The sequence below is a fragment of the Crocuta crocuta genome, unplaced genomic scaffold (genome assembly GCF_008692635.1).
Source record: "Crocuta crocuta isolate KB4526 unplaced genomic scaffold, BGI_CrCroc_1.0 scaffold56, whole genome shotgun sequence".
Classification (NCBI taxonomy): domain Eukaryota; kingdom Metazoa; phylum Chordata; class Mammalia; order Carnivora; family Hyaenidae; genus Crocuta; species Crocuta crocuta.
In genome coordinates, this window is record NW_027531334.1 from 6,468,724 (window position 1) to 6,540,812 (window position 72,089).

Genomic DNA, 72,089 nt, shown 5'->3' on the forward strand with positions numbered 1-72,089 from the left:
AATTTTTGTATCCTTATCTTTTAGATAACGTTTGTGAAACATTATCACATTTTCACGTTTGTGAAATGTTCCTGATGAGTAGGCTCAATATCTTGTTAAAACAAGAAAAATTGCAGTCATATGCTTTAACTTCTTCCATCATGCCAGTGATTCTTTTCTGAAATGACCTGATCATCTTCCAAGTATTTATGTTGTTTAAAAACACCAAGCTATCAGGTATAATAATATTACCAGGTCAAGCAAGATAATCAATCAGAATTGCAAGTTTCTTTTGGTATTATTACAGGGTCTGGCAACAATCTCTGGAGTCTTCAGAGTGTTACAAGAACCTTTTCTGAAACTTCCAAGGACAAATTCATATTAATAGAAAGAACAGTACAAGTTGGTAACAGTTATGAATATTCACACAAGTCTTCTTATTACAGAGGAAACAAGATTGATATTCTCATGAATGTTCTCAATTTAATACCTTATCAAATCAGACTATTTGAACGTGTTTTATGATGCAGAAAGCGCTCTCTCTCTCTCTCTGTTAACTTCAGGAGAGGGGATATCTCTTTATCTCTTTTAGACTTTTTTTGCTAATTGTGAAGACTTCTCTTTTAAAGGTGAGGCTCTGTTAACTTCATTACTTACTTAGCATAAAAAAGTAAAAACCAGGCCCAAGATCTCATTTTTATTGTCGAAGTGGAATAAAGGATGAATACGATTGTATTTATTAACAGTGAAAGAAGGTGCGTATAGCATTATTCTTCCACATTCTGATTTTGGAAATGAGGAATGAGCTATTCATCACTAAACACAGTGAATGGAAGAATGACAAAGTGGACAGACAAAGGTATTTTCTTCTTAAGGTAATCAAAGGTTTAAAACGTAGAGAGCAGGGGCCACTGCGGCACTTTTGGTGAGAGAAGCAAGGTTCCTTGCTTGCCCAAGTCCCCTGTAACAAGAGGCTGCAGACCTGCCTTCTGGTTAGGATCTGACCCACTTCTCCATTCCTTTCCTCCAACCTGTAACAGAGTTGAACTCGGCGGGCCACTTGATTTATATCTTTGCTGGTACCTTATTTTCTAGGGCCTGCTAGGTTGAATGAATTAGGCCACACTAAAATCAACTGCCTAATTGAAAATATGGTAAGAGCTAGTGTCCTTAACAATTTGATAGTGAGATAGAGAGTGAATGAAGTATAAATAACCAAGGGATTAATTGTTGGTCTCTTAAAAACAGGTTGTTTAATATTTACTTAAGGTATCTCTAAGTCTTGCTGAATATTTTCTTTTAAGTGATTTCCTAAAGGCACAATTTTATTCTTTTGATTGTATTTCCTCTGAATTTGTGAATATAATAATTATAACCATGCAAATTTAGTTTCCAAAGTCATATATAACGTATTCTAAATTTTAATGGAGAGGAATAAGTTTATGCATTCATGAGGAGTTCATTATTCACCTTCCTGAAAACTAGCTTTTACAAAATCTCTAAGAATATTCTGAGTGGTGTGCAGTAGATTCAGTCTGTGAGAAAACACTGCAGATCTCATTCTGTCAACCCCACCTCACCCCAAATGGCACCATTTTGGCATTCCTTATTACCACTTGGAAAAAAGTTAGCTGGAAAAATGAAACCGAGATATTTGTAGGTATATTAGTTAGATTCGGTCCATGTACAAGTAACAGAAAACACACATCACAATGGCTTAAGTCAAACAGAAACTTCTCTCTCACATTGTAGAAGCAGGAGATCCTTGGTCTAAGGTTGGAGTGTTTTTCACATGTGAGGGAGTTAGGTTCTTCTTATCTTGTTTCTCTGTTATCCTTAGCTTATGCCTTTCTTCCTATGATCTAATATGGCTGCCTAAATTCAGCCACCATAGCTTTCTTCCAGCTAGAGGAAATGAGGGCCAAAGAAGTCCACACAGAGCTACATGGGGAACATTGTTCCTTCAGCTATATATTCAGTGTCAATTGCACTGGTCAAAGTTAAACAGGCAAGGAAGCCTTCATTTGAGACTACTACAGTAGAAAAGGGGAACTGAACTCCTTTCCACTGAACTGAAAAGTCAGAGAGATTTTAAAAGCTGAGTGGAGGTAGTCTTCGGCCACCATTGTTTACTAATTGGCTTTATCCAAAGGTAAAAGTAGACCTCCTGTCTTTGTGATAGGAGGCAGTTTTATAAATTGGAGCAAGGTACCCACTGAAATTAGGCTTCTCCCATGGACACTGGGAAATTGTGGCCCTATCTTCCTTTGATGTCCACATTGCAAAGAGATGGTTCCCAGGTCCTCGAGAAAGACATTCTCTGGGTCATCAAGTCCCAAAGAAGCTTTTAAAGAACTTGTACACATTTCAAAGGATGCAGAGGAATAATTTGCAATTCCGAGTGTCTTAAAGGAAATACTCTTGGAAAATGGGGATGAGGGGCTTATAGTCAGGAAGAAATCTGTCTAAAGTTTGTCAGGCCAAGCAGAATGTGGAGGCCCCCTGGTGACCAAGTAAACCCAGGATTCCGTACTAAGGATGAATGGGAGAATGGACATTGAAGGACGACTGGCAATTTGCTCCAGTTTTTTTTCTCTTTCAGTTATTTGGAGAAAGACTACAAAAGCACAATCATGTTTAGTTCAATAATTAATCTTACTGCTAGAATTTCAAGTGCTACTATGACTTACACGGTAAAGATTTTGTGGGTGTGGGCAACACTTCCAGTGTTCTAAAAATTCTTTCTGTAAAGTTGACTTGGATTTGTAGTAGAATGGTTGTTAAGTGACCTCCTCTTACATGAGCCACTCTCTCTTCCTTCTCTCAACAGACCGACTTTTGACCAGAGCATGAAAAACAATCAGACCAGTAGATACTGTCTTATAACCTGCTGAATTTCTTCTAGCCTCAGCATGGTATGCTTTCAAGGAGTCAGTGTTGTCCCTCTCTAAAGTTGATTGTCCTAGCTATGCTTGTTATAATTATGTAAGATCAGTAGTTGTTATATGTCTTAATGAAATATGGGTATGGATAGAGCATTTTCTATAATCAGTTCAGGCTTTGTAAAGAATCAATAAATATGGTTGCTTAAAAATCACAGCCAATTTAGGTGGTAGCAATAGTTGTGAAAGTTTTGGAAGAAAGACAAAAAATCTGGAGAGATTCTGCACTTAGATTTCATCACAAATATTTTAAAGTTTTACTCTGCTTTACAGAAACTAAAACTGGGGCTATAGAGAGTGTTTTACAGTCAGTGAGATTTATACAAAAAAGTCGGTGTGAAACTCCCATCATAGACACACTCAAGCAAAATCTTTGGCCCTATGTCAAAAGGTTAATCAAGAAAAGCGTATTATATTTGAAGTTAAAATGTTTATGGTACATTTCCATTATTCAGTACTTGGATCAGTTTTAAAAATTTACTAATTACTGTTTCAATCAATTGGGATGAAAACAGAACAAAACAAAAGCTCTACTAACTGTCATGATTTATGATGGATACTGACATGTTAAGAGAAGTTGTCCATTGCATCAGAGATGGCCAAAGGACACTACTGATTGAAACACTTCCTCCCACTGAGTGTTATATGTAAGTGATGAATCACTAAATTTTACTCTTGAAATCATTATTATACTATATGTTAACTAACTTGGATTTAAATAAAAATTTAAAAATATATAAAAAATAATAGATTAAATAAATAAATAAGAAACACTCCGTTTGCTTTTCATTCTGGTTTCAACAACAAAGAATTCTCTAATTTTAAATGAGATAACTTTAACCCCCCCACAGATAAAATTAGAAAATTGAGCACAAAGTTAGATTTTAGCCTGAGCACTGATATTTTTTGTAGGTTCTAAGCTTAGTTTTTTATGGGGTATGAGCATCACTTTTGTATCTAGTATCATCAAAGCAATGCTATCTATCTTTAAGGCATTTAAAAGCAAGTGACAGTAATAAAAATACTTGCCTAGTATAGAAACTAGGCAATAGAAACACTTTAATATGAACATTTTGTGGTAGATGACTTAGTGTTTATTTAGAGCAATAGACTGTCATTTAATTTGACTAATATTTGGATTCATCCTGAACTAGGGAGACTCTTTGTGTGTAAAAGCGACCACAAATTGTCATTATTTTTCAACATTTTAAATAAATATATTTTTTAATTTGTCTTAGTAATGGTTTTGATTTTAAGTTATAGAAACCCCATCACAGTGTTTTTATTTTAAATAATAGAAGCCTAGTCTATTTGAAGCAGAGATTATGATGACCAAATAGGTAGGGCATAAGGCCAACCCAAAAATAGGGTTCAAAGTACTTAGAACCAACTGAAGAGATCGCTTTTCTACAGAGCCAGCTCTGGATTTAGACTGTCTGTTCAAATCTTGAACCTACAGTTTATTTGTGTAACACTAGGCAAGTTAATCTTCATCAGTCTTGGTTTTCTCATCTGTAACATTAAGATTTTAATAGCATCAATCTTTTAGGGTTGCATGTGATTGAATTAAGTATGCTTATAAGCAGTTAGCCCAGTATCTTTCACTTAGCAAATTTTAAATAAATATCAGTTGTTGTTATGATGGTTATCTGCTTAGTCTGGTTAGTTATGAAGTTTTGAACTCTACTCTTTGGCAACTATCATCGTGTGCTTACTCTTGGTTTCTGTCCTTTGTAATTATGCCCCGTTTCTACTTTATGGCATCCTTATGGCTCTGCCTTCTGTGATCTCTGTTCAATCTCCTGCCTACAGATTGTTTTAGAAGATGTGTTAGCTGTCTTAATCCAGGTATCTGCCTCTGACCCAGGCAACCATGATTTTGTAGGTAGATCAAAGGTAGAAGGTGTTTTAGAGTGTTTTCCCACAGAACAGGTTAAAGGAATGACAAGCGGCATGAAGAGAATACCTCTTTTAGCTTTATATTCTTTCTTGTTCCCTTCTCTAAATTTTGATTTTTCTTGGTTTTAGTGTCTTAATATAAATTGTTCTGTTAATCAAGTGAAGACAAAACCTCAGAGGAGATTTAGACCATATTTTAAAGCTAATCACCCTACCTTTACTTTGTAAGAAATAAGCCCTTTAATACCAAAGGGAAATGAATCTCTTATTCTTGAGATTTGAATTAAAATTTTTTGAGCTTTAACATTCTTAGTGAAAATCTCAAGAGTTTGGAATTCATCTGTTTTCTAGTCACAAATCTTTTCTTTATTTCTATCTGTACATTTTGTTTTTAGTTGAAATGTGAAAGCTTATAATGAGACTCCTCTGGGACATAAGCCCTGAGAACTGCCACAGGTAAAATATATATATATTCCCTTAATAATTGCATAATGATTGGTAATTCATAACTTACTAATTAACATTTAAAAGACTATAGGTTAGGTTACAGAATACACTAAATTACACTAAAAATACATTGTAGAATTACACTAAAGTGGTATGAGGTACTTGGAGTTTTACTTCTGGTCAAGTTGAAATTACATCTTGGATTTATCCTCTCTCTTGGATATATGTACCCTCACACCTTAAACAACTACAGTCCAGACAAAGTATATAAGATAGTGGCTCTCAAGACATTGGACATCAGGCTATGAAGGACAAAAATCTCTGAAAGATGGGAGATAAGTGAGGTGAGCTCTAATGTTGCCATATCTTATTGTCTAGAGAATGCTTTCAGGCCCCAGAGCAGGTACAGGGGGTGTAGATATCGCCTACACAGATCGCCAGAACTTAGAAGATTAAGCTTCATGTCAAGAGAAGACAAGAAGGGGGAATACTGGAGGTGAGAGAACTGTACATAGGACTCTGAAAATATGCAGAGTCCCCTTTGAGTATTCAGCTGAATACAGATTAGTGCATGCAAGTAAGGAAGCTACCAAAAGACTGGGGAAAAGACCCACCTAAAAAAGATTAGAAAAACCAGTGGCCATGGCTCACACAATACTGGGCAGAGTGCCTGTTTTCAATAGCCAGAGGGGAACACCACATAATTTCTGAGGGCCAGAGCAACTTTTAATCTAATTTAAAGTTAGCTTACCACTGAGGCAAGACCCTCTGGTCCTATCTAACAAAGTTAGTTAGTTAGTTAGTTAGTTAGTTAGTTAGTTAGTTAGTTAGTTAGTTAATTTATTTAAAGTTTGTTTCTTTATTTTGAGAGACAGAGAAAGCAGGGGAAAGGTAGAGAGAGAAGGAGAGAGAATCTCCAGCAGGCTTTCCGCTGTCCACATGGAGCTCAACATGGAACTCTGTCTCATGAACTGTGAGATCATGACCTGAGCTGAAATCAATAGTCAGATGCTTAACCACTGAGCCACCCAGGTGCCCCCTGTCTAACAAAGTTTAAAAGCCAGACTCTAAAGGATCAGATTGTATCCAAGTAACCTGACCACTTTCCAGAACAAAGCTCAAGAGTATTTATAGGATTATAAAATATCCATCTCCACATAGAATAAAATTCACAATATCTTCTGCCCAATAAAAAATTACCAGGAATCTTGAAAAGTAGGAAAATGCAATCCATAATGAGGAAAATCAGTTGAAACTCAAAATGACAGAGATGATAGAATTAGTAGATAAAAACATTAAAACAGTTGTTATAGCTACACATTCAGTACATCCAAGAAGTGAGAAGAAAGGTTAATCGTGTTTGACAGAGATGTGAAAAAGGAGAAAAAACTCAAACTGAATTTACAGAGATAAAAACTAAACTGTCTGAAGTTAAAAAATATCTTAGATTACTGGTAGATACACATGTTAGAAGCAAAGATTAGTGACCTTGAAGACACAGCAAATGAAACTATCCAAAATGAAACGTAGAGAAAAGACTGAAGTAAACATGTCAACGAAATGTGGTGTAATTTGCAAGTGATTGAAGAACTTGAAAATTGGTGGGTGGGGAGACACAGAAAACATATTTTAAAAAATATTAGTCATTTTTGTCCACATTTAATAAAACTATAAATACATAGATTCAAGATGCTCAGCAGTCTCCTGATACAAGACACATAAAAACAAATAACAACTACTCAAAGGCATATTGTTTAAAAGCAGTGATAATGAAAATCTTAAAACAATCAGAGAAAATTAAGAAATAACAGATCAAAGACCAATACGACACTAGATTTTTTTCTTTGGAAACAATGTAACTGAGAAAACAGTAAAGCAGTATCTTTAAATTATTGAGAAAATATATAGTCAACTCAACCTTAAAATTTTTTACCCAGAGAAAATAGCTCTCAAAAATGAAGGCAAGTAGAAACTTTTTCTAATACATACAAACTGGAGGAATTATCACCAGCAGACCTGTTCTAAAAAACAAATGTTTAAGAAAGTCCTTTTAGCTCAAGAATGATGATTTTAGATGGAAGCCTGGATCTACAAAAGGATTGAACTGTTCTGGAAATATGAATTATAGGGATAAACATGAAGACAGTTATCATTACTACTTTGAAATCTCTGAAAATGAGAATTAGCCTTATTAAAGGACATAGCAAGGAGAATTCCTTATTAAAGGAAAAATGAAAACACAATATATCAAATTTATGGAAAATTTATGAAACTAAATACCTATTTTAGACAAGAGAGTCTCATTACTCATTACCTCAGCTTCCACCTTCAGAAGCTAAAAAAGAACAAATGAAACCCAATAAACAGAAGAAATAATATAATACAGATCGGAGGGCAAATCAATGAAACAGAAAATATAAAAACAATGGAAAAATTATGTAAACAGTACTGGTTCTTTGAGGAAATCAATAAAATTGATAAATCTCTAACTGGAGAGATAAAGGGGAAAAAGAAGCAAATTCCTAGTATCAAAGAGAGATTAAATCCCCAGATTCTACAGATATGAAAAGGACAATATGGGAATATTTTGATCAACTTTATGCCTATAAATTTAACAACCTAGATGAGAGGGACACATTCCTCAAAAGACACACATTACCACATTCACTCAACAGGAAATAGATAAACTTGAATACTCTTTTAACTATTAAGGAATTTGAATGTGTAGCTAAAAACCTTCCAGATTATCAGTCATGAAGTATATTTCATGCATAAAACTCAAAATATTTGAGTGGAATTCAAATGATACAAGCCAGAGGCAAAAAATTCAAGTACCGTTAGGAGATGTGGGAAAAACTAACTGCCAAAGTACAATCAAACTTTGTTTTTACTGAACCATGATATGTACAGAAATGTAGCATAAACATATACAAAAGCAAAGACTTTATTTTAATTGAAAATAAATTTAAAGTTAATGTATAATTGGTAATTATTATTTCCTATGTGTTTATGATTCTCTAAAGTCAGAAACATGATTCTTTTTCTTCTATCCTTAGACATTAATATTTTTTGGATTTTTAACGGCATTATGGACAACTTCAAATATTTTATTTTGGCACTGGCATTTAATTTTTTACCAGTTCATAATAGAAAATAGTTATTGACAGAAGCTGGTACTTCCAAATATGGATAGAATTCTTATACAACATGTTCTTCCTTCCTGTCTTTTTACGTGGGTGGCTCCTCATTGTTCAGTTCTCAGAATTAAAATATTCTCTTCAGAGATGCCCTCTCTCTATTATTATTTCTCATTCTTCTATTTTCTTTATAATATTTATTTGTTTTTTACTAGTAGCTATACTTTGTTAAACTGATGCTCATATTTAAGTCCTGTGGAGCAGGGTCTCTCTGTTTCTCTCATTGTACACCAGTGTCTAACTTAGTATCTATGCAATAGTAGGAGCTCGACAGAATTGAAGAAAGAATGAATAAAATCCACGAAGCTCTGGTCAGAAGGCAGGACTGACAGCTCACATGTACACTTTTCTTAGTCAGTGATGGTTTGAAACCCAATTATTAACTCCTATTACAAATGGCAAAAGACAACAAAGTTTTTTTAAAACAACTTTGGCGGGGTGGGGGGGGGTGCTGTACAGGAATTTAACTTGGACACACATTTTGACCAAACTCTTGCCCTTTTAGAAATATGTTCTATGGAGACTCACTATGCACTCGTTTTAGAGCAGCAATTCCTTTCCTAGGCATTTAGCCTTAAGAAGAAGTCAGGTAAGTTCTTAAACACGCGTGGAGATGCATTCTCATTGCAATAATTATATGTAAAAGTGGAAAGCAGAACTTGGACATGAGCTGAAAGTACTTTCAAATTATTTAAATAAATTCTAATGTCATCAATTAGATGCTATGCTGGCATTAAAATTATAATATGTAACTGTATTTAGTCATAGTTAAAAAAAACCAAGAAAAATAAATCCCCAATATATTAAGTGAAAAATGTTTAAATAATATGTATAAAATAGCCACTCCCCTTTTTTGGTATAAAAGAAAGAGCAAACAACAGATATATGTACATGAGCATGCCCCAAAAAATTTCTCGAAGGGGATATAGAAAGTTGCTCACAGTGATTATCTCTGGCTAGTGAAATATCTAAATTCTTTTTTAGATTTGTTTATTATTATAAGAGATATGCATTAACTTTATAATAATTTTTTAAAGTAGTAAAGGTAGTTCCATTGGGGAAAAATACTTCTTAAGAAGATTCTTCTACTTCTGTTAGGAATATATTCAATGTCCCGTGGCTTTCAATCAGAAATTTCTTTCAATTAAGGGGTGTTCCATATTGATGAGGAAGTAAAAATGTTTTTTAAAAAGCGACTTTTGCTTTTCTTTCAACATGTTCTAGAATATATTTATGCTTAAAACATTTTTAAAAATTTTATTTCACTGATAATGAAGTATTGTTGGTGAAATTGTAACTTTGTTATTAGGTGCAGTTGACAAACTTGATTTTATTTTAGGTTTTACTACTTAGGCATTTACTAATTTTCATGGCACTACATTTGGTGTGCATGAACATAAGATGTGGAGAAGAAGTAAGCCACCATCCCACTAGCAAATGATTTAGACTGTCACCCTCCCAAATTATGTTTTTTTTCTTTAACGTTTCGAGTAAGAGCCAGATTATTGAGCTAGATCATAGTTGAGCGAGTTTATAGGTTCTCTCTTTGCACGAATCAATCCAAACAGTCTGATGGGATCATCATGAACATTTTCCTCTACTTCCTGGCTCTCAAGTGGGAAGCTGTCTACTGGAGTGGTCTTAGGAAAAATGGCATCCGCTGCACATAATGGCTTTTCTTCATCCTTGTCTGACAGATCAGTATTCTGTTTCCTGGGCTTTCTGCGCTTCCCCTCACAGCTGTGATCCACGAGAGCATAGAACATCTGTGCTTCCTCGGTCACCTAAAAAACAGGCATGTTAATTTTTCATTGTTAGCTTATTCTTTACCTTTGGTGACTTTGGGGGATTTCTAAGGTCTATGAAAAACAAGCAGCGTGTATTCTGGGCTCTGGCTACCTTGTTTTGCCGAATTTGGCAGATAGGATGCAAACAAAAAGCAATAGTCAACTCAAGACTTCTGAGTAGAAAAAATGCTGAGATGTGAGTTTTGCATATATTTTTTAAATTTCTTTCTTATACACAAAATAGACATGAACATTTTAGATGGGCTCTATGTGCATCTACCCCTGCCTTTACCATACATAGCTCTTGCCCTGTGTTGCTTTTACCAATACTCTAATTTGTTAAAATGGGAACAAGCATGATAGGAAGGAATTTAATGAATCTTAAAATGTACTGGTCATTTGGTGGTACCCACAAAAATCCCTGATTTTTCTACATCTATGAGATTCAGGAGTATAAAGTTTCAGAAGTATAAAGATAAGAGTATCCAGGGGCGCCTGGGTGGCTTAGTCGGTTAAGCGTCCGACTTTCACTTAGGTCACGATCTCGCGGTTCGTGGGTTCGAGCCCCGCGTCGGGCTCTGTGCTGACTGCCAGCTCAGAGCCTGGAGCCTGCTTCAGATTCTGCGTCTCCCTCTCTCTCTGACCCTCCCCTGCTCACGCTGTCTCTCTCTCTCTCTCTCCTAGAAATAAATAAAACATTAAAAAATTTAAAAAAAAAAAAGATAAGAGTATCCATTTATGTGACTGGCATCTGGTAGGAATTACATTTTCCATCTTTCCCCTTTGTTTCCTCCTTGCCTGCCTGTCCCAGGTTCCCTTTGAGCTCATTTTAAGTTGTCCTTGAGGTTGTTCATTTGCATCCAAGAGGGTCTGGTGATCCTCTCTGGCCTCAACTTGGGTCAATACTAGAATAAGAAGGACAGAAGACTATGGAACGTTGGGGAACCAACAGGTTGAAGGCAAAACCTTGAATTTGGTGTTGGAAAGCTTAGGCTTGAAGCCCTGCTCTATAACATACTGATCATGAGACTTTGGGCAGTTTTTAAAAACCATTTGGGCCTCAATTTTCTTGCTTATAAATTGAGAGTACCTATCTCAGAGTGTTAGGAATAAGTAGAGATAACATATATGGAAGCTATAATCACTGTCCAAAGATAAGTTGGGGGATTATAGCTCTTAGAAGTTGTAGGCGTAAACTTTAGGACATCCATCGAACAAGCCACAAGTTTCCGTACTAAGGATTCACCTTTAAGAGGAGGCCAAAATTATATCAATCCGTGGGGCATGCAGTAAGGAAGTGACACTCAGAGTAACAGAACTTCAAATGCATTGGTAAGCACGTCCCTGTTGCACCCATTTTCATGCTAAGAGTTAAATGTTTTATATTTGCTACCAGGCAAAAGAAATGGTTCTGTTCACAACCTCTCTGGTATCTTTGACTTTTTGTTCCTAAAACAATCATTCCCAGGAAACTGCAACAGCTGCCTCACTGGCATCCTTGTTCTAGTCTCTCCCCTTTGCCAGTTAGCCTGTGTGCGCTCTTCAGATTGTCTTCTCCAGGTGCAACTTTCATATTTTTACCATTAGGTCTCCAGAATTTTAGTCTATAAAAATATGAATTTCATATTCTAACATTCAAGGTCTTCCATGCATGTACTTTACCTTTTCATTTTGATTCCCACTACCTGCCCCCCCCTCCCCCCAACTCCCATCCCCAAAGTGTATTCCGGGGAAACATGACAATTCACTGCTTTCTGCACACACCTTGCACTTCTACTTCCTTTGCCTTTGCCCGGACAGAAGAGGAGCTGTCAGTGATGTTCAAAAATAACTAGAAGGCACTCAGTGCTACAAAGGGATGAATTTCTTTTTTGTCTGTCCAGCACTTTGTTCTATGGTTTCTCTTTGATAAATTCCCCCATTTTCCTTTGGGAAACTCTTCTCCTCTGTCTGGCCTTGGAGAGGCTGTCAATTACATTGCTGTACCCCGCGCCTAGTGCAAGGCTAAGCATGTGACCCAGGCTGGAGCCAGTCGGACCGCAGAATAAAAATTGGCAACAGAAGTTGGTCCAAGAATAGACATGTGATTTAAGCAGAGCCAATTATATGGCATCTTTGGGATTGATGTACAGATGTCAGAACAGAAAATGTGTTTTTTTTCCTTGGGACTGGGAGGAAGAAAATCTGGATCTCCCCATGGCTTGCCCAGTCTCCATGGAAGAGTCTGTTGGTAATAGAAGACAAGGAAGTCATTAACTGAGAGAAGCAGGGAAGAGAAATGGAGAGATCCCTCATATTCAGTCATCTCAAAAACAAAATATACCCTTACATCTCCCAGTTATATGAGGCAGTAATTTCCTTTTTATGCTAAAGTCATTTGAATTTGGTTTCTGTACTTATAACTGAAAGCATTCCAAATAATGTATTTCTGGTCAACAGTTGGTTAACTTTATCAAGTGCTGCAGAATTCAGAGAATGTGAGTCCCAAGAAAAGATCTCAGATTGTACACGAAGAGTCACTTCTGGGAGTTCCTGGGTGGCTCAGTCGGTTAAGTATCTGACTCTTGATTTCGGTTCGGGTCATGATCTCATGGTTTGTGAGTTTGAGCTGGCGGTGTGAAACCTACTTGTGATTTTCTCTCTCAACTTCTCTCCTCCACTTGTGCGCGCACGCTCTCTCTCTAAGTAAGTAAATAAACTTTAAAAATTTTTAAAAATGAGTCAACTGTGACTTCCAATGTGTGGTTTCAGGTGAGTGGATGGGTGGGAATAATTTAGTCAGGAGTAAAAGAATGTGTATCTATGGACACAATAAAGGAAAGCAAGAATCAGTGTAGGGATTAGAGAGAAACACAGGTTGAAGGCAAATTTTATTGTTTTGTTTGTTTATTTTTCTAAATATTGGGGTGATTTATGCATATTGGTAGGCAAATAGTAATGATTCTTTAAAGAAAAAATGGAAAATGGAGACGAATTAAATAATTGAAGGTGCAAGATCTTGAAAGGAGAAATGTTCATGAGCATAAATAGGGTATTAGCTTTGGAAATGAAAGTGGATACTTCAGATGTAGGAGGGAAAGGCAACATTGGTTGGAAACTGACATGAAGAGAAGAGGAGGAAGCTCACACTGTGGTCCTCAGTGTGTTTTATGACATGAGAACTCTGTGGACTCCTTTTTATTATTAGGTTTCCTGATGAACTCTTCCTAGTTAATGGTAGACTTGGATATTGAAGTTACAACTTCTGAACTGTATACATCATTTTAAAGGGCAAGGACCTTCTTTAGACAATAGACACTTTATCCACAAAGCTTTCTGCATAACACTGTAGACTCCTTATGCTTTTGTAATTGACCAAAGTAACTAAGTATTATAGTAGCAAACTGGGTAATGGTTCGGATGATAATGATCATTCTAATAAAACAGAATTGAGCAAATATAAAGGAATTACATTTAATTTGTGAAACCAAATTTGTAAGAAGGGCATAATGGAATAAAGGTTAATCTCTTTGGAATTGTCCTTAAATATATAATTTATAAAATAGCAGACTTGTAAAGACATTTTAAACTTTGCACAATTTCCACTTGAGCAGAAACAAGAAGTGGCACAATTCATATGTACTAAATAGCAACTTCTGTTAAGAATTTTCAGTTCTTTGGGCACCTGGATGGCTCTGTCAGTTGACTCTCAATTTCAGCTCAGGTCATGATCTCCTGGTTTGTGGGATCAGGCTGCGTCAAGCTCTGCACTGACAGTGCGTAGCCTGTTTGGGATTCTCTCTCTCCCTCTCTCTGCCTCTCCCCTGCTCATGTGCACACACACACTCTCTCTCTCTCCCAAAATAAAAAAAAGAACTTTCAGTTCTTTTATAGTTAAGGCGCTGTGTATCTCTACATTTCAGATGGTGTGGTTATATTTTAACCTTCTTTGAGAGATTTTCTTTTTATTATCATGGATTTAGCAGATCATATTATAACATGCAGTTTTTCTTTTTTTTAAGTTTATTTATTTTGAGAGAGACAAAGCACGAGTGGGGGAGGGGCAGAGAGAAGGAGAGAGTGAGAATGTCAAGCAGGCTCCATACGATCAGCATAGAGCCTGACTCATGACTCAAACTCACAAAGAGATCATGATCTGAGCCAAAATCAGGAGTCAGGGTCTTAACCAACTGAGCCACCCCCCAGGTGGGCCAACATGCAGTTTTTCATACCTTTTATCTAAAAACAATTTTACCATTAATTAGACATCAGATGACACATTTTGCATCAGGAGGTGTCTTCACTTGTGCCTAAACCTTACCACATCTTGGTTTCTTAAAAATTCCAAAAATTCTGATTTCCTAACTGATTTATAAAATGAAAAAGAGACGAGGTCTATCTTAATGGGAAGTTTACAGGATACGACCCATCTTAGGGAGGAGAATATGTGCTTTCAGACAGGACTAAATTTAGATCCTCTTTGTACGTAGTGCCTGAGTGCTTTAGAACATGTTTTTTTTTTATCCTTCTCAAGCCCCTGTCAATGGGAGAAATAATGCCACCTCCCTCATAAGACTCCAAGAAGATAATGCATGTAAAGAATATATGACAAAGTCTGACACATAACAACTGCATAGGAAATACTGGGCCCATGACTATTTCTAGGGAGTAGCAAGAGAGCACATAATTGAAGGGCAAGATCTTGGAGGAAAAAGAAGAACTTCTTAACTGAAATTTATAACACATCAACAGCATTAGACTAAGAATTTGTGATGCCTGAGGAGGTTGAATTGATCGTGGTACAAAAAAGAAAACTATCCATTTCTTCTTGGGTTTTCATATGTTTCTGCTTACACTTATGTCCTGCCTAACCCTACACAAGCTGTGTGAAAATCTCTTGCCATTAGCCCATGGCCATAGGACTTGTATTATAGGACTCATTTGCCTTATAAAATAGAAGTATGATCTTTTATATCCAGCTAATTTATCTTTTAACTAAAGTGCGTGTGCTCTCTCCCTCCTCTTACCTCTCTTTCTCCCTACCCTCCTCTTCTCCTCCCACATCCCCATAAATTCCTGACATCCAGGTCTTGTGAGAATTAGATATACGCCAACTTTTATATTTATCTTTGTGATGCACATAAGCTTCTCAATCTGAAAGAAAAGCTTGATTGATTAAGAAGACTCACTTTTCCTTCAATCTGTTGCCTTTGTAATGGTACACAATTCTGACTTTTTGGGTATGGTTCTGAGTACCACTTGCTTGCCTTTGAGGTTCCCTTTAGAGCTCAGGTCCCAGAACTTAACACGGATTTAGCCTTTAAAATCTCAGTCTACTTCAGGTGTGAATCAGAATGCACTGCTTTTATGTTCTTGAAACATGCAGCCGTGCTATGATCTAGGCTGAGCCTGACCCATAATCCAGAAAACAAAGCTCACCTGTGTAGGTGGGGTAGCTTCTTGCAGTTCATTTGCAGATCTCTCTGGTCGGGCTTTCATTTGTTCATAACAGTTTTCATCCACTGGTTCTGATGAGTTAGAAAGATCATGATTTACAATGGAAAAGTGAAAAATGCTGGCACCAATAAAAATGCATGACCCAAACAACACAGAGCTGTAATGTGAAACCCCCAAGAGTCATTTGGTTTGTCGTTTTTGTGAAGATGCAAAAAAGTAAGGAAGCACAAGCCATTTTATGCTTCAGAATGTGGAGAAGTCTTTTGCCCCATAGCATCAACAAGAAGACAAAAGAAGGTCACTTGGGATAAAGACCAGATCATATTAATTTATGCCATTGCAGGATGTGACAGGCTTGACTTAAACTACCATTTAGATGTTAGAGAGATCCCATGTATTCCATTTAGGCATGATTCCAAATGGCACATGGCAGTGGCATGGCATAGTGCACATGCACTGATGATTCAAATTTGGCAATTCTCTCCATAAGTGAGGGAACTTTTACTTAAAGCCATTTTATTAAGTTTATTTTGATGGGGGGGGGGAGGGACCATGAGGGAGGGAGAGAGAGAATCCCAAGCAGGCACTGCACTGTCAATGCAGAGCATGATGTGAGGCTCAAACTCAGGAGCTGTGAAATCATGACCTGAGCCAAAGTTGGATGCTTAATAGACTGAGCCACCTAGATACCCCATACCTAAAATCGTTTCCTGTTTTTGAGAAAGAATGTTTAGTTTATGGCTTTTGTCTCATAAGTCAGTGACAGTTCAGCCAGGCTGTTTTGAGGGTATGGAGCTGTGAAACGCTGGTCCTAAGTACTTAGAGTTCTTGTGCAGTGGCCAACAGCCAGCAGAGCTGTGCTCATTTCATCCTATAAGGACATGCATAAGAAATTACCCATCCCTTACTTGCCCCCCAGATATGCCTGTTTCAAGGGGAAAAGAGAGAGAGAGTGTGTGTGTGACTTGTAGGATGGCCTGTCACCTGGCAGAAATGTGGATTGCACCAATTTGATCCCATAGAAAGAAAGATATATTTACTAATGTAATGCAACTTAAAACCAATCATTCACACATTTCTGAAAAGCAACACGGAGAAGGGATATTTCTCAACGAATGGTCCATGGAAAACATGCATTAGAATCACCTGGAGATTTGTCAGTTAGCAAATTACTAAACCATACTCTGGACCTAATAAATCAGAACCTGTGGGGTGGCACCTGTGCTCCCATAGATATAGAAATTGCAGCTATGGTGGGCTTTGCACCACCAGAGTACGTAAGAATTGAAACCTCAGATATTACAGATGGGCACCACGATTCTGCAAGGTGAAATAGGAGGGCAAATTATTTTTAATAGGATAGTCCTAAAAAAGAGTTTTGATTTCTCAGAGTATAGGGATTAGAAGACACTACAAAGAAGGGAAAGACAAAGATTAAATAGTATTTTGAATCCTTTAATATTCTCACATTCCTAACTTTAGGAGAATTGCATGGTGTTTTGATATACAGAGATTCAGATAGTTTAGTCCATTCCTGGAAATCTCCGTTAACCCCCAACTTTCCTATCGTGAATTAAGTGAAGGACTTGCAGGGCCAGGATGGCATTAAATACTAGCATTTGCCCTTAAGCCTTCTCTAATTGGAGCTCTGGGATCAGATCATTGTTAATCTGTTTTAAGGAATTTAGTGGCCTTTTGTTTTGGAGTGGTTGGGATGTTTCGAGGAATGAGGGAAGCTGGGAATTGAAAAGTACTTGTTACCTAAGAACAAAAAATTTAACCCACTCAGTGGTAATGTAGCTCTTTTCTTTCCCCATTTGCCCTCCATGTATCCCTAGATTCTCTACTTAACACTAGCAGTTAAAATAAGGGAATCCAGAGAGTATGTTCATTGTTCCAGAAAATTCAATGTAGATTTGCTTTTGTAGACAGAGAGCAAAGCACTGTTTCCCCAAGCTGTTTTCTGTTCTAGAAATAGCTTTATTTCATAGAACTATGTGTGTCAGAATTCGTAGTAATAGAGCCTTCCTGTATTCACATTTCTTCTAGAGTAATATGAAGAAAATCTAGAAAAACAGGATGTTGATTTACACTGAATGTTACAATACAATTTATAATATGCAACTTTGGAAATATATACTAAATAAAATGCTAAATATAATTGAATTTATGGTTGCCATTGGGATATTTAAATGTGATTGCAACCAAAACTAAGCTACCTCATGCTGTGGAATTAAGGGGAGGGATATTAATTTATAGATAAATATAATTTCTGAAAAAATAAAACTTACCTGGGACCACAGCATCTAAGTTACCATAAATTGGTGTGTCTTCAATATAATACTCATCCTCCCTATAATAATGAAAAAGAATTTATCTTATTAGAATCCACTTTATACACAGTTCTTAACTAGTTTTTCAGTTAAATTCAACATATGATTACATCTTCTTGTTTAACCTCAGCCAACCAAGGTAGATATATTTACATGCAAGTGAATGGACGCAAGTGTGCATGTATGTGTGTTCATTTCAACAGGGTGTTTTTTTTTTTTTTTGGACTGCTCAGGAAATAATAACAGCGAATACGTATTTAGCACTTAAGTTTGTCAAATGCTACTTGAACTGCAAGTTCATTCGTTCATTTATTCCATTCTCAAAACAATCTGACCAGATAGGCCCTATAGCATTCCCATTTTATAGATAAGGAACTTGAGGCACAAAGAAGTCCTATAATTTAAAAGTGAGAAGACTAGTCAGTGGCAGAGCTGTGACTAGAACCTGGGTTATCTATGGTCTTAACTGCACATTGTACTGCCTGTTTACTTCCCCAGAATATTACTCTGAATCATCCCCTAAAACTATGTTTACTAAGTAAATACTAATTGACAGTGATGCTTAAGAAATAAAAGGCCAAAGGAATATTGTAGGGTTAGGTTGGCAGATGTAGTCACATGATTGATCACCTATGACATCCAGATGCTGTGCCAAATGTTTTATATACATTATACGAAAGTCCTCAGGAAATTCTGCAAAAATATTATTTCCCACTTTGCAGATGTGAAGTCCGAGAGTGAGCGAGATTAACATTATTTTCCTTAGCCTTATGTGTAATGCCAGCAATAAGTACCAATTCTGAAAGCTTTTCTTTATGCCAGTGATCATTGAGTCCTCAGAACAATTCTGAGATTTTTTTTTTTTTAAATCCCCACTGTGCATACAAGGAATTTGCAACTCCTAGAGTTAAAGTACACAAAGACAAGGATACTAACTCATGGTGCTAGGATTATAATGCAAGGCTGGTCCAAAAGCCCTGACTACTATTTTCTCTTGATGTTTGATTAAATTTCCTTACAGCTTCATTTCAGTAATCCTTTTAGGATTAGAGTAGACATCCTACTATTGTCACCAGTGACAATGGCCTTGGTGACCAGCTTTCACAATGGCAGGCTGGGAACAGAGGAGCACATCAGGCAGTGAGAGTGGCAGTTCATAAAATAGTAGCAACTGCTTTAACTATGAGATTATATATCATCGGGAACCGCATGAAAAGGAGAAAGGACACTTACTTATCTCAAAGCATAACACCTATATCACTCCCTACGCTTCTGAAAGAAGACACAGTATATGTAAACAGTAAGTAGGTGTCCTTAAAAAAAAACTAGATCAAATGATGCCTGGATGAAATGGTTTGAAAAGTCCAGATGCTGGCGTGTTTTTCTTTTATCTGATAACAAAGGAACTCATCTGTAACCTTTCCTTCCATCAGTAATTCAGTACAGCTTAATATTGGGATATGGAGTAAGCCCTGTTCATGGTTTTTCTCTGGCTATGCAGAGAATATAATAGCAAAAGGTGAAGAATTTTTTAATAAGACAATCCATCCATTTTCCTAGCTTACACAGATAGCAGATACAACCTGCACATGATAAATCATGTCCAAAAAATGAATATCATTTCATTCCCTATGAATGAAAATAAGATGTGATTTATAATGCAGTGCCCTATGTCTATAGGCAGGTCTCAAATGATTAATCATCTCAAATAAGCTATTACAAAGGAACAGTTGCCTAACCAACAAATTAAAAAATATATTTTTACTTAGCAATGCCAAATAGCTCCAGCCTATTGCAAATATCTAATAAACTCTAAGCACAAATACTTGGCAGTGTTTTATGTAGAAGATCAATTGCTATTAAAAATAGATTAATAAAGCCATATCCTAGAGGCTAGTGCACTGCTCTGAATATGTCCAAAATGGTCCTCTGACCAATAAGCACATTTACTGGCACTACAAAATCTAAAACAATGTTAGTTATATCTTTTACTAGGGGCCAAATTTTCTACTTTAGCATGTATTTCCTGTATTCCTTATTTTTAAAGTTTTAATTTCACCATTATTTTATTGTGAAGAAGTCCTTTTAGAAAAATTGTTGAATGCTTTATTATCTAAGTAGATTAAATATGTAAATTCCATCTTTAAAAAATCATTACTTCATATGAATGACTTTGGATATAAATTCTCTGAATTTCAATTTCCTTATTTATAAAACAAGTTTATTAAACTATTCAATCACTATTGTTCTTTTCAGCTCTGAAATTCTATGATATAAATGTGGGGTTCCAACATCCAAACAAAAATGAAAGCTATTTCTATAAAACAAAATATAGCTATTTTAAGGGGTCAGAAATTTATGAGGCTGTGAAAAGAGCAAGCTTAGGGGTCTATCAGGGGTTTTGGTAAGTGTTACCTTGATTTGCTTAGTAGGTATTTCTTCAAATTGTCAGGTATATCTGTTTAGGCACCATTAGTGTATAATGTTTTTTAAAGCCATAAGAGGAGATAAAAACGACTTTATGGAATGAGTATAGATAGAGAAGAGTTTCATGAGATTAGCCCTGAACACTCTGATGTCAAAGGTTCAGTAATCAGCCAAGGAGAAGGAGCCATGTAAGGAGGAAAATCAAAGATGGGTTGGGGGGGCGGGACCCAGAGCCTAGAGAAGTGTCTCAAACCTAGAGAAGTAGGGAGCATCGATGTATCAAATGCTACAGATGGACTGCATACAATGACACTAAGATTTGGCCATGTGGATTTCACTGGTGACCTTGACAAGAGCTAAATTGGTGGATTACTGACTGCAGAATATTGAATAGAGTAGGTTCAAGAAAGAAGAGAAGAGGAGAAGCCAGCAAATACAGACAGAACATAGATGGAACTTCCATGTTTTGCTGTAAAGGGTACAGAGCAACAGAGATGGAGCTGTGGGAAATGCATCAAGAAAGCTTTTCTTTTTTTCTTTCCTTTTTTTAAATGAATGAAACAATATTCTTTACATATTTAGGGGAATAATACAAAAAGAAGAAGCAATGATACCGGGGGAAAAAAAAAAAAAAAAAGGAAAGTTGCCGAAGGTATGGTTCCTGAGTATATGCTTCCTGAATTTTTGCTTTCTTTGCCAGGGACTGTGCCATGGGTGTAGCTGTCTTGAACTTAGGGTGAGGACCAAGTATAGACCCCTGGTCCTGGGGAAGAATATAAATTTCAGCATTGGCCTTGTACAGTTAGACACTAAGAAGTGAATCCAGTGGTATTCCCTTTGGGGGGTATGGTCAGTAGATTCTCAGAGCAATGATATCTAATACTAAATTTCTATTCCCTTGCTCAGTATTCCAATTTTCTTCTAATATATCTTTTTTTTGTAGCCTATTGAACAGAAGGTGCTTGAGGCACCTGGGTGGCTCAGTCGGTTGAACATCCAACTTCAGCTCAGGTCATGATCTCACAGTTCGTAGGTTCGAGCCCTGCATTGGGCTCTGTGCTGACAGCTTGTTCAGACCCTGGAGCCTGCTTCGGATTCTGTGTCTCCTTCTTTTTCTGCCCCTCCCCTGCTTGCCCTCTGTCTCTCTCAAAAAATAAAAAATAAATAAACACAAGGCGCTTATATTGCCAGTGCTTTGGAACACTTGAAAAGAAGGATCTTTCACCAAGGTTCTGGGGAAAGGACAATGGAAAGATCTGCCAGCATGAAGAATTCTGAAAATATGTGGAAATACACCTAGAGCAGTGACATAGAGCTGAGTGTGATAAAAGGACAATCAAGAATACGATTTTTGGTGGGGCGCCTGGGCGACTCAGTCAGTTGAGTGTCTGACATCGGCTCAGGTCATGATCTCATGACTTGTGAGTTTGAGCCCCATGTCAGGCTCTGTGCTGACAGTCAAGAGCCTGCATCCTGCTTCAGATTCTGTGTCTCCCTCTCTTTCTCTGCCCCTCCCCGTTCATGATCTGTCTCTCTGTCTCTCTCAAAAATAAATAAAAACATTTTAAAAATTAATAAAAAAAGAATAAGATTTTTGAAACCTATCTATACTTCTCAAGGATTCTTTTTCTAAGTTTATTTATTTGGAGAGAGAGACAGCGTAAGTAGAGGAGGGGCAGAGAGAGGAAGAGAGAGAATCCCAAGCAGGCTTCCTGCTGCCAGCTCAGAGCCCAACACAGGGCTCGAACTCATGAAACTGTGAGATCAGGACCTGAGCTGAAACCAAGAGTTGGATGCTTAACTGACTGAGCTACCCAAGTGCCCCTCAAGGATTCTTAAGAAGAAATTCTTAAGAAGTGACTGGACTTCCTGCAGTCATACAGGGTTAGAGCGTGGCTTACAGTTATTTGTACATTAAAACTAATAAACAGAAGGCTGGAAAACGTGGAGCCATTTTGGCTACAAGCACAGCAGTGATCATGGTGAGGGCCTCATCTGCCCGTCTACTTGGAAGTCTCAGATGTCTGGGAAGGCTACTCAGAATTTCTCTTGTCACAAGGAGCCTCCCTCTTGAGAACGGATGAGGACAGCTAAGACCAGAAGACTGGTCCAGGGTAGTAGGTTAGTGTATTTAGTAAAGAGGGGAAGTAAATAGAGCCTGCACAGCCCCAGAAATCCAAGAAATCATTTTAAGGTAGAAGAATGGCTGAGATGAGACCTGTTTTGCCATAAAGTCATGTCTCAATGCCACCCAGGAGCAGACCATGCACAAAGCTGCTGAGAATCTGTCCTAAGTTTTTCACAACAGACTCTGAAACTAAGGAGTCATGATGAATTTAAAGTAGTCACAAACTTGAACTGATTTCCAAAATTAGAGGGTAAATATACTGTAAATGAGCAGAAATTTTCTTAACCTTAATTTTCATCTGATAAAACAGTATCTTTTTCTTTTAAATCAACTCTGCTTTGTATGGAAACTATTACATTATAATCTGTATGTTTCAGATGATACAGCTGAAGTTCACCAATGCTCATTTTCCTAAGACTACAAGACTAGTAATTACAAGAGTTTGATTAAAATCCAGCATTGTCTAGATCTCAAATCCATAATATCCCCCACTGTATTATACTTCTAATGCAGATCAAAGGACCAAAATTGTGTAGAATTATGTTTTAAAGGAAAAATAAAGTGGCCCAGGGGTAAACGCCAGGATGTGTATATATGACTTTCTGTTCAATATAGATGCTACCTTGTTCTTGAAGTGATCACATTTTTGACCTACTAGTGCAGGAAGGGCAGGGATTTGGGGAAGTAGGAAGACAAGATCAGAGAAGCATATTTCTTTCCCCTCTAGCATGGCTTCCCACCTTAAACCACTGTTAAGGAGACGTGGAGAGAGGGTGCATTGTGGGGAGCCCTAGCCTCAAGTCATCTAAGAACTGAGGAGGCATTGCTAATCTTATTTCTACCTAAGAAAGATAGCCTTTATTTCCACTTGCTGTTTTAATGCTGAAGTTTTGATGGCTGGAGATAATTTCACATTCATTTTTTTTTTTTTTTTTCTGGATCCTCTGTACCCTTCCTGCAGAGGTGATTTTGGCCCCCAGACTACATAATCAGAAATAGACAAGCTGTGAAGTACTCTACGTAAACTTGTGAATTAACATGCCAGCCACTTTTCATAGATAAAATCTGCATCACATATTCAAATTATGTCTAAATTGAGACTTGTTACAATAGATAACAGGTTATTAAATCCATGAGGGAAAGATCTACATCTTTGCATCTCTTGTCTACCACAATTCCTATTTGTTGAATTAATATCCATTGAATGTACAAATGAGCAAATGTTATAAAAGAACCAGCCTCTTTTTCACATTTACCCTATTGCCTGCTTACTTTGAGATGGGTATTTCACCAATTTTCCTTCAGACTCTCAGCATCCTAATCCAGTCTTTCGCAGAATGATCAAATCACTAGATATTCTATCACATTGCATCTTAATTGCCTCTCAAATGACAATTATCATATAAATCATCCAAGGGAGTACATGGTTATATAGGATTTTCTTTGTCATGTTGTTTATTGTAACCAAATCAGCAAGTCACTCTTGATATGAGATAACTAATTGAAAATTATCACATGTTATAGAATATAATATTAAACTGTAAAAATAAAATTTTCTTCTTTGTGTGAATCTGCCTGCAGCCTAGATCCTGGATCTGCCAGAGATATTTCCACATGGACAAAAATTTTTAAAAGGTCTTTTAGAGGCTAACAAAAAGCTTATAATCTTATCCTACCCAGTGAGAAAGCTCTGTGTTTGTGAAAGACCTTTTTGCCTTTCAGTCTACCATTTCAGAAAGGTCTTGAAGAGTCCTCTAGGAAATTCTCTATATTTAGATGTTTTTTTTTATCCTAGAGGAGAAGTTTCCAGTCCAATAACATATTTGGGCCAGAATATACTGTGCAAGAAAATGAAAATTCTTTACTATGATTTATACCGTAACCCTTTTTTTATAAAGAAAAATCATACAAATTCCCTGCAAATAATTCAACAGATATTAAAGAGAATAAGTTATATCTATAACCATATGTTATCTTAGGGTTGATTTATCACAGTTCCCTATTGATTGTATTGACCGACATCACAGCTCCCTATTAATTGACATTACTTTTAAAAAGAGAACACCATAAAGCATCCTTATGCGTGTATGTGCATATGTATATCTTTTAAAAAAAATTTTTAACGTATATTCATTTTTGAAAGACAGAGCATGAGAGGGGGAGGGGCAGACAGAGGAGGAGACACAGACTCCAAAGCAGGCTCCAGGCTCTGAGCTGTCAGCACAGAGCCCGATGTAGGGCTCAAACTCATGGACCGTGAGATCATGACCAGAGACAAAGTCGGACACTTAACCGACTGAGCCACCCAGGTGCCCCTGTAAACCTTAAATTTTATTAGGTATTGCTAGATTTCTTTTCCACCCTGGTTTCTTAAGGGCCACTCAATTTTATATGTAATCAGACTGAATTCTTACAATCTGATTTGAATCAATCCTTTTGAAATTGACAAGAATTCCGTAGATACCAGGTTAGAGTCTCATTTCATCCCTTAACCAGCACCCTTATTGACTCAGGATAAGTAACTAGGGAAAATAATAACAGTATACCTCTTGATCTTCAGATAGGAGCAAAACTAATTAAAACTCACTTTTCCATTTTATTTTTACCCAAATGTGACAACCCCAGGCCCAAACTATAAGCAATATAGCATTTATTACTTCTTATTAGTTAGGAGTCATACTACATAACTTATTTTCTACATACCTGGGAATGTAGTCTTCAGTGTGTCTGTACATTTTACCTGAAAGATATTAAAAATAGACAAGTTAAAGGAATTTTGACATACATTAGTTAAATCTTCTAGAGACTATTGTGAGAGGAGCTTAGCCTCATTGTCCTGAGTCTCAGCTAATATCTTAAATCAAGACACTTGGCCACCACCACCAGACATAATGATCTTCTCTGATTTGGGCCAATCTTCTCTCTTGGAAATTTGAGATGGAAACACAACACAGGTTGGAAGTGATATAGAGCCTGCACGTGTGGCCATTTTATGCAGGGGAAACACCAAGTGATGAACATGGAGATCTCTACCCCTGCCTTTATGGTGGGCCAGTCCATGGTAGGTGGGGCGCACTGTCTCTTCTGCCTTCACATTCCATGAAACAGCTCTCCCTCCTGACAGATTCCCTCTCTGACCTTGGTGATCTGAATAAGATTTTCTTCCCTACGAAAAGCAAGCAAACAAACCAACAAAACACAAAACAAATCCTAGGAAGCTTCTTTATTTATCTATTTTTGAAGTGTCTGCTAACGGTTCTTGTCATGTGAACAGGAACATAAAAATCATGTTCAGGAAGTTGCTCTGGTTGTGATTCTATCTCATCCACGTGGGGCAAACGCAAGTAAGGATAGATGAGGATTCTAAGCAGAAGAGAACTGTAAAAAGTTGGGCTCACAGTCTAAAAGTAATCAAAACTGTAAAGTGGTTTTTAAAAGAAACAGTATACTGGTCTGCAGTGATAACACTGACCAGAGATCTGAGGTAGGCTCACAAAAACCAGGAAAAAGTTACGTGCCTAGTTTCCAAAAGGAACCCATTGTTGGATCTTGAAGATGGTGGCTCAAAGGCAAATAAAAGGCAGTATTCTCACTTCCAGTTAAATATATATGTTCAAACTTGAAAAATATAGTTTTAAAACATTTTTAGTGAGAAGCAATAGATTCATAATGCGTTATTGAGAGAGATTAAGGGAAACTTAGAACACAGTTTTAATAATTAAGATTAAATTTACGAAGAAGTCTGTATTTTCTGTTCATCAGTAAATTTTCTTAGACTGGATATAGTTGAATTGAATGATATACCAAATACTGTGATATTTGTTATAGTTTGACTGTTATTCAACCTGGCACTAAGTAGCAAAATCTTGCAAAAGCTATTTCTATAAAAGTGAAGCCCATCATTATCTGAGTCTCTGGCAATCACACAGAGAAATTAGTAGCCAAAGGGTGATCTTTCAGTTTTAACATACAAAAAACACCGAGCTGGTAGGGAACTGGTAAAAATATTTTCAAATGACTGAGGAAGTCACCGAACAACTAGATTATTTTTAGTTAGACTTATGTGTGACAAAGTTGAGTTATTCTCCAGAGAGGTGATTAGCTGTTAGAGAAACATTATTGGAACAAATTATGAAAGTCATCACGTTGGATGAAATGGACCTGTCATATGTCAGTGCATTTGGAAGAATTCTGTGAAGGACCAAATGCCGGAAGTTTTGCCGAGCATGTAGACCTAGAACCTATGGGACCAAAAATGATTAATGATCCACTTAGGATGTATCTGAAAGACTCCTCTTCTAGCCCACAGGCAATGCCCTACCATGACCTGCATATAAAAGATGCAGCTATTTAGACTACTTTCAGATTAGTCTTGTGAATATGAACACAGATAGATGTCGAGAGAAGGCTAAAGAAGTCTACTATTGCACGGAGCCACAGGTTAATGGAAACACAAGATTGGAAAGCTTCAGAAACAAAAATAATAACAATAAACATAAGAAAAATCAAGAAAATTGAAAACTGGAAAATATGAAGTATGTGTTGAGTTCTTTTTAAATGACAGAAATGTTTATACTCATGTCATTAACTATTATTCATATTTGCCTGGAATTAAAAATGCACATACAAGAGTTTAGTCAAATGGTAGCCTAATGTAACACAGAAAAAATTCAAGGTGAGAAATCAGAAGACTGGATTTGGGTAGCAGCTCTTCAATGCATTTGCCATGAACCAACATGCAAATCACTTTAAAACTTGATTCTCAGGGTGCCTGGTGGCTCAGTCGGTTGAACATCCAACTCTTGATTTCATCTCAGGCCATGATCTCACAGTTCATGAGTTCAAGCCCTGTGTTGGGCTCTGTGCTGTGTTAAGTTAGCACAGATCCTGTTTGGAATTCTCTCTCTTTCTCTCTCTCTATCCCTACCCTACTCATGCTCTGTCAATCTCTCTCTCAAAATAAATAAACTTAAAAAAACCCCTCCACTTAAAAAACAAAAAACAAAAAATTCTGATTCTCTCTATTTGTAAAGTAGAAGTAATAATGCCAACAGCATGTAAGTAGATGTAGAAGATAAATGAAGAAATTTTTGTTAAAAACAGTTTAGAAAATGACAGTTGGTTTTCTATATTATACATTCTAAATCCAATCAGATAATAAGTCACAACTGTGCTGATTTAATTGAGTCTCTTCATTAAATGGATTAGTGGAAAACAAGTTGGTGTAATTAAAAAGCTATTGTAAGGTGAAAGATTCACAAGTAAAGCTTGATTTGCAGTGAAATGACCGAATCTCACTTCTGGCAAGAGGATTGTCATCAAGTGAGTGTTAAATTGAAAGAAAAAATAAAAAATAATGAATTTTAAAGCTAAAATAAAGAGTGACATTACTTAAACAGAACGAGAAAAAATAGGCATGGGGTCAAAGGTTACCCTACACAGACTAATATTTTTAAAATGTTTTTATTTTTATTTTTTTATTTTTGCAAGAGAGAGAGAGAGACAGACAGACAGACCGACCGACCAGGGGAGGGACAGAGAGAGGGGGACAGAGGATCCAAGCTGACAGCAGAGAGCCCAGCATGGGGCTCAAACTCATGAACCGTGAGGTCATGACCTGAGCTGAAGTCAGATGCTTAACTGACTAAGCCACCCAGGGACTCCCAGACTAATATTTTTAAAAGATAATGTGGATTTTCCAATTGGAGGTACTTGGAATATGAATGTTGGTACTTGGAAAGTATACTAATGTAATGTGTCAAAGGATAGCTCTATGGAAAGATGTTGTTGGATGCATTATCAGTAGAGAAAAGCAAAACTAGTTTTGAACCAAAAAGATTTGTGGGAAAAAGAAAATAGAAGCCACTATATGAAGGAGACAATATAATCATGTGATACTTACTTGGAATGAAAGGAAATTGAAACAATGTGGAGAAAAAATTGAGTAGTGGGCAAAGGACACGATACATCAAAACCAATCATACAGAAGAAGCATCTCGAAAGGGTCCTTAAAAAGTTCAACACTACCTTCTCCACTCCTCTCAGATTAGAATTTAAATGTGTAATCCGGAGCTGGAGATCTGTACTAGAGTGCTTTTAGTTTTACAACCCTTAGCTATAAGAAGTGTGATAGTATATGATTTCTATAAATAGGGAGGTGGTAATCAGAAGTTTAGAGGTTGGAGCTAGGGAGAAAGGTCAGCAAGCTCAGGCTCCTGAAAAGAGTCTTCTCTGGCGTGAGGCTTTTAAGTTTATTTAAAAATAGGGGCACTTGGACGGCTCAGTCAGTTAAGTGACTGATTCTTGATTGTGGCTCAGCTCATGGTCTCATAGTTCATGAGTTTGAGCCCTACATCTGGCTCTGTGCTGACAGTGAGGAGCCTGCTTGGGATTTTCTCTCTATCTCTCTCTGCCCCTCCCTGCCTCTCTCTCTCAAAATAAACTTTTAAAAAAATTTAAACAAAAATAATGGCATGATTTAAAAGCTACTAATCATCTCAGTGATATTTAGTAAAATAGAAAGCAGTTTTTATGTTGCTATGAAGCAGTTAAATTTGCAAGATTCTGTGTGAGAAGAACTGGGTAAGTTTTCATAATCCTCTCTGTGATTCAGATACAGACAACTTGCAGTCAGGTTCATGGTTGAGGGGATGTAAGCAAACATTTGCTTTTATGTTTTCCCCTTTATAGTGTACTCTTCCATATGCAATACATAACAAGAGAAAACAGCACATGGCTTCAACTCCATAATAACATTTTTTGATACATTCTTCATGTGAAAATGTGAAAAATGTGCCATAATTTTGAAGCGTCTAGGAAATATACTGATGGGGCTTAGATGTATGAGCAAACCATGAACTTATTTATCCTTCTTCTCAAAACAGAGAAGAAAGGTTGGATAAAGAATATTTTTTGGTTTTAGAGGAGGACAAAGCTAATACATTCCTAGCAGAAAAAGAAATAAATATAATCCTACCGAAGAACAAAGAATCACATAAAGCATAAGGTTTATTTTGGGGGGAAGGGATAACTCCATTACGAAGCTTCTACTGAGCACTGCTACAAAAAACATCAAGGAGAGGCTTATCATGTCTACCTGATTGAATGTGTAGATACCGTATTGTTGCTGGGATGGAGATTTTCTTTTGTAAGCTATTTAATACACCAGCAAAACTTATTCATTGACTCTTCGCCTTAGGCGGAGTCATGTCTTGCAAGTTCCTTAGCCACAAAGAATAGCACAAAGATGCAAAAATGAAAAGTTCCAGGGGGACACGGATACAGGGGCACTGTGTCCGCAGACCAAGTGGCAGAAGAGCTGGCTAACATAGCTGAGTCTCCTCTGGTCTGTCCCGCTAGGAGAAACAAAGCCGGAGGAGTCTTTAGCAGGACTGGAAGGAAGTCAGTTTGCTGATCGAATCCCAGAGTCTCCTGGAACCGCTGTGTGGGCAAGACCGCCCTGTTTGCCCATGAGGACTAGCAACTGCATCGGTAGTGGCAGTTGCTACCAGCGCCTGACAAAGCGGTCAGGAGAAGCTGGGGTGGTGGAGAGAGGGCTGCAGACAGCAAAAGGGAGGTGGGAAGCGAACAGAAGGCACTCGGGCGTCATTGAGCACTGCTGCAAAGCTAATCTGAGGCTTGGATGCTAATACAATGCAAGACGCAGGGTTATATGCTTACCTAGAAGGGCACATTTTGCTCAAATAAAGTAATTTGCAATACGCTAACAGTTAGAACTGATTCCATGAAAGCCTATGGGAAAAGCTCGGAAAGGATCCTGCGTGTGACTTAAGCGAGCCTGCTAAAACTCAGGTTATTGCATGATCTATTGTGTTAGATAATATAGAGGTGGGGCAGGAAGTGACACAGGAGCTGGAGAGGACCTAGAGAATATAGAGATGGTGGGAGCGGCGAGAAGCCAGAGGAATGAACATTCGCTGAAATAACCAACACTAGAATTAAATGGGATAACACACAGTCATAGCAAGCCTTTAACAAATACCTGTGGAAGGAGGGAAGGAAGCACCCGGGCAACCAGTAGTGGTGATGTGGGCTATACGCCATGCAGGGCTGACCTCCTCAGTCCCAAGCACTGAGCTGAGTGATCTGTCTAATTCTGACAAGAGACCTATGGGCTAGATGGTGTTCTCCACATTTGTAGACAAGGACCCTGAAACTACGAGAAGTTACGTTTCTTGTACAAGAGATCTCCCAGGTAAATACTGAAAGCAGGGTTTTAACTCATGACAGATGGATTTCAATAGCCATGATGCTAAAAACAAATTGAGAGAACTGAAATTGATTTTTAAAAATATAATAGTACGTGTAATTTACTGTTTTCTGTTTTTAAAAAGCTGTTATTTCCCACCATACTGCTTGTAGACAAAGTAATTTGTGGCATGCCTGAGGCGGTCAGGGTTTGTATGATTGAAAATAAGATAAATCTGGTTTTTTTTTAAAGGAAAAACCTTTCCTCTCCTCTCCTCCCCTCCCCCTCCTTTCCTCCCCTCCCATCTCCTTTCCTCCCCTCCCCTCCCCTCCCTTCCCCTCCCCTCTCCTCTCCTCCCCTNTTCAGCAGTGTCAGCTAACCATTATAAGAAAACAGCTCTCAAAAGGAGTTCATATGATGGTAAATGGTATGAACATGGATAAGTAGATTCCAATGGACAAATTACCAAAACTGAGAACTGAAAAGCCCACTTGTTCCCTGGCCCCACACAGATCTCTGAACGATCATCACTGGAATCAGTGGAAGAGTGAAGTACTAGTTCACCATGTACTTGTACTTCCCCTGGCTTCCACCTGCAATTATTTCACCTCTATAGCTCTAAGTTCACCTTTTCTAACTCAAATGACAGTATTATCTGCATTCATAAAATATTTTACTGAGGAAATTAAAATACAGTCATGTTAGCTGTTGTAAAAAGAAGAGTGCTACTCTTAGCTTCATTTTTTTCTATGAAGAAAGCTTTGTTCGAAGATGTTGGATGATGGGTCATTCATGCATCTGACTTATAAAATGTGTTTGAAAAAATATTTGATTAAAAAATTAATTGCTGAAATCATTGCTTGTGAAAAAGCATTGCCTGCCTGGAGCTTCAGGCATAGAAATACTATAATAGAGATCCTAAAAGAGTGTTGGATTTCTGGCCAAGGACATTTGGTCAACAGTGTAAAAGCAGAATGTACTAGTGGAAACCATGTTGGACAGAGAATTAGACGGACTGCGCCCTTATCCTTGGCTTTGCTATTGAGTAGACATGTGACCTCAGCTACGCCACTTCACTTTCTAGTGCTTCTTATCTTTTTTTGAGAGGCATGACAATAATGCTTTCTTCTTTATATTTTATATTTGTGTTAGCAACACTGAGGAAGACACTCCTAAGAGGATCAAGGACTCTCCCCAGAGTCTAACCATGGCTCTAAATTAGCTTCCTGCAGTTTTTCTGGGTCACATGTGTCTAATGTGATTTTATCAACTTTATATCTTTTCATCTGTTAAAAAGCATTGACAGTTTCTTTTCTATTCATTATTTTCACAGAAATATCCTGCTACCCATAGAATTTTGGCTCTAGTATATGAAGACCTTTCTCAGAAATAGGTGACCTTTCATAACCACCCATCCATCCATCCATCCATCCACCCACCCAACACACACGTTGAATGCCAGTAGTGTGCAAAGATTGTGCCAGTTGCTGTACACTACAGTATTTCAGTCATGCCCATGAGGATGAAAGCCACATGGTTAAAACTGCTGACCCACTTGTTGAAAAGAAATGCTGACCCTGGGAGTGTTAGATAATATCTGTGGGTCAGCCTGTTGCTTTTCTAGTTCTCTTCTGATCCCAATACAGTTCTAATGCCCATGACAGGCTCTGACGTAATGCTGACGGGTTTGAGTAGGCCTGAGTGGAAGCTCAAAGATTTAGTCTTCACTCTTCCCATCATGTATCAGTGAGAATCTTTATGGCTACTACAGAATAAACTACAATTTCTCAACTACTGTTGAATTGGAGGAGGAAAACTACATTTTACCAGGACAATTCCTTCCTACTCTATATTGTAGGGCAGATAAAGCCGAGATTGGGAGTCTGTTCATATTCTAATATGATTGTATTTTTAAAGTAAGAGAAATTTTAGGGTGGAAAAAAGTACCAAATAGATTTTCTACAGATAAAGATATCCTATTGCATGTCATTTGATAAAATTGTCTTCTTCTTCTTCTCTAGAGTTTCCAGTGACTCTGTCTCCCTTCATGCTGGTACTATCCAGCTATTTCTCAAAATGTCTTACCTTGTCGCTGCTTTTCCACATAGTGGGAAATATTGAAGATCAGTGATACCATCAGAGCTAATCCCAAAAAGGCTAGAATTACCCAGACATAATATTGGCATTCAGAGTTTCCTGGAAAACAAACAAACAAATTTATAATATATTAGCTGCTTACCAATTTGTTTTGAATTGGGTAGACCCACAATTAAAACCATAGTATTTTTTCATAATGAACAGATCCTCTGCCAAGAAATTAATTACCATTGACCAAGACTTCTTACAGATTTCAAACGGGTATGGGTGATTAGTCCCTGCATTCAGCATGAACAAAAGGAAGCAAGTTTCCCACATTCTTTGTGTTGATGAAATGAAACATTATTAGTTTTGTTGCTAAAATTTGGCAACTGGTGACTTATTATAAAAACTTTGGTTCAAAATCAAGAACATCCAAACTCAATCCAAATTGAATTGTAACTGTTTTCTTTGAGTACTTATTGGCATTGTAGTGGATGTTGAACTGTCCTCAGTGGTCCTGTGTATTTGAATATATCTTTCATTTCCTTTCTTCCTTTTTTCCTTCCTTCCTTTAAAAAAACACTAAGGTTTGGAAGGGCCTTATTTATTCATCATGAATATAATCCCATAAAGATTCATGAGAATTCTACAACACAGTAATCATTAACTACTTAAATTATACTAGTAATTCTAGATATTGAATGATACTGCCTATATTCCTAGAATTGTTTATTTAATTTGTTTAACTGTTTATGAAAAAAAGTGCATAGTAAGTGTAAACTTTAAAAATTCTAGCAATAGCAAAATATAGAATACCATGTAAGGTTCTCCACTAGAGCATAAATGGGTCACTAATATTATAGTAATTAGCCTTTAGAAAAACCAGTATGTCTGGGGGATTTTTACTACGTTACTAGGTTATCTGTAATGGCTGCATGGAATAACACAGTGTTGTTATAATGTAATGCATCTGCCCATTTCTCTAAGATGGATATTTTGATTTTTTAAAATGTCTTTCTCTTAGAAACAATAATACAGCAAACTTCATTGGACAGGCATTTTGTGCATTTGTGGGCTCATCTGTAGAAAGAGGCTCTTGGGAGGCAAACCATGAGAGACTCTTGAATGCTGACAAAAACTGAGGACTGATGGATGTGGGGGGGAGGGGGGATGGGCATGGAGGAGGACACTTGTGGGGATGAGCACTGAGTGTTATGTGGAAACTAATTTGACAATAAACTATTTGTAAAAATAAATAAATAAATAAATAAATAAATAAATAAAAATAAAAAAAAATTAAAAAAAATTTTAATGACCAAAAAAAAAAAAAAAAGAGGCTCCTGGGAATACAATTGCTGGATCAAAGGGAATTTTAAAGGCATACTTTCAAAGAGAGATTGTTCCCCACCTCCCACTGATAATAGTCCTTTTCAGGTGGTTAATGTAACTAGAATTGTGAAGAATAGGGCCAGCAAGCTATCTTACTTCCCAGATGGGTCCTTCTTTGCTATCACAACATAGAGGTATTAATTTCTGCTTTCTGTTATCAAATTAATGGTTAACTACATGAATTCTGTTACTAAAGACTTCTTTTCTTCTAGTAAAGAAGTCCAGGTGCAGTTCTAGGTTTTTCCACATTTTAAGGTAATTTGAGGGCACACATGACATTTTTTATCAAGATAGCTCACAGTTATCATTTCAGGTTATTCAGTCTGTCAAGTACATTCTAATCACTCACCCTCTACAGTCATTGTATTTGGTGACAAACAAATGAACTTTATTTGGACACAGAGTACACAGAGGCAAGACATATATATCATCCATGTTCAATATTAAAGACCATTAGTGAACTCAGAGAAGCAAAAAAAGAAGCTAAGCATCAACCATAACCCTATTATCAAGAGACAATCACTGTGAACACCTTGGTTCATATACTTCCAATTATTTTCTCTGTATAGAAATGATTATGCACAGAGGCATAAGATTCAATTATACTGAATATACTGTTATCTCCTTTCACTCCAATAATTTATAGTGTGTTTCCTTTCCTATAGATAAAAAAATGCTCTCATTCTTTTAGCGGCCCTATATTCCTCTGAATGAATTTTCTATAATTTGTTTAAACAATCCCTTATCATTAGACATGTAAGTTGCTTGTGATTTTTAGTTATATAAGCAATGTTGTGATGAGTATCTGTAGCTAACATTAAATACCTAATCTTAATTTTTTTATTTAAGGGAAAAATTCTTTTTTTTAAAGATTATTTCTGAGAAAGAGACAGGGAGACTGAGTGGGGGAGGGGCAGGTAGAGAGGGTGAGAGAAAGAAAGAGAGAATGTCAAGCAGACTCTGAGATATCAGCATGGAGCCTGATGTAGGGCTCAAACTCACAAACCATGAGATCATGACCTGAGTCAAAACCAAAAGTCAGATGCTCAACTGACTAAGCCACCCAGGTACCCCGTTGATGGCCTCGGTTTTAAAACACAATATTAAGGGGTGCCTGGGTGGCTCAGTCAGTTAAGCATCTTTCTTGGGCTCAGGTCATGATCTTGTGGTTTGTGAGTTTGAGCCCCGTCGGACACTTCACTGACAGCTCAGAGCCTGGAGCCTGCTTCAGATTCTGTATCTCCCTCTCTCTGTGCCTCCCCTGCTTGTGCTCTATGTCTCTCTCTCAAAAATAAATAAATATTAAAACAAAATTTTTAAGGGGTGCCTCCATGGCTCAGTCAATTAAGCAGCCAACTTGGGCTCAGGTCATGATTTCACAATTCATGAGTTTGAGTCCCATGTTGGGCTCTGTACTGATAGCATGGAGCCTGGAGATAGCTTCAGATTCTCTGCCTCCTTCTCTCTCTGACCGACCCCCCCCGCCCTGCTGCGCTCTGTCTCTCTTTCTTTCAAAAAGAAATAAACACACAATATTAAGAAGTCTCTTCTCAGTCTGATCTGGCCTCCAATCCTATTAGTTCAATTGGCCCTGACTTTTATGTTTATGGCTCTTTTGGTTCATCCACAGTACATCAACCCCCATCCTGAGAGCTACTATCTTCCCACACACTGTCTCCTGTAGTCCCCTCCTTTGTGGTTTGTGGAGGAAGTTGTCCCTTTGTCTTTTCTCTGGAGCCTGTGACATGGGCGCTTCATGAGAAGGTGCCTGCTCCTATCTCTGCCCTAAGCATAGAGAACATCACACTTTTCTTCCCTTACCATGAACACCTTCCACAAAATGTTACTTTAGGTTTTGTATCTTTTAGGACTTATATACTGTACTTGCCCAATAATATACCCTGCTCCAATCATTCTGAAGCACTTATGATTCTCAATAGATACCAGACTTACCATTTCATGTCTTTATGTGTCTGTATATTTGCTCCTTTGCCTGAAATGCCTTTCTCCTGCTATTTGACAAATTCATAGTCATCCTTCAAGACTACCTTTTCTTTGAAGCATTTGCTCTATGCTGCCTGTCCCCTACCAAGTGACATCTTTTACACTCCCCTACAGTTCAACAAATATTGAGATAATCATTTATTTATGTGTAAAAATCTCTTCCTACTTGACTATGAACTTCCCAAAGGACAGAAAGAAGGCCATATTCATCTTGGTCTTCATACCTCAATTTCCTCATTGTACGTAATTTTGTGGGGATTAAATGAGTTAAGATATGTAATGAGACTTGTAGAAGAGTATTCCTCACCAGTAAGATGCTCCATAAATGTTAGGTAATGCTATTCTTTGAAAAAAATTTGAGTGTAGTTGACACATAAGGTTACATTAGTTTCACATTCACATCTCTATTCATTATATGGTCACTGCAAGTGTAGCTACCATCTGTCCCCACACAACACTATTACAATACCATTGACTGTATTGTCTACACCATACCTTTTATTCCCATGGCTTAGTCAATTCATAACTGGAAACTATTGTTATTCTTATTTTCATCTTACTGCTAGTGAGACTCCTGTTATTATTTCTGTAACCTATTCAGCACAAAGTAGGTTCTCACTAAACATATGTCAACTGACTAAATAAAAGACAAGTGGAGTGAAGATAGACAAGTTATGACTAGGGCCAACAGAAAGGTTCTGATCAAGTATTAGGTCTAGACATACTCACAATCTAGGAAAGACAAGTTGAAGATTCTAGTACATTTATCTCTAGTGCTATTGAGAAAAGACCTACCTCCCAGCAGCTAGGAAATAGATCCTTGTGAGAAGAAGAGTAACACATTAGGCCACTGTAATCTTGGGGAAAGGGCTCTGAACAACATCCTAATTCTCTCTTCCCTGAATCTACATTTACCAGAAAACCTACAGATTATTATATTTTTTTCTAAGAAACTTGATACAAGGAGTTTGGTGCTAACAGCTAGTTCTCCAGTTAAATTTCTGGGATGTCCCTTGTTATAAACATTAAATTTTATTTTCTTGTTTAAAAATCAGTCTGGGAAGTTTGGGTAGTGTCATTGAAATCTCTGGGAAAAGAATTTAGAAACTACCACTAGTTGAGGTAAGCTGTATGAGCCAGGTGCAACCCTAGGAAATATATGCTTGCATAAAACTGGGATGTTAATGACATAAGAGTCAGGGTGAGGAGAAATAATCTCCTCATGGAACACCCAATAACTTTTAGAAGCATAAATTGAGATATGCCTTCATTCTCCACTTTTGCCTTGAAGACCAATCAATGATTTTACGTTTACTTATTAAATTCACATTGTCCTACTATGAGAAGAGAAAAATAAAGGTTTTCCTCTATGCTGATAACATGGTTCTACCTTCATAAATTCATGGCCTCATGAAATAGTTGTTCTGTCTGGTTATTGTTAGAGAAAGAATGGACAAAGTGAAACTATTTAAATTAAAATTATTGTTTTAGGCAAATAGTTATTATTTTTCTCAGCTTAGTAGGTATATACCACAAGACTGCATAATATAGTATAGCTTACCTAAGAACACATATCACAGATAATTTATTTTTTTAAATGTTTAGTCATTTTTGATAGAGAGAGACAGAGCACAAGTCAGGGTTGGGCAGAGAGAGAGGGAGACCTAGAATCCAAAGCAGGCTCCAGGCTCTGAGTTCTCAGCTCTAGGCTCTGACCTCAATGAGGGACTCAAACCCACGAACCATGAGATTATGACCTCAGCCAAAGTGGACACTTAACTGACTGAGCCACCCAGGTGCCCCAACATAATTTATTTTGGAGTTGAGCAGAAAGTTGCATTGTTTTAAATGAAGCATTTGATAGATATAATAATAGTTAACCTTTAGCTAAATTGGGTGACTTGTAATCTTGCGTTAGAAATAGTCCAGGGGTTTCTGGGTGTCTCAGTCAGTTAAGCAGCTGACTCTTGATTTCAGCTCAGGTCACGATCTCACAGTTTGTAAGATTGAGCCCTGCATCGGGCTCTGTGCTGACAGCATGGAGCCTACTTGGAATTCTCTCTCTCCCTCTCTCTGTGCTCCTACCCTGCTCATATGCATGCTTTCTCTCTCTCAAAATAAATAAACTAACTTAAAAAAAAAGAAATAACACAATCTAATTTTTCCAAAGAAGAAATACAGATGAAATACACATGAAAAGATGCTCAACATCACCTATCATCAGGGAAATGCAAATCAAAACCATGATGAGATACCACCTCACACCTGTCAGAGTGGCAAAAATGAGCAACACAGGAAACCAACAGATGTTGGTGAGGATACAGAGACAGGGGAACCCTCTTACACTGTTGGTGGGAATACAAACTGATGCAGCCACTCTGTAAAACAGTATGAAGGTTTCTCAAAAAGTTAAAAAATAGAACTACCCTATGACCCAGCAGTTGTACTCTAGGTATTTATAGGTATTTGCCCAAAGGATACAAAAATACTAATTTGAACGGACACATGCAACCCAATGTTTATAGCAGCATCAATAGCCAAATTTGGAAAGAGTGCAAATGTCCATCAACTGATGAATGGATAAAGAAGATTTGGGGTGTGTGTGTGTGTGTGTGTGTGTGTGTGTGTGTATAAAATGGGATATTACTCAGCCATCAAAAAAGAATGAAATCTTGCCATTTGCAGCAATGTGGATGTAGCTAGAGAGTATTATGCTAAGCGAAAAAAATCAGAGAAAGACAAATACCATATGATTTCACTTAATGTGAAATTTAAGAAATAAACAGATGAACGTGGAAAGGGGGTAAGAGGGAAGAGGGGGGCAAGCCATTCAAGACTCTTAACTACAGAGAACAAACTGGGAGTTTTTGGAGGGGAGATGGGTAGGGGGACTAAATGGGTGATCGGTATACAGGAGGGCACTTATGATGAGCACTGGGTGTTGTACATAAGTTATGACTCACTAAATTCTATACCTGAAACTAATATTACAGTGTATGTTAACTAACTAGAATTTAAATAAAAACTTTAAAGAACATTTACTTTATAAAATTTGTAATTAAAAAGAAGAAGTAGTCCAGTCTAGAATTATTGCATCAAATCCTGTGACATACACTTTGGAACTTTGATCATTCAATCATGCACATGCTGAAAGGATGCAAAACTTATTTTGGAAGGAAATTTTGACCCTGCCTACAGGTTCTCCATGGATCTACCTCTGAGTGAAAGCAGAATGTGCTTTGATGGCTTTCTATTCTGGGACATGTCCCAGTTATGTTCCCAAAATGTTTTAAGAGAGTATCAAAGCTATTTCCCTCTCAGCTGACAACCTGCCCTAAAATGGCAACAGAATACTGAACTTCAGGTTATAGTCAGAAAATAAATATTTAAACACTTTGCCAGTCTGTTTGTTCTCTTCCATTTTGTACATTTCCTGCCTATGTTATCAAGGCAAAATAAATCTTATTTTAAGAAAAAGAACCAACTATATAAAACTTGCTATTAAATTAATTAATTATAATGGACTAGAAGATATTGTTTAATATATCATTTGGTATCTCAGGTAGAAGAAGCTGGGAATTTCCTCAAGAACTGACACATGTCTACTCTTCTAGTTCATATGAAAATTACTATTGACCATCTCTCTGTATGTATCATTTGATACACAATCTATCTTAAGCAGATATCTTGAATTATATGATATACTTATTTTTGTGACCTAATCATATCCCTGGCTCCTTGTTTTCCTTTGCTACCCTTTATACTGTGCTATATACTTCAATTACCTCTCTTTCTAGTGGATAGGTGAGAAAGCAAATAAATAAAAAAGAGTAATAGATCTCTAGAATATATCCTTGAGAGAACTAACAATTTACCTCCTACTTAGTGTGTTTTTCTTTCCAGTTCTCATAGCATCTAGTATTTAGTATAGATTCAATAAATGGCTGTGGTTTGGGTAAAAAAGAAAAAAAAAAGTAGAGCACAGTGTAAAATGGGATACTTCCAGGCAAAACCCCTAATCTTATTTTTATAATTACACTGATTCTAGCTATAAAATATCCTATCCTTTGCACAAAATTATATTTCAATTAGAAGTTTCCCTCTACTCTTTGAAATTAAAAAGAACACTGAAAAAGTTCTATCAGTCCATTAATTGGGACAAGAAGATAAAGCTACAAAGAAACAACCAAATCAATGTCATGAGCCTACATTTTACATAAAGGGTTTAAGGAAAGTCCTGGTAATTTTCAAGAAATGTGTCAGCAACCGTAAGGCCAAAACACAGGCCAAATTCTTCAGGGTGGGGCATACTTAGCGTAGTTTCTGGTTTTCCTATTGATTTTGGGAGTCTGCAATCCCTATCTAAACTTCTTCTGTTTTCCAGTATTTTTTCTTGGTGTAATGTGATCTGAGTTTTAAACAGAATAAAGATTTTCATTTATAAGCTTTGTATTTCATGACATTCTTTGATAGTTTTTTTTTTTTAAGCATTTTATTTTTCAGTAATCTCTACACCCAGTGTGGGACTCAAACTTACATCCCTGAGATCAAGAGTCACATGCTCTAGTGACTGAGCCAGCCAGGCATCCCAGCTTTCATAGTTTTTTGATTGACAACAATAAATACCCCCATTTTGAAAAACAAAAAAGCATACACAGATAAGAAGGTATTGAGTAGCTAAATGGAGATGTTCAACTTGAATGGCAGATCTATATAGATGTGAATACATGCACACACACACTTTCATATCTCCTCTATCCATATGCAGTATGAATATCTCCAAATGCAAGTGGATATCTATTCAGTACAGATAATGCTTCTTATAATATTGGATTCACAAAGTGCTCGAAAATTCTTGCCCAACAATGCAATCTTTAGTATCATTATTCTATAATTGTAGTTACTTTCATTTAAAAAGCTTTTATCAATTTAAAAAGAACTCCCACACAATTCGAATTTAGCTATTTACACTGTTAAAAAGCCAAAGGCCTCAGAAGTTATTAGTGAGGCAATGACAGCTAGGAAAACCATGATTTAAGTTTCTATATAGCTTTCAACCACCAGGGGTTAATAGTAGTAGCTTTAATTATAAGACCTCTGACTCCCTTAAAGCAAACAGTACTTGGCAGGCACAGTATTTAGCATTCACCCTTGCATGTGCTCTGGAGGGGGAAGCCTAGCTAAAGCAAATGTATTGTCTTTCTGCTGACAGGTTTGACTCCTACAGAAGCCTTTATTTAAACAACTAACAACAGAAAAGCAATACATATAATGGCTTAATTGTTTCTCCTTCAGGGAATCTGTAACTGAGACAAGTGCGTACATTTCTAGTGTATAGGATATGGCTTTTCGTGATGGTATCTCTTTCTTGGCTTGCAAACTCTGTCAGAGCAGTGACCATTTCCTTTCTGCATCCCACGAATGTGTATATCTACTTCGGACACCCCAGAAAGTTCAAAGAAAAGGTTCTGATATAACAATACCCATGGATTCTACTTACACAGAATTTTTCTTACTGTGATGATGGTATGGTGTGGAACTAGATGCATTCTTTATGTCTNAGGGATTGTCAAATCTCTCAGGCTTTTGAGTAAATAAAATATTGTTTTTAGTGCAAAATTTGAAATCTATCAGCCTTAAATAAGTGTCTGTTATAACAGGATTATTTGAAAAGTGGATGGTATGTGTTGAGGAAGGACTATTATGATGGGGAGACAGACAACAGCAATGTGGGGCATTGGAATGTCTGCTTCGAAGTGTAGACGAAGAATGCGTGTGGTCACTTACGAGCTGTGTGACTGCTTACATATCACTGAACCTCACTGAGCCAGTTGTAAAGTTGGAGTTCAGATCCCCATCTGTGTGACATCAAGGTCCCTCTTTCTACTACATCATGGTTGCTCTTAAGCACCACTTACTGAATTTGTTAAAGAGAACATAAACGTGGAGTGGGGTAGGGGGAGATTTTAAGACCGTATAATTGCTCCCATACTGGGCTACTTGTCACTTTTGTAATTAAACTTTAATTGGGATTGGTCAACTTGAGAAATCCTATTAAGATGGAAGTGTTGACAAATTCCTCACTGTTGATGAGTCTTTGTCTATATTTACTCCTTCATTTTATTTCTGTACTTATTGTTTTCTGTTGGAGAAGCACCTTGGTGAGATCCTCTGACGATGCCCTGATGTGTGGAAATTTTCATCCAACAAAATTGTAACTACTATGTTCCTTTAATGTTTTAAGAAGGCCTGTTAATTTTTTCTCTCTTCTTTCTAGTTCAGGAATACTGAGAAAATTAAATGGAATTTAAAATGCCTGGAAATGTGACCAGTAATGATACTGATGATAATAATGATGATGATGATCTTGTTTTTTAATTTTACAAACCCTTGTGTTGAGGGTAATGATGTTTGTTATTAACTAGCAATTTGTGCACATTTATTTCTCAGAGTTATGATTTGTAAGTGACCATCTTTCCCAAGCTGACTTTCCTTAAAATCACTGGAAACATTAACTAAATTAAAGGATGGAACACATTGTCTTTGACCCAGCTTTAACTTAAAGAACATCTAAGTTTAAAAGATGATTCATAAATTATTCCTGCCTAGTCTCTAAAGGAGAGGCTCACTGTTCTCAAAAAGGAGATTGAGGCTCAAGGGAAAAGAAAACTGAGTAAGGAAAACGAAAATCCCTTTTTTTGAAAAACAACAATGTGTAACTAAATTGTGGCTCACTCTTTAAACTAAGGGCTGCCCACAGGAATTGTTTTTGCCATTTGATTTAGCTAATTTTGATTTTACAAGCATGCAGAAACACAGTAGAAATTATGATGCCAGTCCATTGATTGATGCAGTGAATACAAGGCATCTAGATAGAAGAAAAGGAAAGATTTGCATTTTTTTCTTTTCATACCTTATTTTAGTTAACCAGGAATAATTTCACTTTTTCACACTTATTTTCTATTTTAACCTCACCTGTCTAAATATAAAACATATTATCATCTGACTCTCTTCTTTCACATTGTTTTCCCCTCTCCTTTTAAGGTGTGAGTCTTTAACAGCACACATTTGATACTTTTCTCTCTTCTGTGGAATTGTAGAAGCTCTCAACTGCCAGTGGAGGAGCTACTGTATTACCTCTAAAGGGAAAAATCTGAACTACAAAATGGTGTGGAAGAAATTCTATCATGCCTATCAAAAAATTAGAATTAAGTAATCCTGGAAAGAGTTGAATGCTATATTCAATGCATTTGGCCTTCCCACACTTCCTGAGTTCCCCAACACCATAAGCTCATGGCCACTGTTAATAGTATTGCCATGTCTATGTTTTCCAGAGCACTAGCAAAACTGCAACACTTGGGTTTGTTCTTTGTTTATCTATGAACCTAGAAAAAATAAAGACAAGTGTGAAAATCATATGTATCATATGGAGGTATCATATGATTAATCACCTGTGTGATTAATTAATTGTTTTTAAAATTTGTCAAACAAAATATTGGGAAGCAAATTCACAGATTATATATAATACCTTTACCCTAAGAGTGGCTCATACAAATTGATATTAAAAGGGGTGCCTGGGTGGCTTAGTCGTTTAAGCGCCTGACTGTAGCTCAGGTCACAATTTCGAGGTCCATGACTTTGAGTCCCGCAATGGGCTCTGTGCTCACAGCTCAGAGCCTGGAGCCTGCTTCAGATTCTGTGTCTCCCTCTCTCTCTGCCCCTCCCCTGCTCATGCCTCTGTCTCTCTCTCTCTCCCCTTCAAAAGTAAATAAACATTAAAAAATTATAAACAAATTGATATTAAAAGTACTATAAAGCACAATGATTAAGCAAAAGATGTAATCAGACAATGTACAAATTGTATGAGTATAGTTTAAAACCCCATGTAAAAATGATTAGCTTCATTATAATGAAAGTAAGCATTACCAACAGGCTAGCATATTACACTTTTATTAGTTAAGATTTTTTTTAGATGATACCAAACTGTTCAGGAGACATATGCTAGGATGAGAGTGAATTGGTATTACTCTTGGAAAAGTATTTTGGTAACAGTGAGACTTTAAAGTGTTCATAACCTCTTGCTCAGTAATACCAACCCTAGAGTTTTTTTCCAAGAAAATAACCTTCAATATAGAAAAAGCTATAGAGATGTTCAACTTTCTGTCATTTTAAATATAATACAACTGGAAACAACACAGATGTCAAACAATAAAAACACAACGAAGGAAACTATTTATTAACCCAGTGAATGTCATATTCTACAGTCTTCTAAAATGATTAGGCAGAGTTATCATAAAAAGGGAAATTGTTATGTTCTTTTAAAAAAATTTTTTAATGTTTTATATATTTCTGAGAGAGAGACAGCATGAGCAGGGGAGGGCCAGAGAGAGAGGGAGACACAGAATCCAAAACAGGCTCCAGGCTCTGAGCTAGCTGTCAGCACAGAGCCTGATGTGGGGCTTTAACCCATAAACTGTGAGATCATGACCTGAGCCAAAGTCGGATGCTTAACCAACTGAGCCACGCAGGCACCCCTGTTATGTTCTAATGTTAGCAAACAATCTGGAAATATAATTTTATGTTCATTATTATTTCAGGTAGGAAAAGCAAACCATATAGAATGTATAGAAATAAAAGTAGGAAGGAAATGCAACATAATGTGATTTTTAAGGTGATGGGAGCTATGAAAGTTTTTTTCTTTTACATGATACTTCATAGTTCTCCCACTTTATACGTGTGTTTTCTTTTACAGCAAAAAGGTGTTTATTAAAGAAATAACAAGTATGTAAAATAATAAAAGAGAGATGAACTACCAACATGGAACAGAAACTCGGCTAATCGATGGGGATTCAACCCTTCCAATCCACGCTGCAAGCCATTGAATTTTCACTGGCCTCTGCAGATGGCCAGCTCGGACATTGACAATAGGATTAATGTCTGGGAAAATAACAAAATTCCTAAACTTAAAGCAATTAGAATGTGGTTAGTACTAACCAGCTTTATAAATAAAGAGGAAAAGCATGATCAACAAGTTGCTTTAAAAATAACAGATACTTTAAAGAACATAATTATCAGTGAACACTAGTGAACACCAGTGTAAGCTACAACGAGCCCTATATTATAAAACCTCCCATTTTTTTAAGAGAAAATAACCAAGCTATAGTCATTAAAATATTTCAAAGCATGTTCTAATTATATTAAAGGTTATCTCACACTATAAAAATAATGTGTAAACTGATTTACTTCCCAAATATTAAGTGTTTTTTGGCTGGGATCATGGAAATTATTCAGGGAATTTTCAGGCATAGGAATAGAACAAAAGAATTAAAATACCACTTACCTGGCATGCTTCTTTTGTCAGAGAAATCCTTATGTAGCCATAAGGCAAATATATGGGTTAAAAATGCTCCCACAACCTTTTTTTCCCCTAAGTAATGTTGCTCTGTTGCTTTAGAAACAGTGTGCCAGTAAAACTGGTCTTTAACAGTGCCTCAGTTTTCTCTCTCTTCTGTGTCTTGAAATCTTTCGTGTGTACTTTGTTCAGTAACAAACAGGAAATGTGGTGATGGAGGCTTCTAGAGTTTTGATCTGAAACTGGTACGCTCTTGAATTTTTGTGTTACGTGACGAGAAGAATCCCACAAGCCTCTGCATTCTGTTATTTGGATTTCTATCAATACCTGAATCTAAATAAAAAATAATAATGAAAGCAAAGTCTGGGAGGGATCTCCCATCTCTGTGGAGAGAATTCAGGGATCTCCTCACAAGCGAGTTCACATGGGAACAAAATAAAACATGTTACACTAGGGAGGAAACAGTGAGAAGCCCAGGTGTGCGCAGCTGTTGGTTGTGTTTTCTTTGCAGCACAATGGAGAAAAAGGGATTGGTGCTTTTTGAACTTTGCTATCTATCAGGTGCCTTCTTTATCTGGCCCCACTGGGAGACTGAGTGCCTGCCTTCTATCCTGACAACCTTCGCTCCACTCAATGGGAGGTAAGTCCCAGGGCCATTTGGCAACAAGCTTCAGCTCTCAATGCACAGCCAGTAACCCAAAGGTCCTCAATGTTGGTTTTCCTAAGTATGTTAAGTGGCACAACTTTAACATGCATATTCCTGAGCCCTACTGAATCAGAATGTTTGGAGCAGACCCCAGGAATCTGCATTTTCACAAGTGCCCCCTGGTCATTTTAAAATACAGGTGTTCTGGACAATGCTCTAAAAAAACTCATGTGTATGTCAATGGTGCGTTTTACTTTTACCTCTACTTAGATAAAAATGATCTTGGCAGGATTATGATTATGGTTTGGCTGTGTTTTGGTGTACATGTATCTGCTGCATGTTGTGTGCCCATGCATGCTTGCTCATGGATTCCACCAGTTTTCTTTAATTATAGAAGAATGACAAACCTGAATCCAGTTTACTACAAAAGAGGATGTATACACATTTTAAGAGCTTAAAGTAAAACTTAAAAATGAGACTTCTGATGCACAGATGCAACAAAATATTAAGTGGCATGCAGGATATCTTACTCTGGCTGATTTCTCTAAGATCCTTGGGGGGGGGGGGCAGGGAGAGTGTTGATCTTATACATCATGAAAACCCCAGCTCTACAGTAATGTCTGACATGTAGTTAAGTTTTGATAAATATTCTCATGAGGATTAAATAAATAAAAGAATGTTAATCTTCTTTCTCCTGGCTCCATTATAACAAAATACACTGCTTCTTAATTCTTTGAATGAAGTTGACTAAACACTAACAGATTTTTCCACTTCAATCATTTCCACCTCCCCAATATTTCTTGTGAACCATTGAATCAGAATCTGTAAACTCAAAAAGACCATAGTCTAATCTAAAAAAGCATTTTTAAAAATGTGTTTCATAGAACACCAGGCCTTTAAGAAAATTTGGGGGAAAATGCTCCTTCAACAGGTATATTTAGAAGAACTTTTATTTTCACCTTCATGGATTCACATTAGTATATTAAAAGCTTAGGGAAATCCTACAAAAAGTAAACCTGAGCAACCATTTTAACAGAGTTTTTTTCTAAACCTATTTGGCCAGAGAACTTTTTTGTTCAGCACCATCCATTTGCAAGGTAACAGGTTGTATGAAGCAGGTGTGGATGCCCACAGTCCGAGAGCTCAAGGGAATAGAAGTCTCAGGTTCATGTAGGGATCAGCAGATAACAAAGAATTACAAGGATCCATTCAAGAATTAGGTGAGACACAGGAATGGAGATTTATTCAAAAGAAGAGAGCCTAGCTGTGCAGCAGTTTTGAGGAGTTGAGCTTTAGACCTAAAATGGGATAGCTAGTCAGGAGGACAGAAGCCTCAGTCCCAAAAGGGAACTGCATAATTACCTAAGCAGGAACATGGAACCTTGGGCAAGGTGGATGCCCATTTGTATCAGCTGGGGCCTCCAGAGGACATGAGAGAGAGAAGGGATCTCAGGACTGGAGACTTATGTGCAGACACCCCCTGTTAGAGCAAAAACAGTGCAGAGGATGGGGAGAAATGCAAGAAGGATGCTCTGATTGGCCTATAAAGCACAAATCCAGAAACAAGGGTGTTCAGTGATTGGCTTTGGATATGAAGAAGGTCAGCCTTAGTAAGAAGAATTCAGGTGCCAGTGCAGGAATTCTAAGGTTTGCTCAGGAGATACACATCTCAGGATAGCCCAAGAGGGAGATAGACGCAAAGCAAGTGAACCAGTTGTGATAGTACCCAAAGCTGGCTGAGGGCTTGCCTGCCCCGAGTCTGTGACCTTACACATACCAGTCTGCAGAGATCTGGGGAAGTCAAGAGCGGAGGAGACAGGCAGGGACTGGGGAAGGGTACCTCCTACTCCGTCAGGTCAGTAAGGCAGCCTGTGACACATTCTGAGTGATTACTTAAGGGCTTCACAGAGTCAGTGAACATGATGCATGATTAGCATCTCTAGAATAGTAAGACTTAGGCTGAAAAATCCAAACCACTGCCCAATTTCTAATTATTGTAATATTTTTGAACAGCGATCTACATGACAATGTTTCCCGTTGTATAGATTTATAAAATCAGGAGATAGAGCAAGATTGTCCAAGGTCACACAGAAAGTCTGTGCCTGTGCATTAGATAGCTCACATGTTTGAAATTTGCCAAGGGGGGAAAAAGATAGCTTTTCATTAAATATAGGGGACTGGGCACATGGAGACATTATCAGAATATAAAAAAGCTTATGGTTTATGTTTGTTATGAAATACATTAGTGAGTACAATCAGGTATTTGAATGATGGCTTCATGAGTCATGTTCAAATAATAAATAAACATAAGGCTTCAGAAGTGCTTTCTAATGAGTTGGGGTTATCAAAATGAAGTTTAGCAGGTAGCTGGACTAAGCAGATCTGTCCTGACAAGCTTGAAGCTGTTAAAAATGTAGGGAATTTGGGGGGAAGGTATGTAGTTCTGACAGGCACCTGTCAAGAAGTGAGAATTTTAAGGCCAACAAAATTGAGGTTTTGTTGCCGAAAGAAAATGAAAAGTACATCAAAATGGCAGCTGCCACTCAGGGCTTATAGACTCAGAAAAATGGGTCGTAGAGGGTAGAAGGAGGCCCAGTTTTCAAATCCCTGCTTTGATGGTCATCTATTATTTTAATCTTCATCGCTTTAGTATATTTATTTATATCTGTAGATATACACACAAATATGTATTATATACACACATATATATGAATCTTTATTTTAAAGTTCAAGGGGTTTCAAACTATTAACAATAGTTACTAGCAGGGGATTACCTGGGACTTACGCTTTACACTTCATAAATTTGTCTACTGTTTAAATTATTTACAATAACAGGCACTAAATAAAATAGTTGGAATAAAAGATGCCTCCTTATTTTGAAGGCTCTTTCAAACAGAACTTATCTCTCTGTGTGACTTTTCTGTATTCTGGTAAGTGATTCTTGGGGCGCCTGGGTGGCTCAGTTGATTAAGCATCCGACTTCAGCTCAGGTCATGATCTCCCGGTTAGTGGGTTCAAGCCCCGTGTTGGGCTCTGTGCTGACAGCCAGCTCAGAGCCTGGAGCCTGTCTTCGGATTCTGTATCTCCCTCTCTCTCTGACCCTACCCTGCTCATGCTGTCTGTCTGTCTGTCTGTCTCTCTCTCTCTCTCTCAGAGATAAATAAAACATTAAAAAAAATTTTTTAAATGATTCTTTAGCAGGACTGAAGCTGATACACAAAGGACTTTATGAAAGGAGTGGAGGGACCCTTGTCCTTCCATTTATGCTGTTGTAAATTATGAAATTATTCAAAATTAATTATGGTGTTACAATTGCATCTGATTAGACTATACTGATGATTCATATTTTCATTGAGCTTACACTATAAGACCCTCCAGAAAACATAATTATTCCAGTGGAAAGATAAAACAAGTTAAAAACAATAGAACATTGCATGGATTTGGCGTAAGATTCTCAGCTCTTTTTATTATACTTATTAAAACCCCATAGAACCAGAATTCTTGGAAAATCAAATACTAAAATAAAAGAGTAGATAAAACTCAGAACAACCAGTAAGGGCTAACAGGAGATACAGTCCATTCCTACATGTGAAAGTCTTAAGTATTCAAATTTTCTAGAACAAAATTTGCCCCATTACAAAAATTTCTATGTAATACCCTGGAGAGAGTGCTATTAGTAAAGTCAGAGTATTCTGAAAAATTTTGTTTTTATTTGAAACACAACTGGCTCAAAGTAAATCCAGTTTATGAATGTAAGCTATAAGAAGTTACCATAGAACTTCTTACAGCTTTAGTGACCTAATATACAATTTGTCTCCTCGAGAGGAGGATATATTCAATATTTCCAAAAATTATTTCATGAGAGAAACATCCTCTTATTTTATTATCTTGTCAAAGCCTTTTGCAAGACTATTGCTCTGAGGTATGTATTTTAGGAAACACTGGATTAAGCAATGTTTTTTTTCCTGTTTCACTGGCTCTTTTGACCTCCTTCCACGTTCAGAGCCTGGCTTACTTGAGGGACACTACAGATAATGTCAACTTTACCATCTATATATGAATTTCCATCTCTAGAAATGTTTTGCCTGAGACTATAAAGAGCTGAGCCCTTAAAATTCAGATGTCCCAGGACTGGTAACACAATTAGCATCCTCAGAATAGCCTTCCCAGTAGGCCTAATTCTAGTGGATCTTCCACCAAATAAGACATATGGTAGCCTAAATTTTGATCAAAAGAAGAGATTTGAGATGAGGATGTTTCTAGAAGGTAAGCTCTAGCTGGAGGACCCTAAGAACTAGAAACATATAATGGGAGCAACAACACCAAGAAGTGTTGCATCGATTGGCATCCTGGCTGGAAACAGATGCAGCCATCAAAAGAGCTCACTGAATGAGTTTAATGAAGGGACTGTTTGCAGAGGTGCAGCCTGGCCTAATGAGAAGAACAAAGGAAGGTGGAACACGTCCAAGTTAACAACAGAGGAAGCCATGACAACTCTTACGCTTGAAGGTATTAAAGAAATATCCACTACTGCAACCTAGTAAGATAAATAGCTGTAAGAAAGGGTTGCCTGATAAGAAGTATGGCTTTCAGTTAAAAAAAAAACAAAAAACAAAACAAAACAACAACAACAAAAAACACAGCTATTACTGGTTATGACCAGGCAAGAAGGGAGTTGTGGGAAGACATGCCCATTTTGTTCTCCTCTGCCCTCCAATCTCCCACCCATTTTCTTCTTTAGTCAAACTCAATGAAGTTGGAGGGAAAGGCAGTCCTTATGAAATAGTCCATAGAAGTCAGCCTCCCATGGGTCAAAACAGGGTGGAGAACGGAGCATGGATCTGGAATGGTAAATATGTGAGCAAGGGGTACTGAAAATGATAGTTTTAGATAGGTACTATCTGTCCTCTCAGACATGGACTTTATAATTTTATAAGTAGACTTATTCTCCAGAGCACAGAAATGTAAATAAAAGCATTCAATTTCAAGATTTTTAACTATGTTCTTTAGGACAATTTTATTGACCCTAAAATAATGCTTGAGATATCCTAAATAATATTAAGTCAATTTTCTGCCATAGTAAAACAAAACTAAGGATAAAAGCAAGTATAAAGGGGACAAGTGCCTAAAACCACCATCTGAAAATGCTTGTTCCTGGAAAATTGCTACAGTTTCAGCTAAGAATGGTAGCAGTCCACGGTCTTCTGGCCTCAGCTGCTCTCATTCCCCATCTTCTCCTTCATCCTTTGTTGCTTTGTGGCTTACTGGCCTAAAAATGGCAGGAAAACCAAGAGCTATAAAACCAGGGGTGACAGACTTGTTTTGGGGTGAGTGGAGGGGAGAAGAAGAACAAGGCAGAAGGATGAGTGTGAAAGCCCCAACGTTGCTGGCTAAAAGTGGAGCCTCATTTCAGAATGAATGGGGAAAGCCCACAGCTTTACTAGCCCAGGTTGCAAGGCTGGTTTAGGACAATGATCTTCCAGACAAAATTTAATAGTGAAAGCCATAACAGTGCTGAGAGAAACTCTCCACTCATCCCTGCGTGACACTTAACTATGTGTACATGGTGTCAGGGAGACCTAAGTAGGACCAGGGAAAAATGAAAGCCGAGGTAGACATGAGGTACCTATAATTTTGAAGGTGTCCATCAACACACACAAACCTCAAGCAAAGAAGCCTTAGAAAATTAACATGTCTGCTCAAATCATTGGCAGACCACTACACTCTGCAGACAGGGGGAATCGGGGAGTACAAGGAAGGAATGCTAAAAAATAAAAACAAAGCAAAACAACAACAACAACAAAAACTGAGCAGACACATTGTCAGCTTCAGAAGAAGAGAGAATCTGCAATTTAAGTTGAGGCACGTTACTAAACCAAACAAGGAAACAACAAAACCCCACAATACAGTGAGCCTTAGATAAATGAAACAGAATGTGCAAGGGCTAAAATATGTTATCTGAAATTATTTTCACATAACCATTACAAGATTTACAAGAAAAAGAAGAGTGCAAACCATACTCAAGGGGGAAAAAAAGCAGTCAGTAGAAATTGACTTTTGGAAACCCAGATGAAAGAACGAAATGGAAATTCTAAAGCTGACAAGTATAATAACTTTGAAAATTCAGTAGGTGGGCTCAACAGCAGATTTGAAACAGCAGAAGCCTTAGTGAATTAAAATATAGATCAATAAAAATTATCTAATACAAAGAACAAAAATAAAAGAGATTGAAAAAAAAAAGGAATAGAGTCTCAGAGATCTGTAGGACAATTTCAAGAATTCCAGGATATATTTTCTAGGACTCATATAAAGAGAAGAGAGAAAGGAGAGCATTATTTTAAAATATAATGTCTGAAATCTTCTCATTTTGATGAAAAACATGTATTTCCAGACTCAAGAAGCTCAGTGAACACCAAGTCAATCCACACATAAAAGAAAGTGCAACTAGACACATTACATTCAAATTCCTGAAAACTTAAGAGAAAATCCTGAAAGCAGCAAGAGAAAAACAACTCGTTGTATAGAAGGGGACAAGGTGATTAATAGTTAACTTCTTATAAAAAAAAAAAAGTGGAGACCACAAGAAGAAGGAGTGACATATTTAATGCTCTGAGGGAAAAAAAAAAAAAAGGCAACCAAGAATTCTATAGCCTAGTGAAATGATCCTTTAAGGAACAAAAGCAAAATAAAGACACTCTCAGATGAACAAAAATGAATAGAATCAATTGCTAGCAGACCTGACTTACAGGGAAAAACTAGAGAAGTCCTTCAAGCCAAAGGAAATGACATCAGATAGTAACTCAGATCTGCAGGAAGGAATGGAGTCACCAGAAATATGTGAGCAAATGAAGACTATGCGTGTACATGTATAATTTTTTTTCTTTTCCTTCCTTAATTTCCTTAATGTCAGAATATTATTTAAAGCCATAATTCTAACACAGTATAATTAGGTTTATAATATGCATGAAGGTTTTATGTATGTGACAATAACACAAAGGAATGGGGACAAATGAAATGGAGTTGTGCCGGCAGGCTACGTTTCCTTGAAATTAAGTCTGTGTCAGCTTTAAGTGAATTGTGAAAGTTAAAGATGAGTATTTTAACCCCTAGAGCAACTAACAACAACAAAAAAATCTCAATACAGCTAAAATATTGGGGAATTAAATGGTATCCAAAAAGTTTTGTTTAACACAAAAGACAGTGGAAGAATAGAAGAACAAAAAAGAAATGAGGTAGATGGAAAACAAATAGCATAATGGTAGGTATAAATCAACTACATCAGTAATTACATTAGATGGAAATGAGCTGAACACTCATAGGCAGAGGTGGAATGGATATAAACAAACAAACAAAAAACCGAAAACAAGATCGTTCTGTCTACAAAAGAAATATTTAAAACTCAAACATACAATTATGTGAATATAAAAGGATGCAGAAAAATGCCTGCCTACAGTAATCATAACAGAGTTGGAGTGGCTAGCCTTACATGAGATGAAATAGACCTCAGTACAAAGATTATTACAAGAGATGGTTTTGTTCATAACATTTCATAGTGATAAAAGGTAAATACATCTGAAAGATATAATTATAAATATATGTTAATAACAACAGAGCCTGGAAATGAAGCAAAAACTGACAGAATTTAAGGAGAAATAGAAAATATAACAGCCATAGTTGGAGATTTAGCAACTGCCATCTCAGCAGTTGATAAAAGCAGAGAGAAAATGAATAAGGATACAGACCAAATGGATCTGATATTTAAAGAATACTCTCCACATGACAGCAGCAAAACACATTGCAACATTGCAGACACGGGAACCATCTTCAGGATAGACCATACGCTATTCCCTAAAAAAAGTCTTCAAAAAATTAAAAGGTTTGAAATAATACAAAAGTGCTTTTTATCATAACGGAATTAAATTAGAAATATAAAGTAGAAAGGTATTTGAAAATCCCCAAAGATTTGGAACATAAGCCACAGACTTCCAAATAATTGATGGTCAAAGAAGAACTCACAAGGGAAATTGTATGATACTTTAAAGTCAGTAAAAATAACAATACAATATATCAAACAGTAGGAGACATAGCTAAAGCAATGCTTAGAAGGAAATATAGGTCATAAAATGCTTACATAGTTAAAGATGAAAAATCTAAATCAAAACTTACCTTCTACCTTGACAAGAGAGAAGGCAGAAATCAAACTTAGAGTAGATAGAAGGAAATAATAAAGATCAGAGCAGAAACCAATGGAACAGAAACAGAAAAACATTGGAAAATATCAATGTAACCCAAAGCTGGTTCTTGGTCAAGATCCATACAATTGATACATGTAAGTACACACCTTACAAGAATTAAAAGAATTATAGGGAAATATAAACAACTTTATATGCCTACAAATTTAACACTTAGAAGAAATGGATAAATTCCTAGAATGACACAAATCACCAAAACTGACTTGAAAAGTAAGGGAAAACCTGAAGAGACCCATGCAAAATAAGGAAATTAGCAACTGAAAACACGAGAGGAGGGAAATTGAAGTGTAGAGGTTACTTTATAAAAGTCTATATTCTTTGAATCTTTTACAATGAGAATGTGGTCCTAATTTGTTTGTGTGATAATAAAAATGTCTCTTTCTGCTAGCTATTGTCGTTTGACATTTCAGCCTAGCAAACTCATAGGACATTGACCCAGCACCACATTTATTTAGTTTTTAAAGCAAACAGGATGCAATGCAGCACACAGAACGGGAAGCCATGGTCTTGTACCTCCCAGGCATGGCTGGCAATCTTCCTGACATGCTGCTTAGAGAAAATGCATGGTCATAAGAAACGCAGCTAAAAATGTGCACACTACCACAGCTCAGGGAATCATTTGCTCTGGGATCCTTTGAGCTTTTATTCCTGGTAAGCCAGCCTGCTCTCTCAGGTGTGTGCCCCTAACTCCAAATCTCTGCATCAGCTCCATCTCATAAATACCAATTACTGATTACTTGGTCAAAACAGCGCGGTAAGATTTGCTCCTGTCCCTATTCCTTGGCCAGATTCTTTTTTAATATAGATATGCTCTAGTTAAATTCTTAAAATTATTTCAGTTAACTGAATTTGCAAGGAGTAATGAACATGGGTCAGATCTTCAGACTTTCCTTGAGACTAAAGGAAATGAATGCCAAAGAAACAGCTGTTAACTCCGTTTAAAAGTCTGGACAGGTATCACTCAGAGATATACAGAGATAAATAACAGATAATGTGATAAGATTATAGGTGAACTATTTTTTCCTTATTTATGTTTTTACTTGTTTTTGCAATTTTACAATGAGGAGTGATTCACTTTATATTCAGAAAAATAAAGCTATTTCCAAAAAATAGATTTTTATAAACAAAACCACATGTCTCTTCAATTAGGGACATGAGCAGTTGGTGTAGATGGTAAATATTGTCATATTTGCCATTGCTGAAATGACAACTTCATTGACATGCCAGTCTTAAAGATTGCATTTTCACTTTAATAACTCTGATTTTTAAAATATCACATCTTTTAAAAATTCCAAGTAAACTTTAAAATTAAAATAGAGTACATGTTTTGAGTACATTTAATTTCCTATTTTATTTCTGAAGCAGGTTGCGCTCTCCAGGAAGGAGGCTCTGAGACGGACATTAGCATGGAGGAGGTTTACTAACGGAAGATAAGAGAGGAAAGCTGGATTGGGAAGAGGGAAAGGTTAAGTCGCAACGTGGTCGCCACTGAAGCTTTAGCTGACCGCTAGTGCTGAAGAAGAACTTCCAGTCGTGTTCTGAGTGTGGGAAGAACAGCGAGGGAGAGAGAGAGAGAGAGAGAGGGAAAGAGGTAAGGGGGGGGAGGACATGAAGGGGCAGAGGAGCCAGTAAGGCTTCCGTAGGCTCATAGTGATGGCCCCAGGGAAGGGAGTGAGTCCGTGGGGAGGTGACTCTCTTCAGTCAGGGCAACACCTAACGGGAGTTGGCAGCTTGAGGCCTGTCTTCCTTCTAGGAGCCCTCATAGCAGACGGGAAGCTGTGCTTTATTCCTGAAGGGGAATCTGGGCAGTATATTAGAGTGTGCGTTACAATTTGGAAATGATGAATGAGTTACACCGAGTGTGTTTTGTAACACAGTCTATACAGCAGACACTATTAGTTGCCCAGCCAAGATCCAACTTCCCCTTGCGGTCTCATTTGTTTGAAGCAGCGATGTGCCAGGGCCAGGTGAAATAACACACGTCTCAACCAATTCTAAGAATCCTGTTCGCTGCTTTCGTAGAGCTTCCACCTGCTCTCCCACGCTCTGCAGCAGTTACATGTGGTCAAATAGCCTGATGGTAATAAGATAATGAAACTCAAGGCAGTGTCTGCTACAAGAATTCTGAAAAATATTTTTTTCCCTTGTTGAAATGCAAGGATGAAGCTGCTATCCCCTTATTACCTCCTAATTCCCTCTTCTTTTTCTTGTGTGCTGCTGCGGTACTTGTAGCTGCAGAAGTTACCTTGCACCTGAGAGAAAAAGGTCAAGAGAATTTTTATGAGTTTGTTCTGACATTTGTGAGCCACTGAATAAAGCCACAAACCTACTTCTGGGTTTCTTGCTCTTTAAGGAAAATAACCCCTAATTGTTTACATAGCTATAATGGTATTTTGTCAATGATAGTCTGTCATTGGTAACACAGCATAATCTAAACTGAGTTGAGTTATAAGATAGGATGATGACTCTATTGAAAATACATAATTGATATATCTAAGGTATGTGTGTGTGTGTTTACCAAAGCATGGTGTGTTTTCAACAAGTTTGTAGACACCAAATACAGTATTTTCCTTCTGGGACTTCATACTGCATATTAGCATGAACATATTAATGATTAGCCTTAAGTTGCTCTGCCACAGGGACACTTGGGTGGCTCAGTTGGTTAAGCGTCCAACTTTGGCTCCGGTCATGATCTCACGGTTCCTGAGGTCCAACCCTGTGTCGGGCTCTGTGGTGATAGCTCAGGGCCTGGACCCTATTCAGATTCTGTGTCTCCCTCTCTCTCTCTGCCCCTTCCCTGCTTGTGCTGTCTCTCAAAAATAAATATTAAAAAGTTTTTTTAAAAAATATATTCTGCCATAAATCTATTTCAAAGTTTATGCTTCTTAGACATATTTGACCAAAAGACACCCATTAAAACTTCACCTAGTACTGTGGATTCGATTAGGAAACATGGATCACATGTTCTGACCCATGGTTCATTACTGTGCTCCCTATTTCTGTGCTTATTTTCTGCAGTAGTATTCCTAGGGGCACCGAGTTCAGTTGAATTAAGGAAAAGCAGTAAAACACGGCTACTTTTTTTCCCCTTATGCTTATGACTGGAATAATCAAGCAAACAGACTAGCTCTGAAATACTGACATATTGAACTGTGTTTTAGGATGTGGTCAAAGCTTAGCAGAGAAACACGTGTAACAGCACAATTGTAGGTCACAACTAGCCTGCAAACTTTGTTTGCTGGTCACAATTAACATCCTGTGTCTCTCTACACTATTTTTATCTGCCTGCATTCAGCCCCCTTTCACTCCCGGGTAGGCTTGCTTATTGCAGAAACAGACATGATGTGGAGACAGGCCGTCGTCTGTTTTGGCACAGGAAGTAATGGTTGTGGCCACCTGAACAAGTGTCTTGAGTTGCATTTGCTCATGCAGCTTCTCACCCCAGCCCCTCTAGAAGGGGCTGTGGGACACTCCCTCCAGAGGCACTCTCATGTGAAAGACTGGGACCTGGCCTTGCTTCTCTCTGACTTGCTTCAAAATGGTCCATCATCACCTGGAAACCTAGATTTCATCCTTGCTACTTTGGCATGTCTCTCATCCTCACATCCGATCCATTTTCATGCCCTGACTTGAAAAGATTTATTAATTCATTCACACCATCCCTCTGCTGCCCCCTGTAGACGGAGCATCATGATCTCTTGCCTAGACCACTGCCTCTCCACTTCTACACTGATGGCTCTTATGATCTATTACCCATACATCACCCAGGATAACATTTAAAAAACTGAATTAGACCAAGTCACTCCATGCTTAATCAGTGCTCTCAATGGCTTTATATTTCCCTAGGAATAAAATTTCAACTCCTTACTATGGCTTTACGCCCCATATTGTCTGGATTGTGCACAGAATTCCAACTTCAACGTAATACTTTTCCTCTTGCTCTATAGAGCAGAGCAAATTACAACCCATGGGGCAAATCTCCCTATCACCTGTTTTTCCAAATAAAATTTTGTTAGCACACAGCTGTTCTTCCTCACTTATAGACATCTATGGCTGCTTTTGTGTTGCAAAGTAGAGTTGAGTAGTTTCCACAGAGAACACATGGCCTAAAAAGCCTAAAATAGTCACTGTCAGACCCATTAAAGAAAAAAATAATATGTGCCACTCTTCTCTAGAGCCTCACTAGCCTTTTTTTATCCCCTTGATCAAGATAAACTCTTTATTACCTCCAGCCTTTGCACTGCTTGAAGAGGGTAAAATGTTTCTTTATAAGGCTTCTTTTATCTCCTCCTCAGTGGCTCAGCTCAAATTTAAATATTCAGAACAGCCTTCCTTTAGAACTCTAGCTGAAGTAGGGCGCTCATCTCCCCAGGTACACTCTACTCTATTATATCCTATTTCTTGTGTAACACATTAGAATGGAAATTATTTTGCTTATGTTTTTGTTTATGGTTTACTTTCTTCCACAAGTCTCTAAGCTCCGGGAAGTCCCACCCCATTTCCATCTTCTTCAACACTGCTTCGCCAGTATCTAGAGAGTGATTGCACGTAGGAAGTGCTCTGCAAATATGTGTTGATTTTAAAAAGTAACTATTATAACCAAAAGTCCTGAATGACATTCAGTCATTTAGTTGGATATCCAGTATAAATTTCCCACAGGAAATACATGCTTCTCCTTTTATTTCAAAACAGCCTAGAATGCATGAAAGGATAACAACAAATATTATGATTGCTGTTCCTAGAGGTAGTCCAGTTGTTCTTTGTATTCATTCATTCATGCATTTATTCATTCAAAAAGTATCTATTGATTGGCATCTGTGGGAAGTGTGGGGCAAGACATGATTTACTAGGCTTGTCCATTAAGCACAAGTATGATTATCATTGTCTTAATTTGCCTAAGAGATTTCAAAATTCAAAGGGACACCATTCTGAGATTTCCTCAACCCGCTACGTTTCTCATCCAGAACTACTGCCTCAAAGATTCAGCAAGAATTTTGCTGTTAACCCTGGGATGAGAGTCGTCAGTGTTGGTCTTACAAGTCCCAGTGGAAAGTGCTCTGTAGAACTCAGCATGGATGCATAGATATGGCCAAAGCATTCTGTAAGCTAGGATAGAGTAACTGGTGTTTCTTTTAGCAATTATGAGCCTGGTTATGGGCTTGGATATGGCTCTTGTCGTTGAGAGCTGTGGGCAGTGTAGTCACACTGGGTATTTGTGGAACTAGACAAAATGTCATCTGATAGCTAAGAATCGGGGTGGAGAAAAAAGCGAAAGCATAATTTTTCTACACTATAACAGTCGTTCTAATCATTTAATCCCTTCTCTTTAGCTATGGCCAACAGCTTGCAAGTCTTACTTATTTATCTTTGTATCTCTCAAGGTACCCAACTCAGAGATTTCATGCTGTATTCTCTTACATAGTTGCTAAATTGAATAGCAAGTACACTTTGAGACAAGCGATTTTCCCTGTGATTTCACCTACAGTGAATGCACCAGAAGTGCTTGCACGGTTCTTCACTAGAGTGGGGCTGGTGTTCCATGCTACCAAACCCATTCAGTTTCTGAAACTCCTTGTAAACTCTATGTGTAAGTAAATTTGCAATGGCAGTATTGAAAGATAGACCTAAGGTCTTTTGGTGTTGTAAGATAAAGCTGTCTCTTAATTGCCATCTTGTTTGGAAATGGCAAAGGATGGGTTTCAGGATGATTATCAAGCTGTAATCTCATTAACCTGCCCTTGAAATCAGTTTTACTACAAGCTGCAAGATGGATTTCCTGTGGGAAACCACCACTCTTCCCCTCCCCCTCCCCTTGCCACCACTGAGTCTTAACTGGCATCATTTCCAAGAAAGCTCTGCAGAGTTAGCAAACAACAATAATGGTGATGAGTTTTAAGCATCTACATTTCTAGACAAAAAAAGGAGAGAAGGAAGGAGCATATAAGTGTTATGTATACAGTTACTATTCATTTAGTCTTATCGAAGTGCTTTACATACATTGGGGCAAATTCTTTCAACGTTAGCCTGTTCTCTGTATAGAGAGAATTAAATTCTTAAAAAGGTTTTTTGCCTATTTTCATTTACACACTTGAGAGCCACCCCGTGCTAATTGTTCTAGCAAATATTCACACACATTGTTCCTATTTGTCATCATTCTTCTATCAGTGAAAACTCATTAGAAATATCAAAACAAATTGCTAGCAATCAATGATTATACAAAAAGCTCAATATTGCCCCATTATTAATAAAAGCAAAACTATTTGCATGGAAGAGATCACAGCATAGGGATATCGCTTTGCTCAGAATCCGTATCCTTATTTGATATCAAAAAGCTGCCATATTGAAGAACTTAAAACCATCTGGACAGGGGTGCCTGGGTGGCTCATTTGGTTAAGCGTCTGACTTCAGCTTAGGTCACGATCTCATGGTTCATGGGTTTGAGCCCTGCGTCCGGCTCTGTGCTGACAGCTAGCTCAGAGCCTGGAGCCTGTTTCAGATTCTGTGTCTCCCTCTCTCTCTGTCCCTCCCCTGATCACACTGTTTCTTTCTCTCAGAAATAAATAAAACATTTTTAAAAATTAAAAAAAAACATCTGGACAAAATAAAAGGCTAATAAATCATTTGGAGAACTGTGGCTACTGGTAAATATTGCTCTTTCACAGCTGTTTCAGAAATTTCCACATATTTGAACAACACTGAATTATGTCCAAAAGAAAAATTAGATAATAGTTTTAGGTAAGGAAATGCAGATAAACTTTTAAAAATTAAATAGTACTGTTAATAGCTCAATGTCAGCTGAGCTATCATGTAGTTGAGAAGGAATCAATACTGTTTCTCCCTTACAAGTGAACACCCAAACTCGTTTTCTAGCAAAACCCTGTGAGCCAAAGGCTCCAACTTATTTAGTGACTCTGTTAGGATAAAAAGAACCTGGATTTGTGGGAAAGGATAAATTTCATAGAAATTGTATATAAAAGCTTTAAATTGTACTATGTAATCTTCATAGGGCAGAGACTATTCCTCATGTATTATTGCGGTTCTCCGTAATGCCTGAAAGAGATCCATGAGCATGAGAGCTGCCCAGTGTTTATTTGCTAACAGAATGGATTTAGTGCTAAATCAAACTAGTAAACCTAGACAATCCTAAATTATACTTATTATTTTACATTTAAATATTATAATGGACTTCATTTTGTTATGTACTTTTGAATTTTTATCTTTCCTGAAATTCAAATGTATAGAAACAGGTAAATTAATATCAATTCTTGGTGAGCAATAAGCAGATTTTATAGAAGACTGGTTTTTGAATTATATAGTCTATCAGCCTGATGCATAGCTACCATCCATCATTTAGAGCAGCATGGCAAGCAAAAGAGATGTTGTGATATTTTTAAAAAAATTTTTTATGTTTGTTTATTTTTGAGGGAGAGAAAGAGAGAAACAGAGCATGAGTGGGGGAGGGGCAGAGAGAGACAGAGGAAAGAAGACTCCAGGCTCTGAGCTATCAGCCCAGAGTGTGAAACAGAGCTGTGAGATCATGACCTAACCAAAGTCAACAAACTTAGCACCCAGGCGCCCTGAGGTGCTGTGATCTTTAAGATGCACACTTCAGAGCAACTCATTTTTTTTTAATTCAAGTATTTTATTTTAAATTTTACGTTTAACTCTTTTGCCTTATTTCTCACTCAAATAATTTATTATATGCCTATTTTAGTAAACTTTTAATATTTGAAGACTTTTAGATTTATAGAAGTATGACAAAAATAGCATGGAGACTTTTCACATGCCTCGGACTCAGATTCCCCTATAATCCTACATTACATTGGTACCTTTGTCACAGTTATAAGCACCTGCATGGTGTATCTTTCTCCACCTCTTTACTTTTGATCTATTGGTGTCTTTATATTTAAAATGATTTCTCCTAGACCACATATAGTTGAGCATTGCTTCTTAATCTACCCCAACAATCTCTGTCTTTTTATTAGTGCATTTAAGCCATTCACATTTAAAGTGATTATTGAGATATATAGATTCATATCAGCCAATTTTGGAACTGTTTCCTATTGATTGCCAGAGATTTCCGTTTCTGCCTTCAGTGCTTCAAACGGAATATTTTATAAGTATTTTCAATTTCATTCCTCTCTTAGCATGCCAGTTATACTTTTTAAAAATAAATATATTGTTGATCCTAGAGCTTGTCATATACATTTTTAACTAAATCTGCACTTAAAAGAACAATTCCATTTCATGTGTAGTGCAGGAAACTTACAAGAGTGTTCCCAATTCCTCTATCTCACCCCTTGTGACATTGTTGTCATCCATTTATTTCTTTATAATGTTATAAATACGCAATACATTATTATTATTTTTGCTCTAAATACTTATGTTTTAGACCAATTAAGAATAAAAAACACTTGGGGCACTCGGTGACTCAGTAAGTTAAGCATCAAACTCTTGATTTAGCAGCTCAAGTCATGATCTCACAGTTCATGGGACAGAACCCCATATCAGGCTCTGCACTGATAACAGCATGAAGCCTACTTGTGATTCTCTCTCTTTCTCTATTCTCCTCTCTCTGTCTCTGTCTCTCTAAAAATAAATTAAAATTTTTAAAAAGAATAAAAACTACTTTATTTTACCTTGGTCTACCAATCCTGTGTCTGAGCTGTCCGCTCCTCACACTCTCGGACGTACTTATTGCCCTCCTCACCAGTCTTTTTGAACAGGAATAAAAATGAGTGGCTCCTGATGTAGTTGAATTAAATAACACTTTTTCTCAGTCCACATGATTCAACCAAAAATGATAAGGAGGCATATTTACTTGAGAGTTAAGATAAAGTATAACCAACTACCCTCTCTCCCATTTTCCCACCTCTGGTCTCATGGTAGAATGGTTTCACTGAAGGAAATTGTTTCCTTTGGGAGAACATACAGCTCACTGGGCATCCAGGAAATGTTTTTTATTTCTTCTCTAAAACTCTTTCTTTCTTCATGTAAATCCAAGTTTCTGACCCATATTGTTTTCCTTTGGCCTGGAAAAAATTCTCTTCACATTTCTTGCACCCTAGGTCTGCTGGTAATGAATTTACCGCATATTTATTTGTCTGAGAAAGTCTTCATTTCTTCTTCACTTTTAAAGTATAATTTCACCACATATAGAATTCCAGATTGATGGATTTTTTTTCAACAGTTTCAGTGTTTCATTATACTGTCCTCTGGCTTTGACAGACAAAGTATGCTGTCATTCTCATCCTTGTTCTTCCATAGGTAAGGTGGATTTTCATTTGCTTTTTCCCTCCTGGCTCCTTTTAAGATTTTCAAATTGTCTTTCATTCTCCTCAGTCTGACTATCGTATAGCTGGGTGTAGTTCTTGATATTTATCATGTTTTGTGTTCTCTGGGTTTCCTGAATTTGTGACTTGGTGTCTGTCATTAATTTTGGAAAGTTCTCCAGGACATTATTCCAAATATTCGATCCCTTCTCTTTCTTCTTGTCTTACAGGTCTTCAACATTCTGTTTCATTTTCTTCATTCCATATTCTCTTTACCTTTCAGCTTGGGAATTTTCTATTAACCTGTCTTCAGGTATACCGATTCTTATTCAGCTACGTCAAGTCTTTCTAGCATTTCCTGTTGATTCTTAGAATTTCTGTCTCTCTGCTTATATTATCTATATATTCTTACATGTTGTCTACATTTTCCATTAAAGTCTTTAACATATTAACCATAATTATTTTATACTTTTCTGATAATACCAATATCTGTCATATTTGAATCTAGCTCTGATGATTTGTCTTTATGGACTGTTTTTCCCCCCTTGGCTTTTGTCATGTCTTTTTGAAAGCCAGATGTGTTGTATTGGGAAATAGAAACCCAGCTAAATAAGCCTTCAATGTGAGGATTTATGTGAACGTGGCTAGGAGTTGGGCACTGTTTACTGTTTTCTGTAGCTGAAAGAGGCATCAGATTTCTCTAGTGTCTCCACTTTCTGTCTCACATTTTGACTCAAGTCTTCCCTAAGTATTCCACTTCAAGTAGAATCTGTGTCTCCTAGGGCTTTCAGCTGTAATCTGCTGCTATTCTAGTTGGTGTGGTGCTAAGGTGCTGGTGAGGGGCATTCTATATCCTTTTAATTAAGCCTCAGCCTTCCAGTGAGCTGCATCTCTGACTTGCGACTTTCCTAAGTGATTCTTCTTGTATAGCTCCCCCCACCCAAGCCCCTGCCACTTTCCTTGGGTGAGACAGTGGGGCTAGATGGGGCTGGAGTGAGAGGAAGATCTTTCTGCCACAGTTCTGGTAGCGGTTCTGCTGAAGGTTTTTGTTTTGTTTTTTGTTTTTGTTCCCATGAGAAGTAGACTTTTGTTAGGAGGAGGGTTCCAGGCAGGTACATTTCACACTAATTATTCTTCCACTCTCCTTTCCAAAGCCAAAAGGGTTATCTTTCTCAAATCTTTACCATGAGAATATGTTGGGTTTCCTGGATGTAAAGTACATAAAAGAGTATTTAGGAATGCCCCCTAAAACTTAGACCCCCAGAAGTTATTCAGTCTTGTATTAATCCATAGTCAACCTCTAGCAATCCATTAAAACTACCATTTAAATATTTCTATCACTTTATGCCATTAGTGACCTCTACTGTAGGTAAGCAAATCTTACTGTGACTCTGGATTTACCTGTCTCTCCAGATTTCAGGGTAGTGTTTTATATCATAAACTCAGTTCACTGATGGGTCCCAGGAAAGGTGTTGATTTTCTTGGCAGCTTGGAGTAATGATCTCCAAGCTCTTTAAATGTTGAAGCTGAAACCTGTGTTTAACTTTCACTGGCTGTCTTTGGCAGATGAAAGTTTCATACTTAAATCTTAAAATATTTGTGCTTTTTTTTCTTGACAATACATCAACGGCCATTGATTTGGATTTTTATCACCAGCAATAAAAAGGCCACAGAAGCATTTTACATCTCATGCTGCACATTTTACATCTACGGTGCTTCCTTTCATTTTGCTGAAAATGCCTGGCTTTATGCCCTTCAGCCACAAATCTTAAATGTACAAATGGACACAAATTATATCAAATAGCTTTTTAAAGTATATATATATATATATATATATACACACACACACATACATATATATATGGTTTTCTTATGTTACACATTTTACCTTTTTATTGTATAATGCATATTCCTAAGAGTGTACAAAGCACAGATGTACAGTTTAGAAAACGATTATAAAATCATTACCCCTGTAGTGACCCACATTAAGAAATATACGATTGCTAGTTAAAAGCTTCCAATGTAATGCTAAGTCGTAATAGAAATAATGCTCTATTACTTGTTCCTAACTTGCCTTGTTCTTAACTTTACAGGGAAAGCCTCTAGAGTTTCTCCATTAAACAAAATGATTACTATAAATACCAAAGTATATGCTTTTCATTTTTACTATTTTATTGAGAGTTTTTATCAGGAATAAATATCTATATCCATCTTTTTTTTTTCCCCCAGAGACCTTTCAGTATGTTTGGAGATACTGAAATGATTTTTCCCTTTGATCTTTTATTATGGTAAATTAAGTTAACAAATTTCTTAATAATGAATGTTCCTTGTATTCTGGAGGTAAGTCATACTTGGTCATGATGACTTTTTCTTTTATATGCTGACAAGTAGAATTAGTTGACCTTTTAAAGAGGTAATTAAGGGAAATGAGGTCCTATGAGTGGTCCCTAATTCAATATGACTGGTGTCCTTATGCGAAGAGATTAGGGCAGAGACATACACTGAAGAGACACTATGTAAAGACAGGAAGAAGACACCCATTTGCAAACTAAGGGGAGAGGCCTCAGAAAAAATCAACTGTGCCAATACCTTCACTTCTAGCTCCAAAACTGTGATGAAATAAATTTCTGTTGTTTAAGTCCCCCAGACTCTGACACATTGTGTCAGCAGCCCTCGCCACTGGTACATGACAGCATTCACATCAGCGCTTATAAGCACAGTCAGGAAAAATCACTGTGGTGGGATGACCAGGATTCTGAAGATCAAGGATTTCAGGCAACTGTTAACAGAAATTTGGATATATACATTTTTACAGAGAAGTCAATTTCCTGTGTTACATAATGGGCTAACAGAGTTGCTCTTTTTTGATCCATCTATCATTCTCTTTTAATCCTTCAAAGAAGTATTTTTCAGCCAAGAAGTATGATCAATGATAGTACCAATTTTAAATCCAACCCTGTAAATGAAGTAAGAGTTCCAAATAATCCACTTTCTCTATTATCAAAATTCTTATCTAACTGTTCAATGTTTTCCAGTTTGAATTTGTTTTGCCTTATGCCTCTACATGTTCACAGTGTACTGAAGTTATGTATTGAAGGTTCAGCTTGGAAAAATTATCTGCTGAATAAGCTAAATTTGTGAGTGACTATTTATCCTTAAAGTGAGAAATAAATTCATGTACCTTTCCCAGTTTTACTCTTTGCCATAGTGACTTTTTATTTTATTAATGAAGAAAAAATAGCAATTCATCCCTCAGTTTAAAAACTCTGATCATCAACTTTTACTGGCCAAGAAAACATGTATCTTTGTGAAAAAATACTTTAAAACTTCACATGTAAGTAAGTCTTTTAAATTTATGATTTTTATCCCTCTGTAGAATGTAGAAAGGCAGACTTTGAGGCAAAGTATCTTGCTTCCACATTCAGGATGCTTAGTAGCCGTGTAAACATCCACCTGGGAAGTTTTGTTCCTTATATATTAACTCCAACTTTTCTCATATCTGCAAGTATGTTCCATTCAATAGCAAGCTCAGTGAAACTCCTGCTCAAATTTTCATCCATGATTTCATCAAGTATGTAATAAATTAACCTGACTTTAGATGTTACTGGTATAAATGTAGTGAACAAAACCAGTAGAGTGACTGTATCACTACTCTCTGTATTGTCATCTAACCGCATGCTGAAGGCTCAAGTTGAACTTTATCTCTCAGCTACTTGTTTGAATCCAGCCTTATCTATAGCACAATGCTTTATCAGATTTATACTCTTATACAAGGTCCACCTTGCAAAGTAACCCCAAAACTGAGGTTAAGGAAAAATATCAGGCAATTTTATTCTCTTGTTTGAGTGTATATTTTACAGTATGGCTCCTCATCAAGGTTTCTTGTTTTCTTTTTAGTTTCAAAATGTAGGTATTTTACTAATGAACAAATGATTAATTCATGAGCTTTCACAATTTAAATCCTTTCTTAAGGATTCTAAGGATTTTGTGTTTTGAGTCACCTTCTGAGTACCCCTTAGCTCTAAAGAAACGGATGCTTTTAATGGTATTGATAGAAGGATATTAAGTGGGACTAAGGTTGCATTCATTTGGGGGAAGCATCAAGAGTTGGGGAAGGGAGGAATTTGGGAGACTTGAATGTGGAAAAGAGAACTGAAGGGAGAAGATACTTTTTGGGTGGATGATGTAGATGAGAGGGTGACCGTGCAAGATTTTTAAAGATGCCTACTTTGCTTTAAAATAGACTTTTCCGGGGCACCTGGGTGGCTCAGTTGGTTAAACGTCCAACTTCGGCTCAGGTCATGATCTCACTGTTCGTGGATTTGAGCCCCGCATCAGGCTCTGTGCTGACAGTGCAGAGCCTGGAGCCTGCTATGAGTTCTGTGCCTCCCTCTCCTTCTGCTTCTGCCACTCATGCTCTGTCTCTCAAAAATAAATAAACATTAATAATTTTAAAAAAGAAAAGTAAATAAAATAAAAGAGTCTTTTCCAAAGGACACCTGGGTGGCTCAGTTAAGTGACTGACTCTTGATTTTGGCTCATGTCATGGTCTTGAGGTTTGTGAGATCAAGCCCTGAGCTGGGCTCTGTGCTGACAGGTGTGGCCTGCTTGGGATTCTCTCTGCCCCTCCCTGACTCATGCTGTCTCTCTCTGTCTCTCAAAATAAATAAATAAACTTAAAAATATATAAAGTGGTCTTTAAAAAAGATAATAAAATAAAATAGAGTTTCCCTCTTACATGGTCCACTGAGAGACTGATTAAATTATTAAATCTTTTAAATTACCTTTTAGCTGTCAAAACCAGACAATGTGGGTTTCAGGATTGAATCGATTTATACTGGATTGATTTTTACATATCACCTCAGAAGGGACCGCTTCATGCTATTATTCCTTAGGACTTTTTCCATAGATGAATGGAAAATGACAAGGAGCAAACACTTCCCAAGAACATGATTTGGCTATGGCTGGTTCTTCACCGGCTTGTTTCCCTTTGATTACATAAAACTACCAACTCCTTAATGTTCAGTTAGGTGGTTCTATTACGCTTTGTTTCCGAAAAGCCTTCCCAGAGAAATTTAGGAAGAATTCATCACCAGTAGGCCTTCCAAATACTTCTTAGGTGAATCAATTAATTTAAGTTATATGTATCTGCCTTTTGCTCTCACACTCCCCTGTTCATTTCCTTTTTATTTTACAGGAGTTTCTTGGTAGAATTTTTCATGAGAATTCCCATCAGTCACCACCATGATAGAATAGGGAGGTGTATAGGTAAATGGGGTGCTCACACCTGGGGGCTGAGTGAGACATGGAGCAGATTATGTAAACAAGCTATCTCCTTGCCTGCTCACAGTGACAAGTTGCTTATCAAAGGTCTTACCAAAATCAGTGTGCTGATTGTGGCTAATAAGTCTTCTGGAGACATTCCCCCAACCCTGTTCCAGTTTCACAGTGACCTGGTGAAAGGAAAGATCTAAGCCTAGCACCTAGATAGACCACTAGGTGCTGCTCCATTGTCAGGGGCAGCAATGCTGTTGGGTCAGCTGACTCTCAGCTGCACAAGACAGCTCCCAGAAAGTGAGCGTGGGTGGGAGCACCTCAAACCACACAGGCACATGAGGCAGAGGCTCTCTGTGCCCACGCACCTGAGTGACTCGTCTGGATGCGGTATTTTAGTCAGTAGGGGAATAACACTGTGTTTTGTGGCTGGGCCTGTATTTACCCTCTCCTTGTCAACCCCAGTCTTGAAATATCTTGAACCCCCTACATTCTCCACTCAGTTGCTTTTAACTTTGCTTTATGATAACATTTCCTTCACAGATGGGAAGTGATAAAGCACTTCATGTAAGTATACTTTTTTTTTTTTTAAGTAATATCTACACCCAACATGGGGCTTGAACTTACAACCCTGAGCAAGAGTTGCATGCTCTACTGACTGAGCCAGCCAGGTACTCCAAGTATACTATTTTAAGAACAATTAAATCATCTCCATAAAATGGTTCTGACATGGGCTCCAAGGGCTAGCCACTGAGAAGATTGGCTTCTCCCCAGTTGTGCCTCATCTGTGTTAATGAATCTTCACAGTTGGGGGAATGTTCTTATTGCTGTCCCTGCTCTATCCTTATAAAGGGGGTTTTACTTTCATTGCCATACTATCCTTTCCTTCAACAGTTATTCTCTGAGTACCCACAGCCACCATGAATTGGGCTAAATACTGGGGATACAAAGATGAGATTGCTGTTGCCTTTATAATCTATCAGAAACCAGATGTGAAAATAATCAGTTGTATCAGAAAGCACAATGAAATAGGCCTAGGACAAAGGTATATGTAAGATGTTATGTTTAATCCTTGTGACAAGAATATCCCACTGAGAAACTAGTGTTTGAGGAAGGACTTAAAAATGAGTTGATGGGGAAGCATTTGGGTAGCTCAGTTGGTTAGGCATCCAAATCTTGATTTTGGCTCAGGGCACAATCTCATGGCTCATGAGTTTCAGCCTCATGTGGTGATCTGACTATTGGGTTCTGCACTGCGGTGCCTGCTTGGAATTCTGTCTCCCTTCCTCTCTCTCTGCCCCTCGCTCACTTGTGTGCACTCTCTCTCTCTTTCTCAGAATAAAGAAAAATTAAGAAACTTATAAAAAATTTAAAAAATGGAGGGAATCTAGGTGGCTCAGTCAATTAAGCCAACAACTTTGGCTCAGGTCATGATCTCATGGTTCGTGATTTCTAGTCCCACATCAGGCTCTGTGCTGACAGCTCAGAGGCTTGAGCCTGCCTCAAATTCTGAGTCTCCCTCTCTCTCTGGTCCTCCCCCTGCTTGTACTCTGTTTCTCTGTCTCTCTCTCAAAAATAAATAAACATTTAAAAAATGGTATATTTTTATACTATGTCAATCACTAGGTATGACTTTCATCACTATGTTATCTTCTTGATGGATTGCATCTTGATGAATATAACTTAAGTTAATCATCGCTGGTTTAGCATTTTTGGTTTAAAATTCTACTTTGTCTAATTTATTAAATTACTTTCATTAAATGAAGTAACTGAATCTTTAATAATTGGATCTTGGTCTTCTGCCTGGGCCTTGAGAAGGAATAATGCAATGAGAAATGAGCCCAATCTTTGATCTGATCCTTGAGGGTATTGATCAGGGAAGATGTGGTTTTGTTGACTAGGAACTAGAGAAACAGTAGAAGATGGGAAACCTGTAAAAGTCCTGAGTCTTGAATATACACCAGAGCCAATACAATTAATGGCATTCGTTTCTCTTTCATACTTCTTTGAAACCCAAACCCATTTCTCTGCCTCTCCTAAAGTCAGGGCATGTCAGGCCTTGTAGAGTTGAGGTATGGGCCAGGATAAACCATTAACACTTTCTGTATACCCAGTGAGATGCATGTTCTCCCAAAGAAAACAGTGTTCCTTCGGTGAAACCATTCTACCATGAGACCAGAGGTGGGAACATGGAAGAGAAAGTAGTTGCTTACATTTTATCCTTGTTCTTAAATAAATATGCCTCCTATCATATTTGGTTAAATTATGTGGGCTGAGAAGAGGTGTTATTTAATTCAACTTCGTCAGATGCCACTCATTTTTACTCCTGCCCAATAGGACTAATGAAGTAGGCAATAAGATACTGACAGACTGAGTGTGTGAGGAGTGGACAGCCCAGACACAAGAGTGGTATTTCAGGGGTCCCAGAATAAGAGACTAGAGAGTCCACAAAATGCACATAGAGAAAGAGGCGCTGTTATACATCTTCCAGGCCCAGGGGGGACAAAATTTTCTTAGGACAGTTCTAGATGTCAACATTCTTCACCCCCTTCTTCTTTCTCTCTACCTGCACCACTACTCTAGGGAGCTTAGGTATACAGCAGCTAGAGGGAAGAAGCAAAGTAGAGGAGAAAATACAGAAGTTAGAAAAGAAGAATATTCCCAGGGAATTGTGCTTGAACTATATCCAGAGCTGAGGAGTCTTATTCTCCCTTGAATTTGATATCAATGACAAGATCTGTATTGGGGGATGATAGGACATGGTGGGGTAATTATATTTTGCATGTAAAAATGATGTGAATTGTGTTGAGATAGAAGACTGTGACAAATTGTATCTTCCAAAGGTGGATATAATAAAAGCTGTCTTCCTACCAGCCACCTCTTATTTGCCCTGTCTAATCAGCATGTTCTTCTGTGTTATGACCTTGCCATTCTCCATCAGTTTCTACCTTTTTGAATCTGGTTTGACCTTAGTGACTTGCTTGATTAATAGGAAGTGGTGGCAGTGATGTTATTATGCATGTTCAAGGCTAGTCAT

At 37.4% G+C, this 72,089-nt stretch overlaps 1 protein-coding gene across 1 annotated transcript; it reads right to left on the reverse strand.

Moving 5' to 3' along the window:
* Positions 1–8,215: 8,215 nt before the first annotated feature.
* TRAT1 (T cell receptor associated transmembrane adaptor 1) lies at positions 8,216–45,818 on the reverse strand. Its single transcript, XM_077771801.1, has 6 exons — positions 45,597–45,818; positions 32,870–32,980; positions 25,279–25,315; positions 17,979–18,040; positions 15,670–15,758; positions 8,216–10,248 (listed from the first exon to the last, which is right to left on the reverse strand). The coding sequence occupies exons 1-6, from the start codon at positions 45,601–45,603 to the stop codon at positions 9,967–9,969; spliced, it is 588 nt and encodes a 195-aa protein (XP_077627927.1). The 5' UTR covers positions 45,604–45,818; the 3' UTR covers positions 8,216–9,966.
* Between the last annotated feature and the right edge of the window lie 26,271 nt (positions 45,819–72,089).

Coding starts and splice junctions, on each gene's coding strand:
- TRAT1 (XM_077771801.1), bottom strand. Junction 25,316..32,869: donor TGTGGAAAAGCAGCGACAAG/GTAAGACATTTT, acceptor AATATCTTTCAG/GTAAAATGTACAGACACACT. Junction 15,759..17,978: donor CTTAGATGCTGTGGTCCCAG/GTAAGTTTTATT, acceptor CTAACTCATCAG/AACCAGTGGATGAAAACTGT.